Raw genomic sequence first — 63,984 nt, 5'->3', positions numbered from 1 at the left:
ATTAATATTAATAAACGGTTACTAACCGTTTTGTACCATTTGGTTGAAGGGACACAACCTTTTAAGGATTGTGTATGTTCAAAACATTGTGTCTATTGGCTAAAGGGACACAACTCTTTAAGAGTTGTATATGTTTAAAACATTGTATCTATTGGCAATAGAAATGACACAACCATTTGTATACGTAACTAATCATAATTGCTACGTGCAATATGTATAAATAAGTCCTTGTCCACTATTTCAGATATGGAATACTAAGCGTACAATTTACACTACTATTAAGAGATTTTCTTTGTTCAAGAGAGTTGAGAATTTCTTACTATTGCTAATTAAGAAATTCTTAGGTTTCATTGTATATTGGGAGAGTATTGTCATCAACCCTATAGCAACTAAGTGTGGGGACAAATATCTCTCTAAAAAAAACGATCTAATCGTGCCTTGAAACCACTACACAAATATAAGATTTTATCATCTTACCATCTTCATATACCCAACACCTACCTATGCCTCAAATTGCTTATATCCCTGAGTTGAAGGAGATAACATTTTAACAGCAACTTGAGTATTACTTATATAGCCATGGTAGACGGTTCCAAATACTCCATTAGTTCTGCTGGAATTTTTCCAGAAAGTTCATTGCCTGCTATGTCTTCATAGCAAGTGTTAAACTTGTAGGATTTCACATGAAACCTCTCTGAATGACTTTTAATGACAGCATGTTAGGTAAGAAATCAGGTACTTCCCCATTTAATCTGTTATTTGACAAATCCCTCCAGAAATGATTAGCATAGAATAATAAATTAATAGTATCTTGATATGAGACTTTAGACTCTAAGATCAGATACTTACAAATATTCCAGTGATTTCGAGTCGATCACTATTTTGCCAGTTAATCCAGTGGAGGATAAGTTCCTAAATAAAAGGATCCGGTGAAGAGAGAAGAAAGAAAACAAAATTTACAAACAAGTGTAAAGCTTTGAGAGCTTACAAGGATGTGATTTTGAATTGACCAGAACCTCCAAGACTGCAGTTAATACCCTGCCATGTGTAACGCTGCGGATAACAAGGATCTCCTTGCCAGTGCTTCTTGATTCAATAAGATTTCTTGATTTTCATGATAGCTTCACCTGGTTAAGTTGTCATTAAAACCATTAAAATTAGTGGTTGCATCTGCACATTTGTGTTAAACATATAATTATTCATGTTTCTCTTAAACTTTCAGAAGAAATGATTTTATGACATAGTATTCGAATTCTTATGACTTGTATATGTTTTTAGTCACTATATTCAACATTTATTTTTCTTTTACCAACTTTTATCTTTTGTACATGGTATTGTATTATTTATAAAATTCTTATTATTTCTCTCTATATGAACTTTTTTTTTATTATTTATTATTTTACCCCATTAAGTAAAATAAATTAAACAAAAAAATTAACCATAAATAATAATAATAGTTAAAATTATAACGTATTAAAAAAGAGTACTAAGAGTATTAAAAATATACTATATAAAAAATATATAAGAAAAAATATAAAAAAAATTAAACATGCATAAAAAAATAACATTATAATTTAATATCATGTTCTTTTAAGTAATTATCTATCTAAAAGTGATTTTAACTAATATTATCCAAATAATATTTATTTTATCAAAATCAATTTTGGTATAGAGTTGTCAAACATAAATCATGTTGACACAAACTTAATTCTACTCAAAATTAATTCTATAAAATCACTTTTATTCAAACTCCATTTTGACCAACTACAATGCAAACACACACTTAAAAGTCTAGAGTTTGATCTTTGTTGACCTCAAGGAAAAAAAAATTTCAATGTAATTTTATGTGTCATCTCATATCAGCCTGGTTTCCTATCTCAACTTCATTCTTTGACAGTTCTGTAAGTCAAGCCTAGTAATTTAATTAAGATTTCTTCAAAGTATAGGTATTAACCAATTGTTAAAGGTAATGGATACTTTTTGCATGGCAGGAAGCTAGAAGGAAATCAGCTTTCAGGAACAATCCCATTAGAACTCATTCAGAAATTCAAGAACGGATCACTAATTTTCAGGAACAATCCCATTAGAACTCATTCACTAATTCAAGAATGGTGAATGTAACATTGATAGCCACACTGATATACAAAACAAAACACTCAGGTAGGTACTACAGAGAAGCATGCATCATCAAAATAACAGTTGTTATATTATTGTTGTTGTAACTTTAATTGGGCACAAACTGTATAGCAACCTCTACCTTGAACTAGAAAAGGTGCTTCCATTCCAAACCGAGCAAGGTGTTACATACGAGGAAGTTCTGAGAATTACCAACAACTTTGCACGGGTTCTTGGGAAAGGAGGATTTGGAACTGTATTTCATAGCTGCTTAGGTAACACTCAAGTAGCTGTTAAGATGCTCTCCCCTTCAGGCTTCAGCTCAAGGGAACCAGCAATTTCAGGCAGAGGTACATACAACTACAAACAATCCATTGAAAATAGGCACTTACTTGTTAACTTAAGCTAAAGAAATTCTTCATGCTTTACTATTTATAGGCGGAACTCCTTGCTAAAGTTCACCACAAGTGCTTGACTGCTCTAATTGGATACTGTGAAGGGAACAATGTGGCCCTCATCCATGAGTGTATGTCAAATGGAGACTTATCAGGTTTCTTAACTAATTCCATACAATGAACATTCAAACTTAAAACATTTTTGTTGAATCTTTATTGACCAATTATGTAGTTATTTTGGTTTACTACACTTTATAAACTAGTTGTTCTTCTAATGATGGCTTCCCTATATATTATAGGTGTTAGAAATAGGAACTGCTTACAAAAACCACTCTCTTTTAGGTGCAGCTGAAAGTGGAAAAGTCTTGGGATGCTGAAGGTTAGAAAAAAACTTTTGCCTTGTGAACTTGCTGAATCTCTACATACTTGGCAATCCTCTTAGTCTGGGCTTTTTAAACTGTAGGGTTGCCAATTGTGCACAGAGATATCAAACCTCAAACATGCACTCTAAGTTGGGTGATTTTGAATTGTCAAAGATCTTTTCTGGTGAAGAAGACACACATGTATCCACAGTGATTATAATTATCATTTTTTATCCATTTCAACTTGATTTGTCACTTTGTCTCCTATTTTTCATCAGAGACCAACCAGTTGGATTGAAATAACTCTTGTTTTGCTTTTAGCTTTGGTGTTGTTCTTCATGAGATCATCACTGGCGAACCTGCCATATCCAAAACTGAGGAAAGAACTCACATAATCAAATGGATAATTCTGCCCTGCTTCAGTCAGGAAGGCCTTAGAGACTGCAATGGCGTGTGTTAAATCCTGTTCCATTAATAGGCCAACCATGACTCAAGTGGTGACTGAATTGAAAGATTGTTTAGCAATGTACCTGATGATCTATGTAATTATACAAATGATGCTTCCATTGAAATAATAATTGGAGAGAGTTCTTTAGCCAGGTAGAAATGTTATCTGTTTGTAAAGTTGAAACTTTCTGGAAGGGAAACACAACTTTTACATGGAAAGAAGAGTTACAAGGACCAACTATTATGAAACTGAAATGAATATTATTATTTAGCATCCTAATCACTTGTGCTTCTTCATGGGCAACCTCAACTTTATTGAATATGGTTATTTATTTTGATAAGATACCTAGAAGTCTTATATATTGTGGCAATTGGCACACGTTTGAAAATTTGGGAGACGTATGGTACTTTGTTTATTGATTCACACTGGTCAACTGCATCATATGCTAGAGTATATATATTTTAGCAAAACCTTGAAAAAAAAAATTAAAAAAGAGAGAAAACAGCTATATGATTCTATTGATAAATATTAATATAGTCTACAGTCTACAATTCTGACAATTCAAAGGGGAAGTTTCTAAAGTCCAACACTTACATAAAAATAATGCTGTTTTTGACTTCATTAAATGAAAAGCTTAAGCTTAATCATATGTTATAGAAGTCATGATTACAAGTCCCATAACATAATCCAACATCAAATATCAAATGAGTTTTAAGTTGTGACAAGATCTCAATTCTACACATAAAGGTCAGGGGGGAAAAATGATAGGAATTTTCCTGCTTTTAGTATTTCAACTTCTGTGGAATCTTCCTATCATTGTTCATGCCCAGAATCAATCAGGTTTGGTGATCTCTCATAAGATTTTTTTTTTTTTATCAGAATCACAACTATTGTTTCTTGTGCTTATCACTTCCCCCTTTTCAGGCTTTGTTAGCATTGATTGTGGACTTGTGGATGAAGCAAGTTACAAAGATGAAACAACTTCCATATATTACACTTCAGATGCCAGCATCATAGACACTGGTGAATGCCACAACATATCACCCAAATATAAGGCCTCTTCACTTGCCAAACAGTTCTGGAATGTTAGAAGTTTCCCAGAAAGAATCAGAAACTGCTACACCCTTAAGGTCCCTCAAGGAAGAAGCAGCAAGTATCTACTAAGGGCAAGGTTCATGTATGGAAACTATGATGGTAAAGATTCACTTCCTCAATTTGATATCTATCTTGGAACCAAATGGTGGCAATCTGTAGTGTTGAAGGATCCAACCAGTGTAATAACCAAGGAAATCATCTTTGTTGCTGCCTCGGATTATGTTCATGTTTGCCTAGTTAACACCAACAAGGGTACACCTTTCATATCAGCTTTGGAGATTAGAGTTCTTGACAGTGATGCCTATCTTATTAACTCCATCGAGCTTCTCGCCCGGTATGACATAGGATTACAGGAAGATAAAACAGTCAGGTGATTATTGATTTAATCTCATTGCCAAGTTATGTATCTTAATTAAGACTTATATAAACATATAGTGTCACAACAATATAATAAGGCTCTCTGATTTGCTATTTTTGATGTTATTTTTTTCTGATCAAAGATACCCAGATGATGTCCATGATAGAATATGGACACCTTACAATTCAAAAGATTGGAAACAGATAAACACTTCTCTTGCTATAGACAAAGAATCATCTTCATACAACTTTTTACCATTACCAGCCTCTACTGTGATGGAAACAGCAGCAATTCCAACAAACAACAATGCTAATATAGAATTTAACTTCTATCCCAAGCATAATGCCTCTGCATACTATGTGTACTTCTTCGTTGCCGAAATCCAGAAACTTGAAGCAAATCAATTTAGAGACTTCAACTTTTTTGTGAATGGGGATCTTCTTAATGGTTCTCCAGTGAATCTTAAGTACCTGCAGAGCGTGTATTACATATCAATTTTGGAGAAACCACGGTTGGAACTTTGGATTAACAAAACAACCAGATCAACACTTCCCCCTCTTTTCAGTGCCATTGAGATATATATGACTAAGAATTTCTCACAATCACAAACAGACCAAACTGATGGTAACTATATATATAGATTAACTTACAAATTTTCTTGCTCTTGAAGAATTTCCTCATTTCTTATTGACTTATTAGTTCTCATATTTATGGGAACAGCTTCTGCTATCATGAATGTGAAGTCAAATTATGGGATAAAAAGAAATTGGCAAGGAGATCCATGCATTCCACTAAGTTACATGTGGGATGGTGTTAATTGCAGCAATGCTGGTTCTTCTCCAAGGATCATATACTTGTAAGTTTTGGTTAATTTTATAGTAGATGAAACTACATAGTTTTCTTTTGGATGAAATTGATGAAACTTATTTATAATCATGATGGTTGTAGGAACTTATCTTCCAGTGGTTTAACTGGAAATATAACATCAGCCATATCCAATTTGAAGTCAATAGAATATTTGTAAGTCACTGAATCCATCAGATGTACAATTATAAATGCTGAGGTATAAATTTCAAGACTTGAGTAAAAATAATTTGTTCCAATTTCAGGGATTTATCAAACAACAGTTTGACAGGATCAGTGCCTTATTTCTTATCTCAACTTCACTCCTTGAGAGTTCTGTAAGTCAGATATTTTCATATTGAAAACTTATTTCTGAATGAATTTATAAAATAAAAAATAAGTGACAGAACTCAACATTTTTTCTCCAATGAAGGAACATGGAAGGGAATCAGCTAACAGGAGCAGTTCCAATGCAACTCAGAGAGAATTCAAATAATGGCATGCTCAAAACCAGGTATGTTTTATAGTTTATACCTCAAATTTCAGTTCCAAATAGTAATATTTTATGTTACTAACATGTTTATTTATTTTTATTATTATTGTAAATGCAAGTTTTGGAGGAAATCAAGGTCTTTGCTATTCAGGTTCATGCAGCAATAGTAATAAAGTTGTGGTTCCATTGGTGGCATCACTAGGTGGAGCTTTTGTGATTCTAGCAACAGCAATCACTTCTTTCCTCATATTCAAAAGACATAGTGGTACATGATAATCATCTATGTTTGGTTTAATTTCTAAGACAGTTAGCTTTATATTTTACTCAATGCATTGTTTCCACATACAGTAGCCTCTGAAATGGGGAATCTGAGAGCATATTCAAGAATAAAGATGGAGTTAGAGTCAAATAAACAGCAATTTAGCTATGCTGAAGTCCAAAAAATTACCAAAAATTTTAAAAGGGTTGTGGGAAAAGGAGCATCTGGAATCGTGTATCATGGCTATGTAGGTGATACTGAAGTTGCTGTCAAAATGCTGTCTCCTTCAGACTCAAACTCAGCCCAAGCATATCTACAATTTCAGGCAGAGGTGATCTTAATTAAGAATTAACTATATAATTTAACTAGTTAACATAAAAATAAACATCAATAGTCTATTATATGTTAGTTAATTAACAGAAGAAGTTGCATTTTTGAGTGTGATTGACAGGCAAAACTTCTGGCTGTAGCTCATCATAAATGCTTGACACCTCTTATAGGATATTGTGATGATGGCACAAACATGGCTCTCATCTATGAATACATGCCTAATGGAGACTTAGCCTACCACTTATCTGGTAAATTACTATATAATACTATATTCACTAATCACCATTTTTTCATCACCAAGGTGTTAATTAATTAATTAACTTCATAAATAATGCAGATAAAAGTGAAACTATATTGAGTTGGCAACAAAGAATTCAAATTGCAGTAGATACTGCAGAAGGTTAGTATATATTGTTAGAGATATAATTATTTATCTGTTTCTTCTCATTAGTTTAAACTTGTTAAGATAAGTAGTTTCGTGACATAGTATCAGAGTTTTTATGATTTAAATGTCTAGAATTCGATCCTTGTCTCCTCTTAGTTTAAACTTTTGGGAGAAGTAATTTCATTAGATACATATTGAATTGAAAAAAAATAACAATGTTTTTACATAAATTATATTTGGAGTGTATGCATGTAGGATTGGAGTATCTACATGAAGGTTGTTGTCCAGGAGTTGTTCACAGAGATATAAAGTCAAAGAACATATTACTAACTGAAAAATTTAGAGGTAAATTGGCTGATTTTGGTTTGGCCAAGATCTACCCTAATGAAAATGATACACACATGTGCACTGTGGTTGCTGGCACCCCCGGATACCTTGATCCGCTGTAAGTAATTTTACACGTGTATTCAATTACATAACGTCACATAAGTAAAAATAATTATATTTTATATTGACCGTGTGAATAGTAATCCAAAAGAACTTATGTGATTGCACGACTATGTAAACTTTACACTGTCGGTGCATCAAAATTAAGCTCATATAACAATAGCACAAAAAATAAAGGTTATATCTTAATATATTGTAATCACCATTTTGATTTTGTTACTCCCTTTTAATTTAATTTAGATTGGTGTGTATTAATAAATATATTATTACTTGTTAAAATGTGTAGGTACCACAGATCAAGCAAGTTGAGTGAAAAAAGTGATGTTTATAGTTTTGGAGTGGTTTTGCTTGAGATAATTACAGGGCATCCAGCCATAACCAAAACAGAAGAGAAAGTTCACATAATTAGATTGGTTGGATCAATGCTTAGTGAAAGGGAGGTGAATGATGTTGTGGATCCAAGATTAGAAGGAAACTTTGATGTTGACTCTGCAAAGAAAGTCTTGGATATTGCAATGGCTTGTGTAGCAGCTGCTTCCATTAACAGGCCAGCAATGAGTTATGTTGTTGCTCAACTCAAAAAATGTTTGCCAGCTGATGATGATGATGTTCAAAATAGGATTACTGTAGTTAATCATCTGTTGCATGATTCTGACATTCATCAAAGTTTACCGGGCAGCATTATTGATATAATTAGTGGACAGAGCTCCCTAGAAAGGTAGAGATTATTTGTAAATTTTAAAATGTATAAATCTAATTATTTATTCCATTTTTTTATTTTTATTTAAGTAAATCATCAAATTAGTCTCAGAAAGATAATTTATTCTCCAAATTAGTTTTTGAAAGATTTTTTTTAATCAAATTCCTCTTTCAAAGATTTTAAGTTAGTCATTTTAGTACTTCCATCAAATTTTGTTGATGTGACATGTCAGGTGACACCACAGTACACACCTAGTAATCCTAATTAGCGATTAACATGATAAGTTTATGAAATTAGATCAACTCAATCCCAAATTGAAGGATTTTAATACCTCAAGTTCTTCCCTCAATTAGGTTCTGATTTGATCTAATTTCATTAACTTATCATGCTAATAGTCAATTAAAATTTCTATATGTATTATAATATCACTTAACATGTCACGTTAACAAATTTTGTCATTGTCAATAAAAAAAATAACTAAAAGACTAATGCCATTAATTTAAATAACTGATCTTTTTAAAGACGAATTTGATTATTTATTTATTTATTTGATCTCCCTTCATCCAATTGAAAAGTTTTCGTGGACATATAACATATAAGAAAGAATGCATGTTAATTTTATAGAATATGCAATGTCAGAAAAGCAAAAAAAAATTTCAAACTTACTTTTTTTAAAAAATCATTTAAACATACACATGTCTCACTAGATGTGCGTATAATCCATTAGTTAAAATACTTATATTAAGTATATCAAAATTAAACTATAATTTTATATGCTAACTTGATAAGTAAACTATAGCATGTTATTTTGATCATGTGAAATCATTAGCTAGAAGCCTAAAGCACAATACAACAAAATGTATGAAAACAAAGTCCAAATGTCTTTATTCTCTTCTCTTAGCTTCCTCCCATTTATTATGAAAGGCAAGAAGACAATGAATTAACGGTAATTTGATTTCTTGATTGAGAAATCAAATTCAAATTTAAAATATCCAAAACAAGCCAAATATCTTGTCCCTTTCACACCACAAATTCTATATATTTTGCAAGGAAACCAATAACAACCATAATCTCTTTCATTTTCTCTCATTAACACTCTTTATCTCTTTCTATTCCTATCCTCAACCTTCACTTCCTGGCAGCAATTTCAAGAGCATGCATGACCCACACTTACATATTCTTTCTATTACTATAAAATTTGAATATAAACAATTTAATCAAATTGGAAAAAACAAAGAAAAAAATTGTGAGGAAGAGTTATGTTGTGAATCTAAAATATTAGACAGGTCAACCAATATTCTTCTATTCTTATTAGAGTTCAAAAAATACAAATTTCTATGTTGAATCAATAATATTAATTTTAACGCTAAGTACATATCTTCTATCTTAATATATTAACTTCTTAAACAGCATACAATTATTTTTTTTTTCTATTTCAAAAGACAGAATAATGAATAATAACATAACATTATTTAGTACTACATACTAATATTCAAAATTATCTATACTATATTAAACTTTTTGCTAAGAGTGTCTAAGAGTGCTCATATTAAAAGATTTAAAATGAAAAACTTTTCATTCAAGATATAAAATAAAATTGAACATATTATAATACATACATACAAAACTTTAAAAACTTTTTGCTATTAGAGATCTTAACTAAACAACATTTATATTCTCTGAAAAGACAATTGTCATAAATAGAATAAACTAAGACTTTTATTATTAACTTGTTAGACTGCTTGAAACCGAAAGAAGGGGTAAGTAGTGGGAGATTAGGATAGACTTTTGTATATTTTGATGATGAAATTAAAGTTGAGCAAAAAGGGCGAATAGTTCTAAAGCATGACAGAGTAAAAGCGGAAAGGTTTCAATTTTGTACTGGGAAATGTCACATGCAGTGATACACAACAACAGTATAGCACATAGGCATGTGCTTAGTCAAGATATTCGAGCCAATAATATATTTATATATTTTTTGTTATTGTAGCCGTCGTTATCATAGTCATCATCATTAACAATATCATTAGTTTCATTAAGAGTTTGAGAATGTTGGAATGTTTTTAAATAAGACATAGATCAAGGTTATAGTACAAAGCAGTGGTGCCAAAAAAGAAGAATATACACACACACACATATACATACACGTGCTGAGCAATGAGTCTTAAAGAGTGATTTTCAAGAGCACGCTTTGGGTTGAATCAAGGAGACAGGACCACTGACTCAGCTTCACTACTCTTAAGAGAATGTCTCTTGCTTTGGTTATCTTCCATAGAATAATACCTCTTCAATATCTCCAAGAAAAATGCACTTTATTTAACTACATACATTATATTGTTATGGCAAAAATTTACATCCAAATGTGTTTATGTAAAGTTATTAATTAAAAATTATTAAATATTTTGATATGTTTAACTAAATTATTATCTGACGTGAATCAATAACTTCTACGAAAATAATGCAAAGACTTTTCAACTTTTCACCCATTATTATTATTGCATTTATTCAAAACCTAATAATAAAGTGACTACCACTTTCTAACCCTTCATCTTAATCATAGGTGTTATAATTGCTACACCTTTCTGCAAGCTAAAAGGTTATGTAAATGAATTCACCTTTCATTATTATTACTTTCACTGCTTTCATTGTAAATTAAACCATCTTGGTTCCTACTAAAAGAAAATTTAACTGCAGTGGGGAAAAAAAAAAACTCAAAAAGTATGATCATCAAAGCATGCATTAGTAATAATAGTTTAGTAGTATTAACCAAAAGCACTCTATATATTCTCTCATGCATGCATGGTACGCATTGACTACTATGCTGTATAATTAATAATTAACAATTAAACATACAAATAACATGAAAATTAAGTGATAGTTAGTCATTTTAACTATGTATATTAAAAATCAGTAACTAAATTATTAATGCATAAAATAATACACATATTTTCATGATGAGATGAAAATTAAAGTTTGAGGTTATAGGTTCCTTGTTTGAACCTCTTCTTACATATATCAGAATATTTTTAAAACACATTTAGTGTGCATATAATTAATAATTAACAATTAAACATACAAAGAACATGAAAATCAAATCGCACCAACGAGTTATAATTCAAATAGCATAGTCTTTCTGTACTTATTTAGAGGTTATATATTGTTTTTAAGCGTCTTGTTAAATAGATGGAGATGTTTTTAAAGCACATTTAATGCAGAAATAAGTTATAAATATGACATGTTATAATTGAGAAGAAGAAGTAAATATTCCTAAATTACACGTTAAATGTGGAAGATGAGATTGCTAGGGTTTAGGGTTGGGAAAATAAGATGGCATGATGGGAAAAGAAGGGTTGAAAGAGAAAGCAATGGTGGTGGTAGGAGGAACATTATGATTATTCATGGTGTCAAGCTTGTTCCCTAAGCTTTCAAGAGCTTTGACCTGTGACCTAAGAAACTTGAGGTAGTTAGCAGCTTCATCAAGCATTGAAGCTGTGTCCATCTTGCTTCCACCAGGAACAATCTTCTGCAAAACCCTAATTCTTTCACTTATTTTCTCCCTTCTTTGCCTTGCAGCTACCGTTTGAGGATCGCTTGATATCTTCACGTTCTTCCTCTTCGGCTTCTCCGCAACCTCCAATCCCAAGTTCACAGGCCGAAATGCCGCAGCTCTATATATCATCTCCTTCATCTGTGCAATGGCCTCTGGATCTGGTTCGTCAATGGTGGAATGCGATGAATTCGGCTGCTGGAAGTTGATGTTGGATGATGAACCACCATGCTTATTGTTGTTGTTGTTGTTGTTATTCTCCCATCTTGGTTTCTTGGATCTTGGTAGAGGATTCTCTTTGATAAGCTTGAAGGCGCCGCTTTCAGTGGCGGAAGAAGAAGAATTGTGGAAGATACTGAAGTAGGGACCAGTGGTGGTGGTTGCAGCAGCAGAAGAAGAAGTTTTGATAAGGTCATATTGGTCATTGATTGTCCTCTTTGAAGCTTGAGATACTGTTTCATCGAGCTCCTTATTATTGATCTGATGATGGTGATGATGATATTGCATGTTGTTCTGTTTGTTGGAAACATTATTGGTTTCAGATTCAGCAGAGGAAGCAGCAGCAGCAGCAGTGATGGCTCCATAATTAGTAGTGAAGTTCCAGAAGTTTCTGCAGTCAGATAGAATGATGGAGATGCTATCATCTTCTTCAAGAGAAGTAGTAGCAGTAGTAGTGTCTGTGTTGCTGTTGGTAGCTGAAAGCAGGCAATCGAGTGATTCAAGGGATGATGATGATTGTGTTGTGCTGTTGATGAGTTGTTGTTGTTGTTGGTGGTGGTGGTGGTGGGCCATATTGAAATCTGGCACATAATTGACTACTGAAAGTGATGGCCATGATTGGTGATTAGATGTTAAGGCTTCTTTTACATCCCAACCGGTTGATGATGATGATGATGATTTCACCGCCATACTAAAATTGTTGTTGTTGTTTCTTGTTCTCTGTGGAAAACTCACAATCTCAGCTTCTGGTGTTGCTGATGATGGGTACTGAACCATGTTGCTCATCATCATCATCACTTTTTCAGAATTTGGATATCCATTACGATGATGAGACTTGTGCATCTCTTGCATGTGATTATTAACAAAGATGGAGTAGTCTTCTTCTCCTTCCAACATTGGTATGTTATTAACAGCAAGTTGTGAAGAAGGATCCCAACTCAGACCATCCATGGATGAAGATCTAGGTAGTTTGAACTTGAATGACAAAGTGGTACTTCTTGTGATGCTACTGTTATTACCTATATATCATGTTTACATATATAAGAGAATTGAAATGCACAGAAAAAGATATAACTGTGGTTTGGTACAAAAAATAAATGCAGTGTTGAAGAGCTTACCAAATGTAGATCTATCTAGATGCTTCCAGAACACAGAATATTAACTCAAGCTGGATCCAACAGGGTGAGAATCCTTCCAACAACTGAAGAGATAAGACATGTAAGAAGATTAAATGTCAGCTTATGTGATAGTATTATTAACTCTGCCTTGTTAAAATTCATTAGGATACAAATTATGTAACAACTAATTTAAATACTGTGAATGGTAAAACTAAGGACTACTCTAAATTTTTCAGTACTTAGAGCAGAGAACAGATATATTTAAGGAAATGATGTGATGTGATGAGAGAATAAAGATTACTGTACCTCCAGATACCATGTAGTAGTGCTTTGTGTTTGTTGAAGAGAAGCTTATATATATAGATATTAGATTAGATAGGAACAATGAAAAGGTACATGCTTTTACAATAAAAACAAGTTATTGGTACTTGAACAAAGTATGTCAGGAATTGCATATTAAATAATAGGCATTTGGGAATGTATTATACCAGGGGAAATATAAATAAAATAAAGAAAGAAAGAAGAGGCTAGCTAGTATAAACTAGTATGCTTTTAACAGTTTTAGAACAGTTTAATGGTTTTGAAAAAGATAAGGACTTTGTATTTTTGAAAAGAAAGGAGCATGAGATTTCAGAAAAGAATTTTGAATCTAAATCTAAAACTGATTGAATGTGCTATTCAGTATTTATTTTTATGAAAATAATGTTATTTGTTATAAAATTTTACTGTTTTATAAAATATTGTATGTATGTGTGAGGTTTTTACCATAATGTAAACAGCTGCACCTTAAATATCTATTCTTCTTATACAAAATATTATACTTTTTAAGTGGGAAAGCTCTGACCAGTTTTGAGTTGATTATATATATTCCATGCGCATTGTACAGTTGCAGTGAAAACTGCAGTGGAAGTGGAAGCATCTTTAAACAATATCACCCACTTTTTTGTTAATCATAGATTTAATCATAGCACTTTTGATGCTTTCACTTTATACCACAGTATTTGTTTAAGTTAGGGTGGTAAAACTCTTAGAGGAATCTACTGATTAAAATCAGAAAGCACACTATACTGCTGAAGTTAGATTCAACTTTTCACTTCAAAGTTGAAAAAAATAAACTAATGGAGTTGATGACTCAAGTCTCTGATTTTTACTTAGTATATATGACTCCTAAGCATCTAAGCTCTGCTTTTCATATAAATGCTTTATGAGTTGTATATATTAAGGGATAAGGACCCCAATTTCGTCTTCTCTGGTGTATGTACATATCTCTATTCTCTTTACCAAAATACATATCTATATATATGAAACTCCTAAAACTTAGTGTATATATTAAATAATATATATAAGAAGCAAAGTGTACACTACTTGCAGGACATGAAAACTTGATAAAAAGGATGTTACTAAAAAATATGTTATCATAGGATAATAATAATTTCTATTAAGAAATATATAGTAGTGGAACATTGAAACGTGTTGGCAGGCTAGCAAATTAAGGGATCCAGATTAGTAGATAGAGAAATAAACAAAGCAAGTTGCTTCTACAAATTTGTCTCATCACAAATTTAGTTTAACTTTATTAGGAGCTGTTGTTGTTGTTGCATTATATTGCTCCCACGGGGACACAGAAATGGTTCTGAGTTCTGATCAGTGCATATAGGTAGCTAATTTCATCGGTCACATGCGCCCCATCATTACACAGCTCAGTGAATAATGGGTTCCCATAGCATATATGTATTTCCTCAAATCCTCTTAGGTTGTCAACTCATGTTCTTCTTTTACCATATCCTTTTATTCAGGTCAAGACATATATAAATGTTAGAGCTTCAACTTTCTTCATAGAAATCATTTAAAGCAGGTATAGTGGTTGAAGAAAGTTTTTGCCTAGATAAATATAATATCCACTATAGAAGAATACATAAATTAAAAGCGTAAGCTACAATGTACAATATAGGTACATAGGTAGCAATAATAACTCATGTAAATGACTTGGTATCTAAAATTAATTCACCATGCATCTTTTAACGTTCTATCTTTAACCGAAATTCCTGAACTCAAGTGTCGTGGTCAGCTTCTTAACTGTCTCAGGTTGTCATGTTCTCTAGCCCCACAATTATGTTCCTGAAGCTTCAGTCAAATAATTTGGCTTTATCTTCCAATTGGAACGAACTACACCACATTAATTTTCTGCCTATTATATACTATATAGTTAACGATAAAAGGTGGTTATTCAGATGAAGTTATTTTTTTATATAAAGACAATAGGTAAAAATTATTAAATAATTTAACTTATTTGACTCATTTTTATATGGAGACATCTTTACGTAAATAGTCACTAATGATAGAATTATATCTAAATTCCTTCTATACATTTGCTTATAAACAATAATATCAAATTGTGGTCCTATTACAATTAATCATACTTATTTTCAAATGCTATAGTTAAATTTTTGTTGACGAAGATGGAGGTTGAAATTTAAATGGAAGAGAGATATATAGAGATAGGACCAAAAGAGATTGTCAAATTGGTGGGCCCAGATTTGGGCCTACAGTGTGCGGATACCATTCGCCTCGTTATGTCGGGCTTTATGGATGCCCAAATGGGGTTGGCTTATCGGCTCGGCTCCATATAGCCAGCTGCTTATGGTCCCCGCTACACGACTCACACGTGAACTCAGCACCAATGTTTACACGTGGCAATATCTCATTGGTTGAAATTCCAATGAGATAGATAGGCTTCACCCGCATAGTTGGAAAATATTTCAATTTCAACCGCGATGGGGACCAACCCTCCCATCCAATCCAACCACCATCCATCTACATATCCTTAACATTATCCCTTTATTATTATATTATTCAAATTACATGATGTGATGTTTAATGTTTTTGAACATTTTTTCTCTTCGTCCTAAATTGTTTTTATCCACATATTTCAAGTTTTTGAAGGAGAGTTCTGGTAGTAATCTATGTTAGAATCATGAACTAATAATAACAATACCTGTGTGAAGCACTTGACTTAACATTTGTATGTGTTGACTTGGCTCAAGTCAAGTACCAAATTATGGACTGCGCACCTACGCGGTACGGTATTAATTATTCAATTTAGTTTTCTAAATCATGTCAGAAGATAATAAAAGGGGCGGTGATCAAAGTACTTGAGCTATTGCATTCAAATTTGATACACACTCTTTAATTATTGAATTTATTGTGAGATTAACATGAAAATGATCTACTAGTCTTATATTTTGGCCAATAGTAAAAAGATGCGTAATGTGTATTGATTTAGATGAGGACAACTACAAAATAATATTAAATCACGTTGTTATTATAGATTGAGACAAGCTAAGGATTGAAAGAAAAGATGTAATAGCAGTTAAGATATAGCTAGGTAGGTAGGCTATATGGACCATGAGTCCATGACGTCTTACCAATTATGATCCATCTCTCTGGTTGTAATCCTTGAATAGTTTTTTATCTAATCGTTATAATTCAATCATAACCGACAAAGTATCTCTGAAAATAATGTTATAACTCAGTAACTAATAAACATTTTTTATTTTGTAACATGTTCATTAAAAAACCGTACCGCATTTATTAAAATACTTAAAAAAATACACTAGGGTCTTATTATTATTATTATTCACAAGTAGGGATGGTAATATTATCCAAGTTTGCGGGTATCCACTCTGTCTTTACTCGTTTGGGGTGGATAATTACGTACTCCGCATCGGGGCAGATTTTTGGAAAGGACGGGGTCAGGTTTAAGTAATACCCGCCCCTATTCACCCTGCTATATATGTAATATATATAATTTTAATATATAATATGTTTAATATATGTAAAATAATTAGTAAATAATTAATAATATTGTATTATATTTAAATTTTTACTTTAATTTATGTTATGTATGTGATGATAGTTATATAAATTTTGAATTTAATTTTATTTACTGGATTTTAATAATTATAAGAGCGGATAGGAGCGGACAGGAGCAAAGGCAAGTATTAGAGAAGGGAGGCAATGCCCCCCTAAATAAAAAATTTTAATGTATAAAGGTTATTAATTTTTATATTAGCCCCCCTTAATTTTAATTTTTTCTTCTTCTAATATTATACTTTTATGTTGGCCCCCTCCTAAAAATTACTCTAGCTCTGCCCCTGGAGACGGGGCGGGTATCCGCAGGAGCGGGTTAGAGTTCAACATTTTACTACCTACGGATAAAAATGGGACAGATTCTATACGGATTATTGTACGACGGAACGGAGTCGGGTAGAGTAAAAATCCGCCCCTACCCGCCCCATTGCCAGCCCTATTTACAAGACCAAGTTTTAATTAATTTCTGTAATAATACCGAAACTGAAGAGTGGGGCATTGCCAACTATTGTATGTATGTATGTCTTGGTTCTCTGCATGAATGATATATAGGTAGGTATTGTTACAGAATTGAAATGACCATGTATGTCGGCCAACACATATATATCAACATCATCAGTGGTCGCAGAGAAAAAAAGCAAGCTTGTTGAATTCACCTATATAGCAATTAAAGCAGTAGTGAGTGTTTTACTTCTCCGATCCTATGCATGCATGTATCTTTAGGCTTGTCACAATGGATGATACATTATAGAGTACCCTACAATGGAGGTTGATGTTGACCACCACGTACGTGCACACGCCCACGTGCCCCACACAATCATCTATGTTTTTTTCTTTTGTTCCTACTTCCTAGCTAGCTACCACAACTTCATTCATACATTATCATTGTGAATTACATACAGTATTTCACGCTCTTACCAAATAATACTTACTACACTCTCTACACAGAGACATGCATGTACAAAACCAGATGGATTCCTTAATTATGATAAAGTTGACACATTCCTCGCTGATCTCGAGGCACCATGATAAGCCATGATCCAACAATCTCATTTCTTACCATGTCGGTGTATTATATAAACGGTGTCTTTTTTTTTTTAGTTTACTCAAATGATATCTCTCAATCTGACAGATTAAAGACTAAGTGTGTATTTGGATTTCAGTTTACAAACGAGAGTTTGTATAGAAGTGATTTTGCAAACTTGTTTTTAATGAAAAGTAAGTTTGTGTTAACGTGATTTATGTTTGGCAATTTTTATATCAAAATTGATTATAGTAAAATAAATGTTGTTTGGGTTATACTATTCAAAATCACTTTTAGATGAAAAATTACTAAAAAAGACATCAATTAAAATAATTTTTTATATTATTCTATTATTTTACTTTAAATATTTGAATAGATCTTATTAATTCATTTTATAAAAAAAGTTACAATAAAATATAATATATAAAAATTATAATTATAAATTTTACATAGTTGAATAAAAAATAAAAAATTTTAGCCAAAACAAAAATAAAGTATAATAAAATATAAAACGAGAATTCATGTAAATAAAAAACGATAAAAATTTTATAAAATCAATAATATATATATCATATGAATAAAAGAAATATAATAAAAAAGAAGAAAAATAAAATTCATATAAACAATATATATCAACAATATATATCATATAAAACTAACAATATAAATACAGGACATAAAAAAAAATAAAATTCATATGAGAAAGAAATAAAAAAATACCATAAAAAAATTAATAACATATTTGAGAGATGAGAGATTAAAACACTGAAAAATAATATAAAAAAGGCCAATGATAAAAATAAGTAAAAAATAAAAAAAACAAAGTCAAATAAAAATAAAAAAGACACGTTACATATTAAACATAAAAAACAGTAAAGGATAAAAAAAATTCATATGAACTAAAAAATAATAAAAAATAAAAATATAAAAGAGAATACTATACATTGTATAATGTTAAACAAAAAAAAAGATTTTATAATTTATTTTAGTTCTGTGAGTACTCTTTAATTTAATATATTTTGGACTGTAAATTTTTATTATTTATGACTCTTTTATTACTTATAATTATTATATAATAAAAATAAATAAAGTACAATAAAAATAAAAAACAAAAACAAAAAAAATTATACAAATAGTATATAATAATTACAACCAACAATATATATCATATGAACAATAAAAGAGTTTGATAAAAAAAATTTTGTAACTAAGAACATAGAAAGAACTACTACCGTGTGAAATTATGTGGTTATGGGTATCCTTTTTATAGAAGAAAGGAAGGGTACAGTTGATAGATATAAAATAAATTTGTTACCTAACTCTTCCAATGGTTATTAATTTTTCCAACGTGAACGCAGAAGCTTGAATTTTTAGCTTCTTGTGAACGTACGTTCACATGTGAAAGCAATTCTGGGTTAGGGGTTTCAAGAAATTGCCAAACATAACAATGTGACGTTATAAACACTGCCTATATAAACACTGCATATACCACATGAACTAAAACTCATCGACATATAAACACTGCCTATATTAGCTTTTATTTTAGAGAAAAAAAACACCAAAAAGCTATGACACTGGAGTTTTCTCAATTATTATTGTTGTTTCACTGAAATAGGGCTTTGTTGTAGTTATTATTACTATTGAAAAATTTTCAAGTGTATCAATACATCGGTATTTCAGTAATTTTTAATTGTTAATCTTAATTATAAAAAATATATACAATATATATAATTAAGATCAACGATTAAAAATCACTGAAACACCAGTATACCGATATACTTGAAAACTTTCTATTACAATTATATCGGTGGAATGGGAAACAATAATAATAATAATAATAATAATAATAATAATAATAGAATTAAAATACGAATAAAATCACTTGTACAAAGGTACTTTGGGAATAAAGAAAAATGGCCCTAAAACATATATGGGCCATTTGTGCTCTGTACTAACTACTAGGACACTTCTTTAGGGAACAAATTCTGGATCCCCAGAAAAAGAAAGGATATAAACTCAAATTTAGCAGTTTACTACAGCAAAATTTTCCAATATAGTCCTTGTTTTTAGTATACACTAAATACTATTAACTTGTCAGGGTAAACATTCAATATTTCATGATGGACTTGCTGCTTAACCTTTCTTTTAAGTGTGCTCTGACAAGTGAAGAATATGATCCATTTTATGATAGACTTGTCATATGAATTGGAATCAACAACCAACAGTAATCCACATTCGAAGGCTGCTATGCTAAGCATGAAACCAGCCTTTGAGGGTGTCCACCATGAACTCAATTTTATGAGACTCTTAGAATGGTTTTGGGAGGCACACATTAGTCAGATCATGCAGCAAAGAAGCATGAGTTTCCGCAGCTATCTCTACCTTGAACACCCAACCTTGACTTATATCCTGTACCAAGCTTGTTATGCCCTGAAAGTCATGTCACACAATTAGAATACAAGAAACAAAGCAAGGAGTAAAGAGGAAAACAAATGAAGTACCCTCTAGAGAAACATGATTGTATTTAGAGATGGACTGCCCTCATATTTATCAAGAACATGCGTAAACAATCCAAATGAAGGGATACGTGGGATATTTCGCACAAAATTCTCAATCAATTTGTCAGATATCCAAAAAGTTCAAAGAAACCACAAACATAGCAGAGAAAATGAGACAATGTCGAACCTTCGCATGGAAAGGCAATCGCAAATTAACAAAGCTCTAGAAGGCATACACACTCAATATGAGGTGTGTGTGGGAACATGTCAACTGGTTGTAGCCCTACTAGCTTGTAACATCCTTCTATATTCTGTTCTGCCTGCACAAAATCTTCAACTCAAATGGTTGAATCTCAAAGAACCAGAGCTAGCATATAAGAAAAATGACATACCACACCATGACAGAGATAATCAAGGTCACGTGCACATGTTGCAGGATTACATGACACGTATACTATGCGAGGTGCCTTAAGTTTTAGCAGGAATTTGATCAACTTCATGTGCATTCCTGGGCGATTCGGATCTGCAATAAATTCATAATGATGAGAGGTACAATGCATTGGGATCGAGCACAATTACATCAAATACTGGAAATGGATGATCTTCAGTTCAAAAAATGCTTTCAATGGAAATGGAAATTGTTTGTCAGACTCTTGAAGCAGAAACAACAAAATATGCTAGTTCCTCGCAGTAGCATACAAATTAGTAAAACACAATTGATAATTTTTCATTTACAGAACACTTCTCTCATTCTCTGCTTGTTTGAATGGAATTAAAAAATGATCAAAATGAACAACACTTGCCAAGGATAATCCCCATCAAGACTACAATCAAATAAATACTTAAAGCACAACCAAAGTATATATAATGAATAAATAAGTAGGATTTTAGAGGCCGAAATACCAGAAATGACAATGTCAGGTTTAGGAAAATTCTTCCCGAAATTCTCATCAATTTTGTTGAGATCCCCCTGGACAAATGTTGCATTGTGTATTCCATTTATCTCGGCATTAAGACGGGCATCTGCTATGGCTTGAGGAACTACTTCATAGCCATAGACATGTTTTACACTGTTAAGAGAAGTAAAAGTAAGTTGTGAATTTATCTTAACTATATGAGATACTACACTAATCTTAGTGTTTGACAATTTGACCTAAAATTGTAAAACCATTTAATTATAAAAAAGTTACCTATTGGCAAGTGCGAGACCTATGGTACCTGTTCCGCAAAACAGGTCAAGGACAACTTCTGAACCATCTCCCGTTATCCCAGCATACTCTTCAATAAGCTCATATAGAACCTCTGCCTACTAGGATAAAAATTGCTTATTTTTTATTTATTTAGTCTCATGGTTAAATTTAAAAATTAAAAAGGGAAGGGAAAAAATTGCTCTGCGGTAGATCCAGTATCTAAATATATAATAAAAAGTTTTTGTTGGCATATTGCAAACCTGATGAGTATTTGTTTGGAAGAATGAGTTTGCTGATATCTGGAATGTAAGCCCTCTTAAGGTCTCTGTTATGCATGATTTCCCATACAAAGTGTATTCTTCCTCGCCGACAGATGTATTACCAACAGAAGTATTAACATTGTTTATGATGCTCACCTGTCATTCATGCCCAAAACAAAAAATGACTAAAGCATTAAAAAAAATGTATACACACAGTTTGGAAACAAGTTAACAAGTAAACCATGGGATAATTTCTCCGAAAACTCTGTGACTGTTAGCTTTTAAATATGGAGTAAACTTTGCACTGGAAACAGGTTGAGGAACCACGTAGAACAAAAAACAACAATTCATACTCTCACTATATTTTATGGAAGTTTAAATGATAAGGCTGTTGTAGAAATCCTGAAGTTCACCAAGGGAAAAGCTTTGTTTGTTAGGTAGAACAACTTGGATGGTAAGAAAGCAGCAAAATGTGGATAAGGCAAAGTAGTTTGACAGAAGTAATTAGAAAACTTAATGCTAACCACTTCAGGAAATGCAGAAAGTTTATCAACTAGGAACTTCAAGAGCTCTGGTTTGTTGGAAGAGGTCACAAAATTAACCATAACTTCAGGATGACCAGTCACAACATCCCTGAAACAAAAATTGTATGTTATATTGATAAAAGACAAACCTTACAAATATAAAGGATGTGCTGTGTTCATAGATACAAGAACTAGAGTATCATATGTATATGCACTTAAAAGTTAAAACAAGTCAAGTTTAGATCACAAGACATAAATTCATATACCTTCCAGTTCTCAGCATCAAATGCTTAAGAAACCCTTTGTGTGAATGAACATCATAGGGAGAAAAATCGAGTTGAGGATCTCTCCAGCAATCCTGGACAGCTGCAAGAACCTATTCGTATTTTCAAGTCAAAAACGGAAGTAATCAAGATCCGAATTGAATGAACTTCCAAATTGCTAATACCTTATTAGCAGGATCACTTTGCAACAAGCACTTGTCAACATTCAAAACTTTATCGAAAAAACCAGGCACATGCAACCCTAGTGCATAATTATCACTACCAGCCTGCCTTTCATGCAATGATTCTTTAGGTAACCATTTGTAAGGACCAAATGAGAATTCCATCTGCATAATCAGGAACATAATGATTATCACCAAATTGCATCTACCTATAACACCATTGCTTTAAACAAGAAATGAAACACTAGAATCTGAACCTTATTTCTATAATGAAACTGAATATGACATGGAACAATTGGCTTCATAACACCTTCCAATTCGAGCTCTTTATGCGAAAACCTTCCAACATGCACCACCAACTCACGAACCTGGTCCTCCTTAGCTCTCAGTTGAGCCTCATAAGACAAGTTCTGTGTCTTGCATCCTCCACAATGGGAAGCATACTCACAAGGGGCATCAACAATATCACGTGGAGGACTAATAGTCTTCACCTTACTTACCTGCTCTTCTTAACCAAATAGAAAAGAACCCTAATTCATCAAAATCAAAATTTCAACACAACTTAAGTTGAGATTTTTCTAGAAGAAAACGGGGCACCTCAGCGTAATTTCCCTTCTTGCGGGTGACACGGCCAATGAAACGCTCACCGGGTAGAGCACGGTCGCACATGACGACGAAGCCGGTGTCAGTGACCTTGCAGAGACCCTTCCCTTTGAAAGCGAGGGACTCGCACACCAACTCCAGGGTCTGCCCTCGCTTCGGGAAATACGAGGAACTGTTGCCATTGGTGGTGGTTATGGAGCTTGCGTTGCCGTTGCGTTCCAAGTCTTCTTCTTGGGCGAGAGAACAAGAGAGAGTGGAGAGAGAAAGAGAAGATGAAGCTCGAAACTTTGGGATACGCGGTGGCAGATGCCTGAAGCAGTGGCTTGAAATGGTCGCCATTTTTTCGCGTTTCGGCAGCTGAACTTGCTCTGCACTACGCAGAGAAATGAAACTGCCTAGTGTTCGGGTTGTGGCGGTTTTGATTTATTTATTTTTGGACACTTGGGCTTAAATTTGTATAGTACGGTTGCTTTCAATTTTGCAAATTCTTTTTACAATTGAAATATTTCACGGTGGAATCTATTTGATGAAGCTCATAATAAGAATGAATAATTAATTATCTGAAAAATTGTGGATTATTTTCTAATATTTGTTCCAATATATATGGTCATTGCCAATGATCTCAAATGACTTCACTGTGAATGTAATAGATTTACAAATAAGGTATGTGTGAAGCGGAAAGCATGATGATATGATGTGTGTTATAATTCATCATGGTGTTTCTCCTTTACCACTGGCAAGTCTTGATGAATTTTGAGAAGATAGTTAGCAGCTAATGAAGCATGAAGTGCAGCTCCATAAGGGAGTGCATCTTCGTTTACTTTGAAATGGGGAGAGTGTGGCGATTCGAGGTGTTCAACCGCCGTGTTCTCCATTCCAAGGAGGAAGAAGTAACCGGGAATGACCTGTTGGTAGAACGAAAAGTCCTCCGATCCCATCAATGGTTGTATGTCAATCACTTTATCGCCGCCGAGCACGCTTCCGGCTACACTTTGGAAATAGTCATGCAATTCTGCATGGTTTACAGTTGGAGGGAAGAAAGGCTTGTCGTCCAGAAAGCTGACCGTTGCATTGCACCTTTGCACGGAAGCTTGCTTAGTAATAACCTGCACAAATGTTGGAAAAAATCAGAAGAGAATAGTATAGGAAGATAAAGATATGTTTGTTTTGCATTTTATCTTCTGTTTCCATTTTCAGTGTTTTCTAAAAACCAGTGAAAACAACCTGAAACAAAAAGACAAACAAAAAGACTTTGCAAAAGCTCAACAGAGTTTCTAATGTGAGTAGATCTAAGTCTCTTTCCACCATGACCCTAACATGTGAAACTTATTAGGGAACTCAAATCCCTTCCTAGTCCCTAATACACTGCTATGAGAAACATACAGAAGATGGTGAATTGATGACCAGAAAATCATATCACATTTCTCTGTGACATACCTGCTCAATCCGCTGTCTCAGTTGCATAAAACTCCCTGTTGAGAAAGCTCGGAAAGTCCCACCGATTGTGACAGAATCTGGAATAACATTGAATGCACCACCTCCTTGGAATTTCGCTACCGTCACAACCTGTGGGGGTATGTTTTATGTGTTTTATGTCAGAAAGACAAAGGAGAATGCTTTTCTAGACAAGGAATTACATCTGGAAAAATATTTTTGTTTTATTTTATTTTTTAGTTTTTATATTCAATAGTCTTTGTGAAAAGATGAAGTTATGGAATGTTTCCCAACATTTTCCCCTTCAAAAAACCAAGACAGTGGACATGACAGTGTGACTCCAACAATCTCTACTCTTAAATAACTCATAATAGAGGTTCATAATGCCTTTGTAGAATGCTAAACAAACACAATGTCTCAAATTAAGCAAAGTAACAAAAGGGTGGAACTGATACTTCGAAATTAAACTTAAATAAGAATGTGAAAGCAAAGGAAGCAAATCATAGATGAAGAAATTGATTTGCAACCTTATCTTTGTCTCTGCAAAATACTTGATGTGGTAAAAATTGATTGTTTTAAGGCAGTAATTAAGGATAAAATAAGATCAAATATGAACAAATAGCATGACCAGAAAGGAAGAAAATAAGTTTACCTGCGAATCCAGAGGATCAGCCTCGCGAGAAATTATATGTTGTAAGCTAACAATCACATTAGAAGCTGCCAATATGGGGTCTATAGAATGCTGAGGAATGGCTGCATGACCTCCCTTGCCACTTATTATTGCTTCAAAGAAGCCACTTCCGGCAAAGAAAGAACCAGATCTAGATGCCACTACGCCTATAGGTAACTTCGGTGCGACATGCAATCCAAATATGGCAGAAACATTTTCTAAGGCTCCAGCATCTAAAATTTCCTTAGCCCCTCCACCTCCTTCCTCTGCAGGTTGAAAAACAAGAACTACAGTTCCCTACAGAAAAATATATGGAATGATATCACGGATACATAAATACATAAAACCAAAAAACATGCCAATTTAGAAAAAAGAATGGTTAGCCATAATGCTCCTAGATGATGCGTTTGTTACAATAACAACAATCATGGATGTATTAATAGAATGGTCGCAGCAATCTTGGCATGTATCAAACACATAACCATGTTTGACATTTACATATGCATTATAAAAAAGACAGTAACTTTAACAGCAGAGCCACAAACATTCTTGAGATTTAGAAGATGGCAAACTGGAGAGTAATGACCACACACACACATTGTAAATGATTTGAAAAATCAGTTTATCAACAAAACATATAATTATTTAGGGAGCACAAAAAAAGGGGGGATCAAAACACACACTTGGATATCTTTTTCATGCTCTTTGAGGATCTTTGCAGCACCAAGAAGCATAGCAACATGAGCATCATGACCGCATGCATGCATCTTGCCTTGCACTTTACTCTTGTGCTCCCATTCCACCAGTTCCTAAGGTACACATATCCCAAACATCAAAAAACAATAAATATAAATGGAAATATAGATGAAACAGTTGCCGCTTAGTACAGAACATTTAAACATAGACCCACAAATTGGAAAAGAAGACTTTATTTTGACTAAAACTTGAAGACCTTCTTGGCCCAAAAAAGGAAGGAAAACCAGGATAAAATTCATAATCCTCTTTTTTTTGGCAAAAAAGAAAAAAAATGAAAAAGTCAAAATCATTCAACAAACACATGGTGAGCATAGATATGAGAGAGAGACTAAGAGATGAAATCTACTAATCTAGTTGAGAACCTGCATAGGGAGAGCATCCATGTCAGCTCTAATTGCAACAAAAGGAGGCTTTTTTGTTCCTATGAAAGCAATAACACCTGTTACCGCAACTGGGTATTTGTATGGGATCCCAAGCTTGTCCAATTCGGTCCTTACAAGCTCACTTGTCTTAAATTCCTCATACCCCAGTTCTGGATTCTCATGAATCTTCCTCCTGATCTCAACCATCCAATCAAATACCCAAGGTTCCTTCGCCAAATTCAGAAACTTGGAAGAATCTGAGGCTGCCATGATGGGTTTTGTTGTTGTTGCAGCACCAAACAAATGAAATATGATGAACAAGTTGACCCATTTGACCAAACCCATCATCATCTTCAACTTTGATCTTATTGAAGTGGGTCTGAGTTAGTGAATGAGAGAGAGAGAGAGAGAGAGAGAGAGAATCAAAGGAAGCAGAGGATGAAGGGTAGGTGCTAATACTATTATAGAATACCTGAAGTTTAATTGAGTTTTGGGTACTCTATAATTAAAATGGTAGTAAAAGCTTAATTGAATTTCAATAAATTAGCATTAGCAGGTGTGGATTAAACTAATAAATACTAGTTAGTAATAAGATGAAATGCTTAAATAAAAAATGTGGAACACGTGCCATTATGAAAAGGGGGCGGCCACTCGTGTCAATTCACGAGGACGGTACCGCAAAAGTTGCAGCACGTGACAATTTTCATTTTTTTCCAAAACGTTTCCCTAAGACAAGTACTGTAAATACTTCGTCTTTCTCTTTCTTTTTCTTAGTGCCGTTTGGGTACGGATCCTATGATAGGTACTCCATGTATGCATGTGATGGAAAAGAGGGTCAAAGATGTTGAATGTTTGGCTACACTCATCACTCACTATTCAGATGCATAATTAAGTTAAAAAAATCTTTGTATATTCCACATGTTAATGCCTATAGTTCCTTGGCATGCTTGATTACTGCATTGACTATAATAATAACGCCTCTTTTCATTTCATTGAACTATGGTGGCCGGCATCACACGCCGTTTCTATTACTACTATCTTCTTTCCACTTGAAACTATGTAATTGCTTTTCATGTTTGCTAAAGTAAACTCCTAAATAAAAAATAAATGCCTAGCATTCAACTTTTCTATTATAATTAGAATAATGCTATACGTACAATTTTTTTATTAATCAAATCTAGCTAAATAGATTTAACATAATAAAAATTAGGATAATTTATCTATATAAAATAAATGTGAGAAACTTTTACCTGATTACAACAATTGAAAACTGGTTACGTGTATGTCTTGTTTCAATTTTTATATAATCCGTGAGAACTAACCACCACGGTTTTCCAAATACACATAAACCATGCCTGACAGCAAAGATTTACGTGCAAAGAAAGCTGAACATAAATCGTGGAAAGCAGCCACTGTTTACTTTTGGAGAATGGAATATGAAAATCGTGGGTGGCAGTCACGGTTTATGAAGAAGATGGTGTGTGCATAAAATCTTAACCAGCCACGGTTTATGCATGAGCGGCTATGTGAAATTGGGTGGCTGAGAGAAAATTCGAGGAGCTTTATGTTTTAACGTTTTAATATGATTTGAATTGTATTAGTATATTTTTATAAATTTTAATCAATTTAATTTTATTTTTGAATTTAAATAAACATATTTGTATTATTTTAAATAAAATTTAAAATTAATATAAGTAAATTTATTTAAAATTTTAAATTTTAATATTTTAAATAAATATATTCTTATTAAAATTTTTTAAATTTAAATAAACGTAATCATATTATTTTAAATAAATATATTCTTTTAATTTGAAAATAATATAAATGTATTTAATTATCATCTAATTTTATCTTTTATTTCTATTTATCCTCAACATTTTAAATTATCATCTGATAATATCATTGAGTGGTATAATTTAATTTTTGAATTAATATGCCTATTTATTTTTTACTGAGTTTTTGAGATATTAGTACATATATATGTAAAGTTCACAATGTAATTGTGTTGGATGTCTTATATCATGTATTTTGACTTTAGACTACTTCAAATTACATTATAATCATTGAATTATAAATATAGTGGCCGAATGATGTGCAATAATATTAATAGTGGTTGATTATAATAAGCCATTATAATTTTAATAATTTTTTTATCTTAATGCGAAATTATAGTGTCCAAATTAAGTATATAAATAATTAACATATTAGTTTCAATAAATATCCTTGTAAAGTACTTTATTTTACACAATTACAATAACTAACTATAAGTTTACACATATCATTGATTTGAGGCCATAAACCACAAAACTCCTCGGATTCTCTCTCAGCCACCCAACTTCACATAGCCACTCATGCATAAACCGTGGCTGCCTCCAAGATTTTATGCACACAAAATCTTTCTCATAAACCGTGGCTGCCTCCCACGGTTTATGTGTTGCATTCACCGAAGGTAAACCGTGGCTGCCTCCCACGATTTATGTTGAGCATGAATTGCATGTAATCCTTTGCTGTTAGCCACGGTTTATGTATAATTTTGAAACCGTGGTTGGCTCCCACGGATTATGTAGAAAGTGAAACAAGTAAAAGTTTTCAGGATTTATTTTATAGAGGTAAATTGCCCTAAAAATTAGTTATATCTAACTTTATTTCAAATTTTATTATTTGATTTAATTAGACTTAATTTATAAAAAAATTTAGATGTGTAACTGTTTTGTCAATTTTTGTCAAATCGATGGTGGTTTGATTCTAATGGTTTGGAAGCAAAACCAACTCCTCTGTGCGAGTACCAGTTTTCTAGAAGTGCATCAAAGCGTCTTCAATTAGACAAGTTTTGACAATAAAAAATAGAATAAATTTGTAAAATTAATAAATGTAGATCAAAAATTAAAGTTCTTAAATAAAAACTAAATAAATTATGAAAAGAAAGATTTGCTTGAAAATTAAAAGAAAGACAATAACGATGATTTAAATTAAATTAAAAGACTAATTAAACAGAATGAAGTACGGAAAGATTAAATAGACAAAGGAAATAAAGAATACTGGAAGAATAAACTTAATTGAAATGTTAGATTTTACAGAAAAGAAAATGAATTGAAGAAGAAAGTGGAAGGAACCCTACATAAAGTGTAACTCGATTGCAAACTCAGGGAATCGCTGAGATGTGAGAATGCTTAGAGTGTTTTTTTTTTAGTGAAAGTTCCAACTCCTATTCCTTAACACTTCATAGTATTTATAGACTATCTTACATAACGGTTAATTTGATGATAATTAATTACAATTAAATGAAAAATCACAAATTGAAATGCAATCACTCTTTGTAACTGTTCTCATTGTGTGATTGTGGATATTTTCAATATTTTCCTCGTGTGATAAAAGCCACAAACTTTTCCGCTTCCATCAATACTCAAACAGCTCTTCAAAAGCTCTTCCTAATTCTTCAAATCGAGACTCTTACTCGATTTGACTTTTTCGATCGACAACATAATCGAATCCTAAGTTAGAGCTGATTACTTTCAACTTCATCCCAACCCTGTATCTTCTTCGAAAAGGCCATATACCTTGTTTCGATTCATCTTACTTGTATCAAAAATATTTTTTGATCAACAAATTTCTCCCTTGGATTAATGTGGTTGGCTTCGATATTACTATCAAATCAATAAAACACTTAATCCAAAAAACGTCAGTTTTCAAACCAATAATAATTGACATTTAAACTTCCCATTATTACTGATCCACTCGACACGTCTTTCAAGACTTACGTTTTCTCTTTCCACCACTTCATCTTCTTCACGAAGTTACCTCTATCTGTATCTCTTCCACAGTAACGGCTACAGCAATACTTTTAAATTTCACCATTCTTACTTCATTTGAGTCTCCTAAATTCATTATTTTCTGAACTTCGCATCAAAACTTTCTCACAAAAACCTCCAACCTTCAATTCTCCTCGACAATGGCTGGTTCCTCCTTCCGTACCACTACTCAAGATAAAGACCATGCCATTGCACCACCATCACCGCCAGTTCTTCGCATCCTTAATCAAATTAATGATGAAATTATTCATGACCCCCATCTTCAAACCAACGATAACAGGATTCTTATCCCTTTTACAATTGGTGCAGATACACATTGTTTTTTCGGGCCGATTGAAACTCTTGAAAGGGCAAACAAAAAGCTTCGTTCTTCTCAAATGCTGAAGGAGAAGATTTATTGATAAACCAAGCTTTTAACATTTCTAACTTTATCAATCAGAAACCTTTTCGAAACAACCCAAAAATTAAGCCTCGAGGGTTTGATTTTACAACTTGGTATCAACGCCTCGAACCCACAAAGGGTGCTTCCTGGGGAACCCTAGGAATACAAGAACTGTTGAGACTTTCTCACTTTTCACTCACTACACATCCTTGGATGATTGGAGCAGTGACATGTTTCTGGAACTAAACTACCAATAATTTCCACTTTCCTTGTGGAATGATTAGAATGTCTCTCCTTAATGTAGCCGCTATTACAGGGCTCTCGATAAATTTTTCAGACTGCACTCCTGACATGCAACCTCAGCATCAATACAATGTCACTTTCAGTGTCCATTACAGTGACTTCATCGCTCATAACATGGACGAAGATGGTACAGAAATCACTAATGATGAATATATAGCCTTTTTATTCTACTGGCTAAATGCAGTTTTGTTCTGCTCTTGAAGTGTTCAGATGTCAAAAATCTTCCTTCCCTTAGCTGCTCTTTTACATGAGAAAAAAGTTTTCAACTTGGCCAAACTTCTTCTCGGGCACATTTTCGAAGAACTTGGCTTACTTGTCTATGACCTCCGAGACAACAAAATAAACAACACAGGAGGTCCACTTTGACTTCTTCAATTATGGCTGACTGCTATTTTCGAAAATTACATGATAAAACCTGTAGGGGGTAGCACTGACAAACAACACATCGAGGGTTTTCGTTTATCCGAATACAAACCCAATTTCCTAGACACCCAATCGAATGAAGACAAATTTTGGTCTGTTTTCATCCTTTTCATTCTTGCAAAAATTTTGATAATGATTAACTCAACTTCACTCCTTTTTTACGCCGCAACTGCGGTCCTGTCTGGCTCGATCGTTTACTCTTTCCAAACACTAATAAGGAAAGCGATCTTGAAAATCGAACTTGGGCACATCTTTTGGCAGTTCAAGTGATACCAATAGGGCTGCCACAATACAAGAAAGAAAGATTCAAAATAACCTTGTATGCTCCCCATTTAATCGCAAGACAATTGGGCTTCTCTCATGCTATCCCAACTCCTCAGCCTCGACACAGTGAACCATTCTGCCAAATCACTCTGACTTCACAGGAAGATTTCAATACTTGTCTTTCAAAAAATCAAAAACGAAGAGACCGCTTCAACTTCTTGGTTTATGAACGCAGTTCATTTATCACTAAATCCTGTCTCGAATGGTGGACTGCTTATTACTCAAGATATACCCATACCTTAGAAGACATTCAGTAAACTGCTATTCGAACAGCTGTTACTAAAAATTCTCCAAAAAGATCACATAAAAGGAAAGCTAAAGCTGCTCGGCCACCACCACATAAGATCAAAAGAACTCCTACTAGGACTTCTCGCAGAGTAATCCTTCTATTCATGACTCTACTTTCAAATTCGAAACATCTTCTGAATATTACTCTTATGTACTTTTTCAAAACATAATTGATCTTGGATTTTTAACAGCTAATTTTGCAATCGTCAAGCGAGAGCGCGGATGAGAGTGAATCAGCCAATAAAGATTCTCTTGTTGTTTCCTCTCAATTGGAAGAGGCAGCCAATTCTGATCCTGGCACTCAACTAATACTAAGATCCAGAATTCCTCAGGTAACACACCTATCACTATACACTTCTTACTTAGTTTAAAATAGATCTTAAACTCATAATTGTGTACCTTTTATATTAGCCCATTAATGTTGCCCATGCTGCTTCTTTTACTGGAGTTCTCGATCAGTTAATCCCTCAACAACAAAATGACCCAGATCATTTCACATCACATGATTCAATTCAATTCACAGGATCTCTACAATCAATTCCTGCTCCTCGTCCACCTCTTCTCCACGCAACACAAGTGATTGACCTGACAGAAAATCCTCTGTAGCAATCTCCAAAAGGAACCCATCCACTTGAATCACCCTCACTCAACAATCAAGCTGCCCCAACTGAAGAGAACCAAACGGTTCCAGACTCTGATTCTGCTTCTAAGGCTGCTGACACCACTAATTCAGATTCTTCTCGATCTAAGGTTGTAGAAACCCCTCCAGAGTTGCAACCTGATCCTTCACTCCAAACTTCTCTAGGACCAAGACCAGAAACATCAAATGTTCCTACCACTTCAACCAGTGCTACTTTGGAAGATCTGACTTCTGTTTTAAATAAAATCATCCAAGAAAATAAGGTACTAGTACCTGCACCAACAATTTCAAGACCTACCACATCAAGGCCTTTGATCGAATTAGATTCTACCACTCGGGGACAACTTCGATCACTCATCAAGCTCTTGGATCATCCTCCTACCACCTAGGTTAATAATCCAATTCTCAATCAAATCTTGGCTGATGTTTTGAAATTCTCTTTTAAATTCCCAACCAACACACCATATTCTGCTTCGATTCAAGAATTCAAACTACTTCTCAATGAGAGTGTTGCGTCTTAGTTTCAACTTCAAGAAACTGAAAATAAAGAAGTCGTAGCCAAATCAAAAATAGACAATATTCTTGCAACTGCTCAACCCATTCAAGCTTCTCGTGAAGAATTTGATCTGAAAATCTCTCATGCTATCTCTGTACAAGCTTTCCATGATCAAGAAGAAGCAAGACTCGAAGTAGAATTGGCTCAAATTCAAAAACAACTTGCTACCATTCGCCAAAATCGAGCCACTATAGCCAAACCTCTTGCTGCAGCCCAACAAGAGCAGCATCTCCTTATCCAAAAACTTGTCTCACTCGATACCGAACGAGGAGAATATGAAAAATAACTTGAGAAAATTCAAGCTGACAAGTTCAAGCAGATTGAAATGCTTACACTCCTGAAAAACAAGAGAACAAAGCTGCGCTCTGATTTGGCAAAAACTATTGGCACCTTGAATCCCTTTTACTTATAACTTTATTTTTAATTTTACTTTGTAATGGTTATTATTTCTTAAGCTTTCCGTATATGTTAACTTTTTATGCTTGCCAACAATAGAAAAGTTTCAAGTATTTCCCATTAATCGAGTTAATCACTTTTCCCGACTCAATATCTTTAATCTAATAGACATTCCCAGAATATTTACCTATCACTTGAAAAGGACCTTCCCAACTATGGGACCACTTACCCAAAAATATCGATTTCTTTTCCATAGGTAAAACAACTTTCAAAACTAATTCTCCTATCTTAAAAGATTTTTCTTTGATTCGATGATTATAACTTCGAGCAATACTTTCTTTTTGTCAAATTACATTTTCAAGTGCCAAAATTCGCTCTGAATCCAATTCATTCAACTCATCAAACATTGCATTCCAATAATCATCAACAGGAAAATCATTCTGTTTCGATACTCTTAAAGTATTTAAATTAATCTCTAATTGCAATACTGCATCATGGCCATATACTAATTTATAAGCTGAAGTCCCTGTCGAACCTCTTGGTGAGTTTCGATAAGCCCATAATACTTGACTTAAAATCTCATGCCATGTTCGAGGCCTATTCCCGATATGTTTTTTAATCAAGCCTATCAATATCTTATGCGCTGCTTCTACTTGCCCATTAGCTTGTGCATAATAGGGAGTCGAAGTAACCATATTAATATTTCTTGAGGCCGCAAAATTTTTAATTCGTTGGCCAGTAAACATAGTTCCTTGGTCAGTACTTAAAGTTTGAGGAATTCCAAATCAATGGATAATATTTTTCTCGATAAAGTCGATTATCTCATTTTGACTAACTTCTACTAATGGAATAGCCTCAACCCATTTTGTGAAATAATCAATAGCCACCAAAATAAACTTGTGTTATTTCGATGAAGGAGGATGAATCAACCCAATTAGATCCAAAGCCCAACCTCTAAATGGCCAAGGCTTTATTATCGAATGTAATTCGGTTGCTAGAATTTGTTGTATCGACCCATGTTTCTGACATTCTTGACATGCCTTTGCATAATCAATACAATCTTTTATCATAGATGGCCAGTATACATGATTGCGATATAACACCCATCTCATTTTCTTTCATGCCTGATGAGCACCACAAATTCCATTATGAACTTCATCCAAAGCAATATTCTGATCTTCTCGACTCAAACATCTCATCAAACTTCCATCAATCCCTTTTTTATATAATTCATCAGCCAATAAAACGAAATTCATTGCTCGTAATTTTATTTTCTATCGACTGTGGTATTGGGATCTTTCAAATACTGAGCAATAGTCTTTCTCCAATCAGAGTCCTCCCACTAATTCATACATATCACTTCTCTTTCATTTGCTGGCAATAAAATTTGATGGATACTAGATAACTTCTTAATAGTTTCTGGGCTAATTCGATACCTCGAAGCAATTTGAGCCAACTCATTGGCAATTTCATTATGAATTCTAGGGATATGTACCAAAGATACCTTTCGAAAAGACATTAACAACTCCCAAGCAGTTACTAAATATTTCTGTAACGTCTCATTATTACATTTAAACTCCTTTGACAACTGCTTTAAAACCAACTGTGAATCACCTAGAATTTGAACCTCTAAAGCTCATTTGTCGATTAAAATTTCGAGACCTAAAATTAAAGCCTCATACTCAGCGACATTATTAGAGAAAGGATATTTTAATTCGAACAAAAATTCTGATGGAATACCCTCTGGTGAGATAATGAGGATTCCAACCCCTGCACCATCTTTGTGCTTAGATCAATCGAAATACAATTTCCAATAGTTGACCTCTACATCAACTATATTTGCCCCCTGGTCATTCAGATCTTTCGAATTATCCACAAGAAAATTTGCAATGACCTGTCCTTTAACAGTCTTTACTGGGACATACTGCAAATCGAATTCCGTTAATGCCAACATCCATTTTCCCAAACGCCCCCTTAGCATAGGAAAACTAAGTATATACTTAATGACATCGGTCTGTGCAATCACCTTTACCGATTTAGCCACCATATAACATTTTAATTTCATACAAGCATGATATAATGACAAACATAATTTCTCGATCAGGAAATACCTCATCTTGATATCGGTTAAGACTCGACTAAGGTAGTAAACAGCCCTCTCATATCCGTTTTCACTGTCCTGGGCTAACATACACCATATAGTATCTTCAGATGCAGCAATGTACAATTTTAAAGGTTCAAATAGACGAACATTCACCATAATTGGGACTTTAGATAAATATGTTTTAATTGAATCGAATGCTAACTGATGCTCTATGGTCCATTCGAATTTTGAACCATTCTTTAATTTTATTAAAGGCGCAAACACCCTTGTTCGATCTGAAAGATTCGAAATGAACCTTCGAAGATAATTAATCTTCCCCAAAAACGACTGTACTTCTTTTTTCGATTTAGGTGCAGACAAAGATAATATTGCATCTACTTTATTCTTATTGATAGCTATCCCCTTTTTATGAACAACAAAACCTAAAAAGTTTCCAGCCAATACCCCAAAAGCACATTTCAAATGATTCATTTTTAATCATTTCTTTCTCATAGTCAAAAATGCTTTTCTTAAGTGGTCTATATGTTGACTTATAGAAATCGATTTGACCATCACGTCATCGATATACACCTCCATAAATTTTCCAATAAACTCATGGAAAATGGCATTCATTTCCTGTTGATAAGTTGCTCCAGCATTTTTCAAACCAAAAGGCATAACCATCCACTCATACGTACCCAACGCTCCAGGAGAACGGAAGGCAGTTTTAGCCACATCATATTCCGCAATAAAAATTTGGTTATATCTAAAATAACCGTCCATGAAACTAAGGATTTCATTTTCTGCTGCAGAATCTATTAACATATCCGCAATTGTCATGAAATATTCATCCTTTGAGGTAGCATTATTTAAATCTCGAAAATCGATACATACCCTCAATTTTCCATTTTTCTTCATCACTGGAACAATATTCGACACCCACTCCACATAACGATCAGTTCGAATAAATTTTGCTTTGATCAAGCGTTCCATCTCTTCTTTAATTTTCACATTGATTTCAGGAGCAAAACGTCTTGGGGTTTGTTTCACATGTCGAGCATTCGGTTTTAATGCTAATCGATGTTCTACTAATGAATGATCGAGACCAGGCATTTCATGATAATCCCATGTGAAGCAATCTTTAAACTCATGTAACAGATCGAAAAGCTCAGTTCGAAAAGGATCAACAAGATTTTTACAAACATATGTAATTCGAACATCATCATGAGTCCCCAAATTAATTTCTTCTAAAGGATATTGAGATTCAAACCCTTTATAATGGTCATCTTCGATTGAATACTTTTCAAATTCCAAAGGCTCCAAATCATAAATACAATCGCAAGTAAAATCAATGGAATCAGAGATTAAAGAAACTTGATCATTGATTAATTCATTATTACATTTATTTTCCACACAATGAGCCTCTGCTATTAAATCGGCAGTCCGACTCACATCATTAACTTCATTACAAGTAATAGAAGAATCATAACTACATTCGACTAGAGGTGTCGAAACAAACATACTACAACTAGTAGATTTACTACTCCTATCTGATTCAACTTTATCAGAAGAATCATCTTTATTTTCTAAAATTTGGAAATTATTTAAATAATTATGCAAAGTTACCAGGTAATCGGAAACTTCCTCAACCTGGTACATGGTTTAGCCTTTCGAAGTCTTCAAGAAGAACAATCCCAACCCGTCGGCTTGAAGGGTATATCCAGATAGCGTAACTTCACTAAAAGTCCTTTTGAAGTCAAGTAGCACCCTTCATAATTATAAGAATTCAGAGATCGATCAACATTTAAAGGCTTCAATTTATGATTATATATCCTAAAATCGACATGCATCTGTTCGACATAAAGACTCAAATCTGCTTTGACAATTTCAGGCTTGCCTTCTTTAGTCCATAGAAGCACACTCTGATGCACTGTAGATGATACAGCACCTACTCCATGGATCCAATCTCTCCCAAATAAGACATTATAACTAGCCTTTGATGGCACTACCACAAATACAGAGTGTCTCTCCAAAGACCCCACTTTCATCGTCAATGTGACCAACTCATTTGCTGGCGTAGAATTTCCACTAAAATCAGTCACAATGATGTTTGTAGGGACCAACTCCTCGAAATGTTTCCCTACTTTCCCTAACATTCTTTCAGGCAAGAGACTTATTACTACCCCACCATCAATCAGTACCTTGTTTATTTTGAACCCATTCACAACAGCAACAATGTGAAGGGGACGCAAATGAGACATTTGTCTCTTAGTAGGGCAAGAGAAAAAACCTGGCTCATCTTCTATGTGAATAAAAGAGAAAGCCTATTCATCCTCCTGATCATAATCCTCATCCGGATTACCTTCACATTCTCTAAGGTACTCAGTAGGAATTATCGAAATCGTCCCTACCATGTCATCATCTCCTTCGTCAAAATATTCCTCATCGATATCGACGTCTTTATGTTTATCTATCCCAGAAGACTGAGCAACTGCCTTCCCTTTTTCCATCTTTGCTAGAAATTGAATCTCTTTGGGATAAGTCTCCCCATCAGAAGGAAAGACAATTCGGAAATGCACAGAGGGAGTTGCCCCCTTGCTTGCTTCTTTTCCTGCATCAATTTGAAGTTTCTTATTCTGGTTGAAACTTCTTCTTCCACCTCTTCCTCTTGGGTATCCTCTAGCTCGCCCTCGATAAGTGGCATATTGATTTCGAGATGGTGCTCGATGCCCCCATTGAGGATTACGTCGATACAAGTGATCGCGCCTTTGAAAATCTTGACAGTTTCTAATCCACTGAACACCAATAGCATGAGATCAGCTTAAAGGGGTGGTCACATCATGTTGAGAGATTTTAGAACTTGAGCCCTCCACACATCGAATTGGCTGTCTTTGACGTGCGTGTTCCTCCCTGTGAGCCAACTCCTTTTTCATTCTTTCCTTTTTGAAAATTGCTGCTGCTTCAGCATCAAAAATAGCATTACACCGTGGACACAGAGATACGTCCCGGTCTTTGATCTTTTACTGGACTAGAAGTCAAACAAATCATCCCATGTTCTAGGATACACAGATCTTACTTGTGACTCGAAATCATCAAGAGCCACATCAAAATCGTAAGACATTCCTAGCATATTCACACAAAAATAGGGTTCCACATAACTGCATCAGTTTCGAAAGGATCTACATCAACTTTCATCTCCTTCTTGCCATCATCAAATTTCAAACATTCTTTCATGTTTGCCTCTTGAATTAAATCCCTGAAACGGACACAACTGTTAGTCGAATGACTTATTGCTTGATAAAATTTGCAATAAGGCTTTCCTTTCAAATCTTTTACGGAAAGCAAAGTTCTACCCTCAGGTAAAACCAACTGTTTATCTTTAAGCAACACATCGAAAATCTGATCAGATTTTGAGATATCAAAACTATATTTCTTTCCACTTTTAAGTTTTGAATCATTCGACTTTTCACTACCAGGGAGTTTTTTTAATAAAGAACAAACATATGGAGGGCCTTTCTTAAGTTTGGCCAAATCGACTTCTGTTTCAAAATCGATTTCCTCCTCTGAGGATTCCATAGTTACATAAGCAACCTTCTCTTTTTGAGTAAACGGTTTACTTTTCGACCTCTGTTCAGTTCTATGTTTTTCTTTCTCCTTTTTCATAAGCTCAGTCTGCCGAACCTTTTCAACTAGGTGAGCCAAGTCAGGAATATGCACATTAAGCAATTTCCTGCGCATATAAAATCCAAACCCCATAGTTGCTATTTTCACTATCTCATTTTCAGGTAATGTCACATAGCACCTACTTCTAGCATTTTTGAAATGTATTAAATAATCGTCGATGGTTTCACCATCTTCATGTTTCAAAGCTACTAAATTGGTAACTGCTACATTCATTTCCACTCGGTAAAACTGAGCATGAAAAGCAGTTTCCAACTGATTCCATGTTGTAATCGAATTTGGTCTAAGATTCGAGAACCATGTAAATGCATTCTTCGTCAATGACGAAGAAAAAATTTTCATTTTCAAATTTTCATCATTGGCTAGGTTCCCAATCTCGACCAAATAACGAGAAACATGTTCAATTGTCGATTCTCCAACTTCTACAGCAAATTTTATGGTTATTTTTGGATTTTTCATTCCTCTTAGCACTTCGGCCATTTGAACTACTTAGGAAAAAGGAGACACAAAATGTGGCTGATTCATAAAACCAATATTTAATCCAACCCAATTTAAAACCTCCTCTACGATTCGGGTGACCTGATAACGATCACCACGTAATCCATGTAAAACATTATCGGCATTCTCATGTCGATGAACCATGCGAGGATTTTCTCGATTTGGAATATGATTTTCATTTTGAAAAATATTTTCCATCCCCTCATTAGTTCCTCGAGCATTATGCCTCTCGCCTTTATCATAATCGATGATTTGAGCAATCCTCTCATCTTGCCTAGCAAGATGCTCGAATCTCGATTCATGATCGGCCATCATGGGTTCAAGATTATAGTCATTTACTAAGTCAATAAATTAACCAAATCATGGTGATTCTCCTCCACTTGTTGTCGATATACTGCCATTGAATTGGTAGCATTTGAAGTGGAGTCCATATGATACTCACGAGAATATTCAGAGTGTTGTTGTGGGTTTTTCATATTATTCACTCCATTGGTATTCCCAAAGCGGATAGGTAGCATAAATCCGCCCATCGGTGGGGTATAACCAGCAGGAAGACCATAAGGGAGCCAACTAGCGGTTAATGGAGGTTGATACGGTGGTGCAAGGCCACGTGGACGAGTATTGCATCCAACATTTCCAGTATGAATAGTCGTAACGACTATGCTTTCAATTCCAATTGCACCTTAGCTTCCGAACGTGAAGACACGTCGGCTTGTTGCATGGATACTGGTATGCTATTATTGGTGGAAGAACTATCATTCACATTTGATAATTCATCAGCCATGTGAATGATCTTCCCACTTCGTAATCGCATATACTAAGAAATGACTAGAAAGCAGTTATTTTGACACACTTTGATTTAAAACTGTCCCACTGGGCGTGCCAATTTGTTCTGTCGATTTTTAGCAAATCGATGGTGGTTCGATTCTAATGGTCTGGGAGCGAAACCAACTCCTCTATGCGAGTACCGGTTTTCTAGAAGTGCATCAAAGCGTCTTCGATTAGACGAGTTTTGACAATAAAAATATAATAAATTTGTAAAATTAATAAATGCAGTTTGGAAATTAAAGTTCTTAAATAAAAACTAAATAAATTATGAAAAGGAAGATTTGCTTGAAAATTAAAAGAAAAGCAATAACGATGATTTAAATTAAATTGAAAGACTAATCAAACAGAATGAAGTGCGGAAAGATTAAATAGACAAAGGAAATAAAGAACACTGGAAGAATAAACTTAATTGAAATGTTAAATTTTATAGAAAAGAAAATGAATTAAAGAAGAAAGTGTAACTCGATTGCAAACTCAGGGAATCGCTGAGATGTGAGAATGCTTAGAGTATTTTTTCTGAGTGAAAGTTCTAACTCATATTCCTTAACACTTCATAGTATTTATAGACTATCTTACATAACGAATAATTTGATGATAATTAATTACAATTAAATGAAAAATCACAAATTGAAATGCAATCACTTTTGGTAACCGTTTCCATTGTGTGATTGTGGATATTTCCAATATTTTCCTCGTGTGATATAAGCCACAAATTTCCGCTTTCATCAACACTCGAACAGCTCTTCGAAAACTCTTCCTATTCTTCGAATCGAGACTCTTACTCGATTTGACTTTTCCGATCGACAACACAATCAAATCCTAAGTTAGAATTGATTACTTTCAACTTCATCCCGATCCTGTATCTTCTTCGAAAAGGCCATACACCTTGTTTTGATTCATCTTACTTGTATCAAAAATATTTTTCGATCAATAGTAGCATTACTTTAATTATAAATTTACAAAATATAGTTATAAATACGATCATTCGGTCGTTAACTTTAGTCTTTGGATTAGACCATTATCTAAATCGATTAATTAATTTGGCCTAATTTGGTCAAATTCGATAAAATTGTGTAAATAAACTCGATCAAATCTGATAAAATTTGATTAAACTAAAAATAAAATTATTTAACTATTATTACTATTATAACTAGCTAGGATTCAAGTTTTTTTCTATTATTACTATTATAACTAATTAATCAAAATAATGTTACACGTTCAATTTTTTTTATTAATTAATTCTAACTAAATTGATTTAACATAATAAAAATTATTTATATTTAATATTATTTTAAATTCATATTATTTAATTTAGTTAAATTTGGTTCATAAAAATAATTTAAAGGTATAATATTACTCTAATTATAAATCTACAAAGTATAATTATAATTACGGTCATTCAGTCTTTTTTGGGTTAGACCATTATTTAAATCGATTAAATAATTAATTTGGTCTAATTTGATCAAATTCGATAAAATTATGGTTAGCATTCAAGTTTTTTTCTATTATTACTATTATAACTAATTAACCAAAATAATATTACACGTTCAATTTTTTTATTAATCAAGTCCAATTAAACTGATTTAACATAATAAAAATTATTTATGTTTAATATTATTTCAAATCTTATTATTTAACTCGGTTGAATTTGATTTATTACTCTAAGTATAAATCCACAAAGCATAATTATAAATACAGTCATCCGATCATTAATTATAGTCTTTGGGTTAGAGCATTATTTAAATCGATTAACTAATTAATTTAGTCTAATTTAATCAAATTCGATAAAATTGTATAAATAAACTTGATCAAACCTGATAAAATTCGATTAAACTAAAAAATTATTTAACTATTATTACTATTAGGGCAATTTACTAAAATAAACAAATTGGTTGAAATGTTTACCCAAATACATAAAATGGATTTCTCCTACGTGAATGTGCAAATTCAATTATATGTAATCCGTGGGAGGTTAGCACGGTTTAGGGTTTACACGTAAACCGTGGGAGGTTCCCACGGTTTATGAAGAAAGCAAGGCATGCATAAACCGTGGTAGATTACCACGGTTTATGAGGAAAAAGAGATGAGTATAAACCTCTATGACCTACCACGGTTTATGTTGGAGGAGAGTTGTGCATAATACCCTGAATGTTGCCACGGTTTACAATCACTGAAACTCTATATATATGTGAGTGATTGAAGCTCCATCAGAGATCATTTTCACAATGGCAGGTGAGGGAGAGAGTTTTCTAGCCTTAGTGCATTGCTGTGGCAAAATTAAAAAAAGCAAAAGCGAGGGTGTGAAGTTCACTGATAGAGAACCACTGAGTGTTTTCATCAGTTCGTCAAGCTCCTTATCAGATTTGAAGAACAGCATCTTGCAGAAGCTTGGCGTGTTTGGTAGCAAGTGGGTGAAGAAACTATACTACAAGATCCCCATCGCAGTTGTCTCGACCGGTGTTAAGTATGATACCTTTGTGGTTAAGGCTGACGAAGATCTTAGGGTTTTGTTCCATTGCGTAAGGAGTTTTCCGGAGATCAGAATCCATGAGTTGTTCGCGAAGTTGGAGGTCGGTGTTGAAAGTTCTGGGGCATCCGCTCCAGTTCCTGGCTCCACTGCCGCCGGAGGTGCATCTAGTTCCATGCCTACCGTCAGACCGTGTCATCAACCGATAGCATCCCCTTCATTCGCAGTGGATTTAGGCCGAGGAGAGGTTGTTGGTTCTGTAACTTTGGAGAATGCAGCAGTCGATGAGCCTCCTCACGATGTCGGCACTGGGGGTGGCCTGTTAACTTATATGGAAGGCTTCGGTGGACCCGATCGAGTAGAGAACGCAATGTGTGACGATGACTCTGAGCAGGAGCCTGTTGATATCGCAGGGGACAGTGACGATGACACAGGTGCAAATCCACATACGCAGCATATGCCTTCAAGTTCTGCCTCTCAACAGTACCCTCCACACTTCTCGACACTAAACTTGGATGCTCTGGCTCAACAGGAGGACGGAGGTAACATAGTCGGGGGTTCTTCTACAGAATTTCAGATCGGGCAATCATTCCAAAACAAGGATGAAGCTGTGCTGAGTGTGAAGGACTATAGCATCCGGCGAGGTGTTGAGTACAGAGTCATTGAATCAGATCATCTGAAGTATCATGGAAAATGCAAGAAATTCGAGAAGGGTTGTACTTGGTTGATTCGAGTAGCCCTGCGTGCACGCAAGGGCACTTGGGAGGTTAGGAGGTACAATGGGCCACACACATGCTTGGCAACCTCTATTTCGAGTGATCACCGCCAGCTGGATTACCACGTTATCTGTGCGAGGATTCTTCCGTTGGTTAGGGCAGACGCTGCGGTTACGGTAAAGGTTTTGCAAGAAGCTACAGAAGCTGATTACGGGTTCCGGCCTAGCTACAGGAAGGTCTGGATGGCCAAGCAGAAGGCAGTGGCACAAATATATGGCGATTGGGAAGAGTCGTACGCGGACCTGCCACGTTGGATGTTAGGGGTCCAGTCAACAATGCCTGGAACAATCACGGTGTTGAAGACCTCTCCCGTTCGGCTTCGTGGTGAGATTGACGAGTCGACGGTGTACTTTCACCGACTTTTCTGGACATTTCCACCGTGCATTGAGGCATTCCGTCATTGCAAGCCCCTTGTCAGTATTGATGGTACCCACCTGTATGGTAAGTATGGAGGAACGCTGCTGTTGGCAATAGCGCAGGATGGGAACTCGAACATCCTGCCGATTGCATTTGCCCTTGTGGAGGGTGAGAATGCAGAGTCGTGGTCATTCTTCTTGTCCAACCTACGAGAGCATGTAACTCCTCAGGAGGGTATCCTTGTTATCTCTGACAGGCATAATGGAATCAAGGCAGCGCTTGAGGCACCGGAGAACGGCTGGCTCCCTCCCCGTGCTTTCCGAGCGTACTGTATTCGGCATGTGGCGGCCAATTTTGCCCTTACGTTCAAAGGTAAGGACTCAAGGAGGATGCTTGTGAATGCTGCCTACGCAAAGACTGAAGCAGAGTTCTATTACTGGTTCGACATCATGCGGACTGAGAATCCAGCAATGTGTGACTGGGCCAACCGGATGGAGTACGACAAATGGACCCAACATGAGGATAGCGGTCGAAGGCTCGGGCACATGACAACCAACATTAGTGAATGTGTGAACTCGGTGTTAAAGGGAACTCGCAACCTCCCGGTCACATCTTTGGCTAAGTCAACTTACGGGAGGCTTGCTCAGCTGTTTGTGGTCCGCGGACAGGCAGCAGAGGCACAAATTGGTGCTGGGCATGAGTTTTGTCAAGCCTTGGTCAAGGCTATTGATCGGAATATAAGAGACTCTAGGTGCTTCACGGTGACGTTGTATGACAGGCATCAATCCGAGTACACGGTCGCCGAGACAACACCAACCGGGAGCTTCTCACTGGGAAGCTATAGGGTTTCCCTTAAAGATAACACATGCGACTGTGGCCACTTTCAGGCGCTACACTATCCTTGTTGCCATGCCATTGCGTGTTGCGCATACTCCCGCCTTAATTGGGCGTCATATGTTCACGAGGTATATCGTATGAGTGAGGTGTTCAACGTTTACAAGCAGGGTTTTTATCCACCTATCCCTGAAGGACTGTGGCCTCCATATGGAGGGCCAACTATCATACCTGACCCTGACTTGAGGCGTGCAAAGGAGGGTCGTCCTAGGGCAACCAGGATCCGTGGTAGTATGGATCAGTCTCAGGAGAACCAACCTAAGCGCTGTGGGTTATGCCGTCAGCCTGGCCATACGCGCAGGAACTGTGACCAGCGAAGACAGACTGGTGGAGGGTAAGCCTAGAGATCATGCCGTTTATGATGTGTTCTATGTGGTTTTAGTTTTTTTTAGCCATGTATGGTTGGTTAAGTCTATGACTGCCAACATGTTATTTTAATGCGCTAATTTCGTATTAGTAAATTGCGTTTATGATGTGGTCTATGTGGTTTTAGTTTTTTTTAGCCATGTATGGTTGGTTAAGTCTATGACTGCCAACATGTTATTTTAATGCGCTAATTTCGTATTAGTAAATTGCGTTTAATTTATATGTTTGAACTGATTTACTTTTGTATCGTTAAAAATGCGCATGATAATTCTGAATGAAATAACATAACATTATACAAGTACAAATAAACTGACAAAGTTCATACTAGACATGAAAATAAACATAACATTATACAAAACCATAAAGATAAGACATCTCACTAAGATGCTAAGTAAATAAACTGACAAAGTTCATACTAGACATGAGAATATGACATAACTAATCAGAATCCTCAATGGTGTCACTATCATCATCGTCAAACTGACGAAGTAGGTGACCTCCTGTGCCACACAATGGAGGACGTCTAAGTCGCCTCGGCCTCTGATCTGCCGCTGGTGCTGATGGCTGTCCGGGAACAGCACTAAATGCGGAAGCAGGTGTCCCTCCTAAGGTGAACCAGGGATCAGACGGGGATGCTGCAGGCTGGTTCAGGTCAACAGGCAGCTGACCCTGAATGTCGTCAACCCGTGGCTGCTGATCAGGGAACTGGGCAGGGTCATCAGCCATCTGTGGCCTATAATGGGTACCATCATCATCCCTGAGCATGTCTGCTATATCCATGTAGAACTCTGACTGAGTAACGGGATCATCGATCTCCATCCCGACAGCCGCCGTAGTAAACTCAGCAAATGCATGTGGGGGCATGTTCGCAAAGAGCTGAGAGCTACTACCCACATCGAACGTCGGCTGATCCATAGCTGACGCTGAAACACCTACATCCTCACCAACAGCGTGCTGCGTGCCATCATCCCCAACGGATGGTCCTGGACCTCGAGCCCCTGCACGACCATCCCGCCCAGGCTGACGTCTGGCTCTGCGTCGAGGAACACGATAATCCACTGCATCCCCATGCTCAGGTCTCTCGATCCGTCGTCCTGGTGCCTATGCGACGACGGCGATCGACTCGCCTGTTATCCGGTCTGTCGTAAACGTGCACCCTGGGAGGAGCCTGGGACAACCCTCTGTGACGTGCCTCCTCAGACAACAAAATCGGCCTCGGATCCTGGAATGCATCATCCAGGGATAGGAATCTGTGCGCCACACGGCACCACCAATCCAGGTACTCTGATGATGGACCGGGGTCAGGGACTCGATCAACCCATATGACTGACTGAACCCGAGAGTCCCAATACTGATGCCACTCCCGGTAATATGTGGGGAACCACCGGTCACCACCCCTGCCATCCTTTGCATGTAACCAATCTATGTTCAGAGCCGGCTGAGGGAGATGCTGAACACCGCCGAACTGTGGTAGCACCCTATCAACCTGGTGCCACTCAATCGCCGCAAAATATATCAGGCTAGTGAGGGCAGTCCAAAGCCTACGGTGCTCCTCAACTAGTATCTCGGGATGAATAACAGCAGCAACCTCGACAGAAGAATAAGGCTCCCACAGAAACTGTATCAAAACAGTTACAATGTCGTTAGAACAGAAAATTTAGCATAAACCAATGCAAGTAAGATCAATATCTAAGTAACTCACATCATGGACACGCAATCGATCCAACAAAAGGCGTGCAGAAGCTAATCTTTGGGCCCCTCCATCGTTTCTCGGCATAAACGTGGCCCACCTACGAATTTCATTCAAATGATGTCAAAATGAAGAATAACACATGATGTTGAATAATTCAAGAACCGAAAATATAAAACCAAACCTGGAAGCAAGAGGAAACCCAAATCTATCAAATCCACTCGGCCTAAGAGTGGGAAACCTCCAGAAAATCCAAGACTGTAGAAGCTGAAGCGGCCCAGCCAAGTTAACAACGTTTCTGTTTGTTCCACGACAAAGACATCTATACAACCAGGCCAGCGCAGCCGAGCCCCAGCTATATCTACCCAAGTCGTCCAACGATGCCAAATAAGGCAACCACCGAAGGTGGACCCTGTTTGCATTCTTGTCCGCAAACAGCTGAGAGGACAACAGCATCAGAATATAGGCACGAGCGTATACACGCACGGTCTCATCACTAGCATCTGCTGGGAGAACCCGGAACCTCTCATGGAACCATGTGTAGCACACTGTCATCTGCTTAACTTTACTCTGTGGAGGTAACTCCCCAAACAACTCCCGGAACCACACCCATGCTGGCCTATCGTGTTCCATAAAATTCTCAAACTCGGTCAGACACCCACTAACGGGCTCACCATCGATCGGCAAACCAAGCTGATATGCCACATCTTGCAAAGTAATACTGCACTCCCCAAAAGGCATATGGAAGGTGTGCGTCTCAGGACGCCACCGCTCAATAAATGCGCTAAGGAGAGGCTCATCGACCCAGAACCACTGACTGTTAAGCCTAGCCAAATGATACAACCCCGCTGTCTCCAGATAGGGTATAATCCGATCATGTAACGGCATATTCTGTTGTCTTCTGACGCCGCTAATAACCCTACCAGGCTGCAAAATGTGGGTAAAAAAAACCTTCAACATAAATCCATCACTAAAACCATCAAAAATAACTTATAAAAAATTACTACAATAACAATAAAAATAATAAAATTAAATTCTACTAACAATAACCATGGTCATAGAAATTTCTAACCTACGAGTAATATTTCTACTAACAATAACAATAATAATTTTAATATTTATATAAATAAGTCTAATCAGAGTAACAATAAGGATAAACATAAGAAAATATATTTTTACCAACAATAATCCTAATAATATCAATATTTATATAAATAATTTTTCTAGGAATAACAAGAAGAATAAAAATAAATTATTCTTACTAACCATAGCCATAATAATGTCAATTTCTATATAAACAATTATATTTATATTAACAATAACCATAACAATATCAATATTTATATAGATAATATTAATCAGAATAACGATTTAAATAAACACATAAAAAAATAATTTTACAAATAACAACGCTCATAACGTCAACATTTATATAAATAACATTACTAACAATATTAATAACAATGTTAATAATAATAACTTACCTCTTCATCGAGGTATCCTGCCACGTGAGCAACACCATTTAGTCGGTACAAGCGATCCTCAGACTCCGCTGGCTCCATCGGATTCCTCCTTCAAACCTTCAAAGATTTTCCAGAAGCTCCTCTCAACACAACAACTTTCAAAATTTTTTGGTGAAGCAAATGAACCGTGATAGCCTTCAACGGATTACATATTTATATACTACAACGCATAAACCGTGGGAGGTTAGAGGGGTTTATGCCTATGCAAACTTCTTCATAAACCGCGGTAGGTTACCGGGTTTTATACTCATATCATTTTCTTCATAAACCGTGGTAACCTACCACGGTTTATGCATGCAACTCAATGTTCAAAAACCGTGGAAACCTCCCACGGTTTACGTAGAAAAGCAAAACCGTTCTAACCTCCCACGGATTACATATAATTGAATTTGCGCATTCAAGTAACAGGATCCCATTTTATGTATTTGGGTAAACATTTCACACAGTTTGTTTATTTTAGTAAATTGCCCTTACTATTATAACTGATTAGCATTTAAGTTTTTTTCTATTATTACTATTTTAATTAATTAACCAGAATAATGCTGCATGTTAAATTTTTTTATTAACCAAATCTAACTAAATTAATTTAATATAATAAAAATTAATTATATTTAATATTATTTCAAATTTTATTATCTAACTTAATTAGATTTAGTTCATATAAAATTTATGATATATAACATTACTCTAATTATAAATCTACAAAATATAATTATAAATACGGTCCTCCGATCATTAACTTTAGTCTTGAGGTTAGACAATTATTTAAATCGATTAAGTAATTAATTTGGTCTAATTTGATCAAATTCGATAAAATTGTATAAATAAACTTGATCAAACCATATAAAATTTGATTAAAATAAAAAAATTATTATTTGCTATACATAATATTTTTTTATTAAATATATTACAAAATAAAATTTAACTATATTTACAAATTTAAAAGGATAAGTATTTAATTTAAAATAAAACTAAAAAAGATATTTATTATAAAAATAAAAAAAATAAAATAAAAATTTATATAATTATGCCCAAATTAATTGATTCTAGTTATTATTTTAACCAATAATCCAGCAACTTAATAATTAGATCAATTTAAATATCGGTTCAATTCTAATAACTATTCTATAAAATATTTGGCTATAGTTGCCATGCATAATTTTTAAAGCTAAATTGATATTTATCATATTATATATATATTTTGGTAAAAACTCGTGTGTAATTGTTTTTATATAAAATTGTTAGTTAAAAATAATTAGATGATTTGATATGTTTGACAAAATTATTATCTAATAATTTTTCATTAACAATTTCATATAAAAACAATTGCATGTGAATTTTTATCATATATTTTTATAAGACACGCGATTTTGACATCAATATTTTTTTAACAATTAACATACTTTTATTTATTTTGTTTATTATAAAATAATTTAAATATATAATTAATTAATTAATAACAATAATAATTTTATACGAGTGTCAACTATATGAAATTGCGAATAATGTTATTAAATTGATACTGCATGTTTTTAAAGTATTTAGTATGGATTTTGTTAACAAATTAAGAAAATTAAAAGTGGAAAGTTTTTAATTGAAACAAGGAAACATTAAAACTTTTCTATTTTTAGAAATCAAATTAATTTTTGCTTTGACTTTCCAATTTTGTGGCCCAATACAACAGTAGCCCACGGTTTTTTCATCCTTCTATTTCTAATTTCTATATAAAGCAAACCCCTTTTCTCCATGTCACTCTCTCTCTCTCTCTCTCTCTGAAACCCTTGCTCTCTCTTCAGCTCGTGCTTGTGGAGAAAGTTACGTCAAGTTCGGGGCTTTCTTTCCTCTCCCGCCAAATCCTTGCGTGCGTTCACGCGAGCACTGATTTCTTGGTGTCCTTCACTTGCATGCTGCATGCTTCGCTTTATTAACCACGGTATGTTATCATATTCGTCAACAATGTCGTCAATTTCAAGTCATCTACGCTTGATTGATTAGTTTTAGTTTGATTCTTTAACTCCGGATGCTGCATTGCAGAGAGTTGTTAATGCTAATTATTGAAGTTCTCGACTTTTTTCCGTTGTTGATATTCATAATTTGTAAGGTAGGGAATTGGTAAATAGTTTGTGTTTCAAGTAGCGTAGGACTGTAGCTAAATTGATTATAGCCAGGACTCTGTTTTTTGGATTATCTGTCGTATTGTTATGATAGTTGGATAATATTAATCAATTCTATAGCTAGGAGGATAGAATGAGCCTCAACGTGGCCCTTTATGTGCACTTCTTTGAATCTTTGGTGTGTTAAATACAAATCTTTCAGACTATTATTATGGTATTCTTTTACTAATTATGGCTGTTTTTACTCCAGATATCTGCCCATTGAAATGGTTTCCGGAGGAATGCAAATTCAGACGCGCTTGGGGAGGAAAAGGAAGCTAAAGCAAGAGGATAGTTTTAACTTAGTTGAAGAGGGTTCTAGACATAATGAAATTCGAGGTGAAAAAGATTTGAACCAAATGGACCAGAGCGTTCAATCCATAGATCGTATCTCGCAACTGCCCGAACATGTCATCCATCACATCTTTGCCCAGCTTCGTAATGTAGATGATGCAGTTCGAACCAGTGTACTGTCCAAGAGATGGAGAGCACTGTGGTATTCTTATGCTGTTTTGGTTTTTGATGAAAGAAAGTTCATTGCAGGAATTCGACATGGAAATAGTTATAACAAGAAAAAGAGATTTAAAGATTATGTATCTAACAGTCTACAAACCCGCATTGAGGAAAATCCGGACATTCAGAAATTGGTGCTGCATATGACATCCTGTAACTTAAAAGCTGCTCCACAGGTAGCCCATTGGTTAAGTATTGCCAGCGGAATGTGTATCAAAGAACTGGATCTCCATTTTGGCATAAAAAACAGCAGGCGCTATTCATTGCCAGAAACATTCTTTTTGTCCAAAACATTGACTGGGATAAGGTTGAGTGGCTGTAAACTGGATGCTTGCGATAACATAATGCTTCCATATCTTCGTAGGCTTTGTCTGCAAAAAATTGACTTAGCTGAGCACAACGTTCAAAATTTTATCTCTGGCTGTCGCTCAATTGAGGATTTAAGATTCATAGAGTGTGCAGGTTTGAAAAATCTACAGGTTTCAAATCTTCTTCGACTCAATAGGGTTGACGTCCACCACTGCAAGCAACTGAATACGGTTGATCTCAGTGCTCCTAATCTAGACACATTTTGGTATCGTGGCAAGAAATCAACATCTTGTAAAGTTAATTTAGAGGGCTGTAAGTCTCTGAGAAGGTTGTCATTAGATCACCCTCAAGTGACACGTGAGTTTTGTAAAAATGAAATCTCCAAGTTTCCTTTGCTTGAAAATTTGGATTTGAGTTTACCCGATAAGATGAAATATGTTACAATTTCTAACCCGCAGCTCCGGAGAATTGTTTTGAAAGGAAGCAACAAGTTGAGTTTTGTTCTAATAGACACCCCTAATCTTCTGTCCTTTGAGTACAAAGGTGAAACAATGCCTTACGTTCGTATTGATCCTTTCTGCCTCAGAGATGCCAAACTTTCTCTAGAATCTCGAGACCAAGATATTGTACATGGTGACAGATTCTGGTTTTTAGCAAGAGCGTTTATTCGTAAGTTCGATAGTAAAGGATTTAAATTGGTTCTCCAATCCAGTAAGGTACTTTTCTTCAAATTTCATCTCATATTTGCTTTGCTGCTTTGATCCTATGCCATTTCCTTATCTTATTTTTTCATATACTTTTACTCACTTGGTTGCTTAATCCAGAATATTGCTATACATGAGGATTTGACCAACATCAGCCTTCCTCCATTGCCAGACCTCAGCATTAAAATTTTCAAATCTCCTTCAGCACGTCTTGAAGACATAGTATATGGTTCGTTGCGGACACATCCTGTCTTGGTAACTATTATATCACCCCGTGGCAGTGACTTCCTCAAGGTATTTCTTTTTTGGATTTTCAATACGTGTTCAGTGATTATGCAAGGCATTATTTTATTTCTGTCAAAATCTTACTTTGCTATTATTTCCAATGTGACATCATTGCAGTTAGTGTATACAATGATAAGGTTCAGAGGCGAGGATCCAATCTGTTGCAGCTATAGCACTCCGAGCAATAAATGCTGGCGGCACTTCTTGAAAGATGTCAAGATTAAAAACCTGAATGGTGAGGAGTTTGAAGTTGGGGACGACAAATGTGCTCCTCATAGCTCAACCTGGTGTAACTGGTGTAAGTCATTGTATGCATCAAGGTCGTGCCAGATGATTAATCTTAGATTGTTCTGGAGTTTTCGATTACAGCATGTGGAGACAGCGGAAACCCTACAAAATTTGTAAATGGCTGACAGAAAATTGTTTAAACACTGCTATTTGGAATTTATTCGATTGGCACTATTCTTTTCTTAGCGTCTCCTTTTTAAAATTCATGTCATGAAGTTGCTGGTAATTTTGTTCCGAGGAAGATTTTCTATATTGAGCATGATTCCTACCATCCTTCACACAGGATACTTAGACAAATATTGCCAGATGTTATGTATTCCATTTGGCGTGTCAATGGAGTATCATAGGGAATGGGGACACTGCTTTATCATAATTCAAAAGCGATATTCTCTTAGAATCAGATTCTGCATAAAATGCACCAACTTTGATTGCCTATATTAAACATCAGTTCCCATCACTGTTAATAGTTGTGCTGTCATAACATAACTTCTTTTGATCTCAGTTATACATCATCTCACAATCTAATTGCCCTTATGGTAAGTATGAACAACTCCCTGTTGTTTCTTACAATCTAATTTGTGTATCTTCTTAGTCTTCAATGTTTGTTCAGTAGAACTACTCATGCAAAGGGACTAGTCCAGTTTTATATTGCCAAAGTTAAATAGGAACATCTTGTAAGAATATATCTATAGCAATTGGCAAGGCAAAGTTTTGGTCTGAATAACAATGGTCATGCTGTTCATTTATGCTATTGTTAAAAGTTTTAGCACTGCTTACATTGTTATGCTTCTTTTCAGTCAAGTTTCATCTGTTTTCATCATCATATAGTCTAAAAAATGTTGTAGGAAGGAACAGGTAAGAAGAAGAAAAGCATAACAGTGGGATCATGGGGAGGAAATGGAGGGAAAAGCTGGGATGATGGGAACTTCACAGGAGTGAGAGAAATCACATTAGTTTATGATCGCTGTATAGACTCGATCCGTGTGGTTTATGATAAGAATGGAAAGCCTTTCACTGCTGAAAAACATGGAGGAGTTGGAGGCAAAAGAACAGCTGAGGTAAGTTCAAAACAAATATACAAGGCTAAGTGCCATCTGATTCATGTAGCTAAGTCTTGGATTGACTTATACCATGTTTGATTTGATGTCTCCCAGATTAAGCTGCAATATCCAGATGAGTACTTGATCAGTGTTAGTGGTCACTACTGTCCGGTTGTGCGTGGTGGCACCCCAGTTATTCGGTCCTTGACGTTCAAGAGCAACCGCAGAACGTTTGGACCATACGGAGTTGAAGAAGGCACCCCATTCACCTTCTCAGTAGATGGAGGGCAAGTTGTGGGGTTCAAGGGGCGAAGCGATTGGTATTTGGATTCGCTTACATTCACGTTGGCAAGTGCACCGTCGTCAAAGTCACTGATGAACAAGGTTCAGAGAGGCTTGTACAGGCTTACAAGCACTGCTCCAAGATCTACGTCTCTGAAGGAGAACCAGTAAGAACATAGGGAATTTAGTACTCAGAGTGTGGATATCTTATGCAGTTATGTTTGTGAATTGTGATCTTAAACTTTCGTTTTTCTTTACTAGTTTATGTAAGGAATATCGTCTGGTTTGAGAATAAAATATAGTCTATGTGAAACGAGGATATTGTGATGTTAGCTAACAAGCCATAACAAAATAAAATTGTGTTTTGTATACGATTTTTATTCTTCTAAGTAATTTTGTTTTTCTAATGTAATTGATTAGTAAAGAACTTAACACCATCTATATCCACTTAGAAACACGAGTGAATATAAAATATCTTGAATAAACAGTAGGTTAAAAGTGATGGTATTGTATTCTGGTTTTGTTGGCGGAATATAAACCACATGAGTAGCTTATTGCTTTAGTCTGACAGAATTGGATGCCAAAATATTCGTAAATGTAGAAAGATCTTCGCTTCATTTTCAAAAAGCTGATGCGCACTAACCATATACATAGATAGAAGTGCCTAGTTAAATAATATATATCCGATTCGTAGCAGAAAATGCGATCATTCCATGTGGAAAGTAGCATGTTAAACTGGAATGGAATGAACTGTAGCTTAATAGCTCAGAATAGGAGACGTCTAAAACCATTATTCATCATCACTCTATCTCACTCTGATACTATAAAATTATGGTTTTGTCTCACAGTTTAAGCTACAATGACCAAAATGAGTTATTGGTCAAGTTGAGTGGGTATTGTAGGTAATTGACATTTGAGAGCAATTACAGAAGCTTTGGACCATATGGAATTGAAGGAGGCACAAACGCAACTATGAACTAAACGATCATGCATGAATCAATTTGATCTCTGAAAAGATTATCAATCAAACAAATAAACAAAGAAATTTAGAACATAAAGCTAAGTCTGCATAATAAAACAGCAACAAGATCTTAGGAACCAAATTCAGTAAAATATACACAAACCACTCCTCTCATTCATTCTCAATAAGGTTCAGTATCAGCAATCATGATCATCAACATCATTTAGTTCTAGTAATAGTAACGATAATTAACAATGTAGCTTATGTAACACTGCATTCAAAACACGATTCTTCCAACCGTTCTTGAAAAAATTATAAGTTAACCTCTAGCCTTGAGCTCGGCGAGGCGCCTGGAGAGGTCGTCCTCGTCAACCTTCTCGGTCTCCATGGCCGGCACGGCGTGTGCTGCCGGCTGAGGGAGTCCGACGGAGACCTGAAGGCCGTAATCGTCGGCGACCTGTTGCATGAGACTGTTGACCTCACCCTCCGGCGTGGAAAGCGAAGTGGATCCAGCCATGGAGCTTTCCATGAACTCAGCCTGGACCTCCATGTTGACGAACTGCTTCTCGAATTGATCCATTGTCTCCGACATCTTCTGGAGGTTTCCGGTGTTGAGCGATGACTCGAGGGACTTGACGATGTTCCCCATGGACTTGCTTATGGTGGACATCTTGGCCTGCGTGTCGAGGCGAGCGACGACGGCGTCTAGGCGCGATGCAAGGCGGAGGTAGTTCATCTGTTCGGTGCGCTTGCGAATGGCGTTCTCCGCGTAGATTCGAGCGCCGTCCATGTTCCCTTTCTCGATGGCCTTCTTGACCTTGAGCTTCTCCGATTTCTCTTCCTTCTCGCACTTTCGTGCCTGCCGCTGTAGCGATTTCGAGGTGAATTTGAGTTCCATGATCTGGTTCATCAGCTTCTCCGTGTTCCCCATGATGATCGATTCGATTCAACGGTTCCAAAAAAGGATACCTAGGGCTTTTCCACAAACAACATTTGAAAATTTTGAAACAACGGAGAGAAAGAAGAAAACAAGATAGAGAATATGAATTTGGATGGGAAGCTGTATTGTGGGAAACAGGGAAAGTGTTTTGCTTTTAGCACACGATTTGGGCTTCCTCTTGGAAACTTGCTTTTTTTTTTGTAATATTCTTTTTAGACTCGCACACGGCCCATTTATTTATTGGAAAATGCAAAAAATGCAGATCACATGGATGTAAGCCCCGTTCTGTTGGTGGTAGCACCCCCACCTATGTGAATCACTGTAAAATCGACCACGTGCTTCGGCGGCAAATTGAAGGCTCCACACGTGTCTCAGCCAATTTGCCAGCACGAAGATTACTCGTTACCGAGTCTGCATCTCTGCAGATCATGGCCCGGGGACTTTCCTGAGCCTAGCGGGTTGCAATGGCCCAATCACAACACCACGTGATCCAGTTTAAGACTAGTAGTGGCTTGCAAAAATATAAGTATGATAAAACTGTGATCGTTCAACGATGTACGACTAATCATAAACCCTTTGATCTCATCAAACACCTTACAGAATTTCAAATTTCCAGTGTCAATACACCAATTCTAAATGCAAATACAAACCAATGTCATACAGCAAAAGTAGTGGAGAAAGTAATCATCATATATATATACTAGCAACACCGTGAGTTCTTCGCTAAAATGGATTTTTTCCCTATCTTATTTATATATATTGCTAATAATGTTCGATTTATATCATTTGTGATTTCTTTTTGTGAATATAATCTTTGAATATATTCTGGATAATAAGCGGTACTGTACATTTGAATATTTTGTTAGAAGACTTGAACCACTTGACTTAGAATGGGTGGTAAACAAATTCTATTATGGTCTATGTTCATTTATGTGTAATCTGGTATGACTTTTTCAGTTTTTTTTCACTCCTGAACTCTGATAGAGATACAATCACTAGGTGCCAAATATCATTGCGTTAGTACTCTTATCCTCAATGGAATTTTAGTTAATTAGTTAGATTTAATATGGTTGTATTAACATGATGGATTGGAGAGATGGTTGTCTTCTTTTTTTCTTTTGTTTTATTTTTTCATTTTTTGCTATTAAAAGAGAAGACTAAAACCCCAAAGAGATGGTTGTCTTAACATAAAAAATACCATGTGATTCTACTTCAGTTAGTACAAAATTATCAAAGAGAAACTGCTAACATTTGTTAATAGACAAAGCATCAATTAGTCTATGCAACGGCTCGAGTGTCCTCTGCTAGTAGGATATATTAGGAGTGGCATTTTGTTTACTTTAAGTTCAACTTACTTACTCTTTCTGACTTTCTACACAGTCATCTGAGTCGAAGTATAACTCCTTCTAGTGCTGAGATATAACTCCTTCTTCCGTCTATTTGGAGTTTTTTGTCCTAAGAGCACAGATCGAGCTATACTTCACCATTGGGACCTGTAAAAAGACTCCAACACTCAAATAAGAAAAAATATAAGATGAAGTATATGTTATTCAATAATTCTGATTTATAGATAAATTTTAGGCCAAGTTATAGGATTAATAGGTAAATTTGGGCGGAACTATAGATAACAAATCACTTCCCATTACATTCTCTATTTTTTCTTTCTTTATAATATGACCTTCAGTTCACTAGCTTCTGTCTCACATCACATGGAACCCAACTTGATTACTTTCGGGTTGAAGTACAAGAAAATTGTTAGACACAAGGATGCTAATAATGTGAATGATCTACAACAAATTACAAATGTGTAAATCGTGATAATCTAAAAGCTTAGCCCATAGCTACATCAAGCCAACGCATAAGTTATCTTGAACTTTGTAATCATTTCTGTAAATGAAGCACAAACTTTGGGAATGACTCGGTAACAAATGAGTCAAGCTGAGTTTATTTTTATCGATCACCGATCCTTACATCCTCCATACAAAATCTTTCTTCTTCCCTTTATTGATCTTTCTTTTATTCTTTTTTATCTCGATCACTTTTACTCTAATAATCATTTTTGTTCCTTATTTATTCTAATGGATACAACTCATTTATCATTTATTAGATTAGAGAAAAGGACAATTTAGTCCCTGACCTTTTTACCCGCGGACATTTTCATCCCTGAGCATTGGAAAATACATTTAAATCCCTGACGTTCCTGAAAATAAGACCGATCAGTCCCTCCATCCATGAGCCACCCTCAGAGCGGACAGAAAACGCTGAGCTGGCTCCCCCTATGCTTACCTGGCTCAACGGCGTTCCCACGTAGCACGTTAGTGGGATGTAGGATTTGAAAACGGGACACATAAGTCCCTCTCACTCAAAACGACGTCGTTCTGAGTGCTGCCCTAATACTAAAATTCGTTTGGGTCGTTCCTTCGTGGTGGCGGCTGGTGGTGAGGAGAAGACTTGTTCAAATTTCAGTAATGGCGACGAAGAAGGCATCATCAACCTCAAGAAGAAGCATTAGTGAAGTAAGAGAAGAAAATTCTGTTTCAAGCTCAATTCCATGTGGTGTTCATGCTGACCATCCAAACGACGCCGTCGCCCCTAGGTGCTTTTGTGGAGTTTATGCAATAATGTATATGTCGAGGACTAGCAGCAATCCTAACAGAATCTTCTTGGATTGTCCATTCTATAAGGTAAATTTAAAAATTCTGGCTTTGGTTTGATCTGAGATGGATGCGGGCAGTAGATGATTTTGATGATTTTGACAGGGAAAGAAACCTCATTGTAAATTTTTTATTTGAGTCGATGAGCATCTTGCCAGAATAGGAAGCAATTGTTGCATATGTGAGAGCAGACATTTCGTTGAGAAACATGTTGAAGTTGTAGAAGAGGTAGAGAAAAAGGAAGATGAATTGGATCATAGAATGGTTGTTTTGGAGGAGAAGATTATTGCTTTGGAGAAGAAGAAAAACCCATTAGCCTTGTGTATTTCTATAATTATATTTGCTGTTGTTGTTTCCTTTTTTGTAGCTATTGCTTGAGAGATGAACTATAACAATCATGATAGAGAATAGTATGTTGTAGGTTCATCTTATGTATTGAAACATGCCATTTTGACAAGTTATGGTCCTGTAATCTAAATGGAACTCGAGTTATAATATCAGTATGTTGAACTTATGTTTTGAATATCTAAATAAACATGGAAACATTGAGGAATTAGAGGCAGTAGTTGCATGCATAATTTAGAAAGAGAATGTTATATTGCTAAACAAGTTGTTCATAGCCATTGTTTACTAAATCTTTCCAAAATGAACAAGTCTCATAAATTGAATAGTTTGATGAAGTTTAATATGTCAAAAGTAAGCCTCAAACACAAAATACAAAGCATAAGCCAAACTGTGCAGAAATAGGTATAAACCTAAACTCCAAAATCAACATAACTTTAAGCTACACAATTCTTCACTTCTTTGGCACAATGGTAGGTGGATTAGGGATGAATTTGAATAATCTGGTTGTGGCCGTGCTTGCTGCCACTAATGTCTCCTGGGTAGCTGCTGCACTTGTTCCTGGTAGGACTTGAGGTGGTTGTGGGCCAGCGGAGTTTGGCTGACTTTGAGGGGGGTTGTGGACTGGGGCATAACAGAGCTGGTGGCCTGAATATCTTCTGCCTGGGCTTCATCTTCGGTAGAGTTGCTTGACTTTTTTGGGCCGCTGTTGATGGAACTTGGAGTGGAGGTCTAAACGGTGTCCTCCTGGTTGCTGGTCCTGGCCTGACTTAGGGTGCTGCTGGTGTTGCTGCCACAGGATTGGAAGGACCTGTGATGATACCACTTGAGACTTGTGTTGAGAGATGGGTTGAAAAGCATTGTAATTATTCAAACCAATTAGACAAAGTAGTCATTAATTAATTAATGATGCACATTGAACAGTTAGTAAGTTACAACAGGTGTGGATTGCTGACTAGGTTTGTCATGATCATGACCAGATGGAGCATCCTGACTAGGTAGAGCATCCTGAGTAGGTGGAGCATCCTGACCAAAATAGATAAGAAATCAAACAAATTACTCCTAAACATATAAAACAGATTAGTAAATAAACATTCAAGTAAACACATAAACTCCTAGCATAGTTAAGAAATCAAACAGATTACTCCTAAAGCAAATTACTTACACTATCATTTGGAGCTGACTGTGACAATGGGATGACTGCCAATGACTGAGATGTGGAACCCTTCTTGGGTTTCTTTGTCTTAGATTTTCAATTGGGATCAGATGGAGCGCCCTTGCATGTCTTGTAGTTATATCCCAATGAACCACACTTACTACAAGTGACTTTGAATGACCTCTTCAACTTATCTCCTTGTTGCATCATTGGCTCAGCTGGATCCTTTTGTCTATTATGCACTTTTGGCCTGCCAATTGGTCTCTTTATGATAGGAGGATCCGGCCTTGAGTACTCAGTCCTTGTCCAGAACTCCTCACTTGGCACAGGCTGAATACAATGAGCATATGTCTTGTGTATTGACTCCATGCATAACCATGGATGCACATAATCCTCTGGATGATCATGCCTCTTCCTTATTGCTGCTATGGCATGGATACATGGCATGCCTAACACAAAAGACAACATCATGAACCAAAATTGAATGCACCAGTAATAAAACATCAATCAGCCAGCAGTTTAAAATATTGAAAATAATATATTAAAACATCATTCAGCCAACAACTTAATAAAATCGAAAACAATATACTAAAACATCATTCAGCCAGCAACTTAAAATATTGAAAACCATATACTAAAACATCAATCAGCCAGCAACTTAAACCATATATTCGACATGTATTAAAATAATGCGTTAGAGTAACTTAGAACTTACCAGTCAGCTGCCATTTGTTGCAGGAGTAGGTCTGCCTGATGAGATCAACGTCCACCTTGGTAGCTTTACGAGTAACTTTGAAACGCTTGCGTGTGTCATCACCTGTCCAGTCTGCACGCCATTTATTGCTAGGCCTTTGTTAGACGCTCCATCCTCTTCTGCTGAACTGGTGCGAGCGTTCCAGTATAATCACTTAGTAGCTCTTTATGCTTAACCATTCTCCGCATCAGATAGCACTTTATTTCTTCACACATTGTGAGGATAGGCTTGCTTCTATAGTTGACTATCTTTGAGTTTAACACCTCACACATGTTATTCGTGAGGTTATCCACTTTTGGCCCATGGGAGAAATACGCCTTCACCCAAGTAGCTGGCTCAAACTTGGAAAGATATTCCCATGTCCCCTGATTAATGCCTTTGAGCTTCTCCATCTGTTCTTTGAATTCGGGTATGGTGGTGCATCTAGCACAATCTCAAACCACCTCCCGAATATACAAATCCTTTAGGGCTCATCCTCCGTACTCTCATACCCATCATCTGAAGATGAACTCTGAATCTCTTCTAACACAGGACTTTTGCCTTTGTTTCCAGCATCCTCCACAATCTCAGGCTCATCAACAGGGTGGTCAAAGTACAACTAAAATTCATTCGTCTTTGTATTCTTCATTATGTTCTCTTGCATGGCATTGATCCCTGCATCCCCTGTCAAACTGTGCAGCCCCGACTCAATGTCATCACTCATTGGATCATACCAATAAACTGCCCTGTACGACTGGTACCCCAAGCCTTTAAAAAGTGTGATCAAGTCCCCAAAATTTACAAAATTCAGGTCCATTTCGAAAATTTCTCTAGCTTTCCATTTTGATAAACAAGGGAACCATTACTGTTTCTGACAAAACTACCTCCATGGTAGAAAACTAGCACCACAAACACATCTACCATCTGGAGAAAAAAAAAACAGAAATCAACGATAAACTAACTAGACACTCATACATCAATCCCCTACAAAAAAATAGAAATAGAAATCAACCAAGAACTTTCCTTTGCCCTAACATTGAATCAAATTCACTGTTACAACGCACATACAGTTTTTACCATTACTATCACCATGCACGTACAACAGTTCATACTTTCATAACTACTGAACTACATAATCGACTCACTAAGCAATGCAACTGATTCTTACCTTCAGTGACGAAGACGACAACTCAGACTGGATTCACACTGAATGCACACCGAAACCTTCTCAGTCTGGATGGTGATTTTTTTGGAAGGAGAAACAGAGTATTCCTACGTTTGATTTTTTATCTTCTTTAGGGTTTTATGTAATTCTGTAAAAGCTCTGTGGGTGTAATAGGGATTGTACATAGAAAAAGAGACGACAATATATATAAGGGAAAACACTCAGAACGACATCGTTTTGAGTGAGAGGGACTTATGTGTCCCGTTTTCAAATCCTCCATCCCACTAACGTGCCACATTGGAACGCTATTGAACTAGGTAAGCATAGGGGGAGCCACCGTCTGCTTTGAGGGTAGCTCATAAACGGAGGGACTGATCAGTCTTATTTTCAAGAACGTCAGGGATTTAAATATATTTTCCAATGCTCAGGGACAAAAATGTCCTCAGGTTAAAAGGTTAGAGACTAAATTGTCCTTTTCTCATTAGATTAAGTAATATCACGAATATAATTTCATTCCGAAATATTGTTCAATTTAAATTCACATTTATTTTCTTAACCAACAAAAGTATAAATTCTAAGCTCTTTTATGCCTTGCGAATGAAACAACGAAACAATGATTATATCATATGTTGTTTTTTCGTAACTCAGTTTCTGAAGATTTACAAAAGTTCTCTTTTAAAAAATAAAAAATATCCTGCATTTAAAGAGGTTCAGCTTCAGAGTTTCCGTTTTAAATGTTTGTGAACACAACTAAAATCCATAAAGAACTTGTATCAAGACACAAAAGAATTATCCCAATTGATAGCTATAACATGGTAGCTCCAGTCTCATATTGAAAACACAATTGCCTTTGAAACAAAACTCCAAACATATCCAGACTCAAAAAATCTAGAACAAAAACTACAAATGGTGGCAAGAAAAAAAACGAAGTGAGATTTTTACACTCTCAATTCACTTCCTGCCATGGACCTTAACAGCCTGTCTGTTTCTCTTCTTGACACCAGACTTTGCAACCCTGAGGCTCCTATTGACAGCACTCAACCTTGCAAGAGCTGCCTTGGTGAGATCAGGCCTGTAGTAGTTAGCTGCAACCTGCACCAGAGATCACAAACATTGATAAAACATCAGCAATATTTATGGAATTACTCCAAAAAGAAAAGATATTCAATGGAGCTAACAAAAACAATAATTTGCAGTAGAAGTGTAGAACAACGAAAGGACACAGAGGATACCAGCAACACATTTTATAAAAGATAAATCAGCAAGACATGAATAGAATTGTGCTCATTTAAGACCTTTAAAATGGAAAAAAGCTCAGAAGCCAAGCGTAACAAGTACATCTCACTGAAGAAACCAATTAGGAATTCTTCTTACATGTTAGAGCCTCATCACTGCCGATGGAAACCGACTCATGTTCACATAGGC

At 35.4% G+C, this 63,984-nt stretch overlaps 9 protein-coding genes and 1 non-coding gene across 16 annotated transcripts in view; 2 read left to right on the top strand and 8 right to left on the bottom strand.

Annotated features, from left to right (window-relative positions):
- The first annotated feature begins 3,969 nt into the window (after positions 1–3,969).
- LOC107459005 (putative leucine-rich repeat receptor-like protein kinase At2g19210) lies at positions 3,970–8,299 on the top strand. 2 transcript variants are annotated; one of them, XM_052251844.1, is made up of 13 exons: positions 3,970–4,160; positions 4,245–4,785; positions 4,916–5,397; positions 5,494–5,629; positions 5,722–5,793; positions 5,883–5,954; positions 6,050–6,130; positions 6,229–6,374; positions 6,461–6,699; positions 6,820–6,946; positions 7,036–7,098; positions 7,339–7,528; positions 7,817–8,299. In XM_052251844.1, exons 1-13 carry the CDS (start codon positions 4,082–4,084, stop codon positions 8,250–8,252), a joined length of 2,664 nt encoding a protein of 887 aa, XP_052107804.1. In that variant the 5' UTR covers positions 3,970–4,081; the 3' UTR covers positions 8,253–8,299. The 2 variants fall into 2 exon arrangements, with proteins under 2 accessions (XP_052107804.1, XP_015932716.1); XM_016077230.3 differs by having other exon boundaries at positions 3,972–4,160; positions 6,458–6,699.
- A 3,174-nt stretch (positions 8,300–11,473) lies between these two features.
- LOC107459006 (transcription factor bHLH87) lies at positions 11,474–12,947 on the bottom strand. The gene has a single exon (XM_016077232.3). It carries the CDS (start codon positions 12,945–12,947, stop codon positions 11,532–11,534), a length of 1,416 nt encoding a protein of 471 aa, XP_015932718.1. The 3' UTR covers positions 11,474–11,531.
- A 6,902-nt stretch (positions 12,948–19,849) lies between these two features.
- Positions 19,850–24,002, bottom strand: LOC107458979 (uncharacterized). The gene is made up of 11 exons (XM_016077194.3): positions 23,523–24,002; positions 23,183–23,425; positions 22,929–23,090; positions 22,747–22,856; positions 22,481–22,589; positions 21,957–22,112; positions 21,697–21,812; positions 21,410–21,576; positions 20,899–21,029; positions 20,694–20,826; positions 19,850–20,438 (listed from the first exon to the last, which is right to left on the bottom strand). The coding sequence occupies exons 1-10, from the start codon at positions 23,865–23,867 to the stop codon at positions 20,719–20,721; spliced, it is 1,647 nt and encodes a 548-aa protein (XP_015932680.1). The 5' UTR covers positions 23,868–24,002; the 3' UTR covers positions 19,850–20,438; positions 20,694–20,718.
- An 82-nt stretch (positions 24,003–24,084) lies between these two features.
- LOC107458980 (IAA-amino acid hydrolase ILR1-like 4) lies at positions 24,085–27,285 on the bottom strand. Of its 2 annotated transcripts, XM_016077195.3 has the most exons (5): positions 26,751–27,285; positions 26,316–26,441; positions 25,615–25,929; positions 24,966–25,094; positions 24,085–24,634 (listed from the first exon to the last, which is right to left on the bottom strand). In XM_016077195.3, the coding sequence occupies exons 1-5, from the start codon at positions 27,099–27,101 to the stop codon at positions 24,230–24,232; spliced, it is 1,326 nt and encodes a 441-aa protein (XP_015932681.1). In that variant the 5' UTR covers positions 27,102–27,285; the 3' UTR covers positions 24,085–24,229. The 2 variants fall into 2 exon arrangements, with proteins under 2 accessions (XP_015932681.1, XP_020983582.1); XM_021127923.2 differs by lacking the exon at positions 26,316–26,441.
- A 6,930-nt stretch (positions 27,286–34,215) lies between these two features.
- LOC107458938 (uncharacterized) lies at positions 34,216–34,566 on the bottom strand. Its single transcript, XM_016077152.1, has one exon. It carries the CDS (start codon positions 34,564–34,566, stop codon positions 34,216–34,218), a length of 351 nt encoding a protein of 116 aa, XP_015932638.1.
- A 4,520-nt stretch (positions 34,567–39,086) lies between these two features.
- LOC107458936 (uncharacterized) lies at positions 39,087–40,115 on the bottom strand. Its single transcript, XM_016077151.1, has one exon. The coding sequence runs from the start codon at positions 40,113–40,115 to the stop codon at positions 39,087–39,089; it is 1,029 nt and encodes a 342-aa protein (XP_015932637.1).
- A 10,697-nt stretch (positions 40,116–50,812) lies between these two features.
- LOC107458999 (jacalin-related lectin 19) lies at positions 50,813–54,977 on the top strand. Of its 5 annotated transcripts, XM_052252262.1 has the most exons (5): positions 50,813–50,967; positions 51,399–52,725; positions 52,834–53,007; positions 53,116–53,296; positions 54,132–54,253. In XM_052252262.1, coding segments are annotated over exons 2-5 (1,668 nt in total). In that variant the 5' UTR covers positions 50,813–50,967; positions 51,399–51,414; the 3' UTR covers positions 54,134–54,253. The 5 variants fall into 5 exon arrangements, with proteins under 5 accessions (XP_052108222.1, XP_052108221.1, XP_020983580.1 ...); XM_052252261.1 differs by lacking the exon at positions 54,132–54,253 and having other exon boundaries at positions 53,116–53,666; XM_021127922.2 differs by lacking the exons at positions 50,813–50,967; positions 51,399–52,725 and adding an exon at positions 54,441–54,977 and having other exon boundaries at positions 52,877–53,007; positions 54,132–54,344.
- Positions 54,978–55,653: 676 nt separating this feature from the next.
- Positions 55,654–56,650, bottom strand: LOC107459003 (ESCRT-related protein CHMP1B). The gene has a single exon (XM_016077227.3). It carries the CDS (start codon positions 56,498–56,500, stop codon positions 55,889–55,891), a length of 612 nt encoding a protein of 203 aa, XP_015932713.1. The 5' UTR covers positions 56,501–56,650; the 3' UTR covers positions 55,654–55,888.
- A 6,698-nt stretch (positions 56,651–63,348) lies between these two features.
- The window catches only part of LOC107459001 (60S ribosomal protein L28-1), a 1,480-nt gene continuing 844 nt past the window's right edge, over positions 63,349–63,984 (bottom strand). The window contains exon 4 of the mRNA XM_016077224.3: positions 63,349–63,651. Within this exon, the coding sequence (XP_015932710.1) occupies positions 63,511–63,651 (141 nt within the window). The 3' untranslated portion in view covers positions 63,349–63,510. The remainder of the gene's footprint in view (positions 63,652–63,984) is intronic.
- LOC127741011 (small nucleolar RNA R24) lies at positions 63,869–63,957 on the bottom strand. Its single transcript, XR_008001866.1, has one exon. It is a non-coding gene; the product is annotated as a small nucleolar RNA R24 (small nucleolar RNA).

Source organism: Arachis duranensis, chromosome 7 (assembly GCF_000817695.3).
Source record: "Arachis duranensis cultivar V14167 chromosome 7, aradu.V14167.gnm2.J7QH, whole genome shotgun sequence".
Taxonomy (NCBI): domain Eukaryota; kingdom Viridiplantae; phylum Streptophyta; class Magnoliopsida; order Fabales; family Fabaceae; genus Arachis; species Arachis duranensis.
The sequence above is the reverse complement of the archived record's forward strand: the minus strand, read 5'-3'. Positions and strand labels throughout refer to the sequence as shown.

Excerpts from the sequence above, each read along its gene's own strand:
- LOC107458999 (XM_052252261.1), top strand. The coding sequence starts at position 51,415 with ATGGTTTCCGGAGGAATGCAAATTCAGACGCGCTTGGGGAGGAAAAGG. Across the intron at positions 52,726-52,833 it reads TGGTTCTCCAATCCAGTAAG|AATATTGCTATACATGAGGA; the intron begins GTACTTTTCTTC and ends TGCTTAATCCAG. Across the intron at positions 53,008-53,115 it reads GTGGCAGTGACTTCCTCAAG|TTAGTGTATACAATGATAAG; the intron begins GTATTTCTTTTT and ends ACATCATTGCAG.
- LOC107458938 (XM_016077152.1), bottom strand. The coding sequence starts at position 34,566 with ATGGTTACTTCGACTCCCTATTATGCACAAGCTAATGGGCAAGTAGAA.
- LOC107458979 (XM_016077194.3), bottom strand. The coding sequence starts at position 23,867 with ATGGCGACCATTTCAAGCCACTGCTTCAGGCATCTGCCACCGCGTATC. Across the intron at positions 22,113-22,480 it reads TTTCTGCATTTCCTGAAGTG|GTGAGCATCATAAACAATGT; the intron begins GTTAGCATTAAG and ends CATGAATGACAG. Across the intron at positions 20,827-20,898 it reads ATTATCTCTGTCATGGTGTG|GCAGAACAGAATATAGAAGG; the intron begins GTATGTCATTTT and ends GATTTTGTGCAG.
- LOC107459006 (XM_016077232.3), bottom strand. The coding sequence starts at position 12,947 with ATGGATGGTCTGAGTTGGGATCCTTCTTCACAACTTGCTGTTAATAAC.
- LOC107458936 (XM_016077151.1), bottom strand. The coding sequence starts at position 40,115 with ATGGCCGAAGTGCTAAGAGGAATGAAAAATCCAAAAATAACCATAAAA.
- LOC107459003 (XM_016077227.3), bottom strand. The coding sequence starts at position 56,500 with ATGGGGAACACGGAGAAGCTGATGAACCAGATCATGGAACTCAAATTC.
- LOC107458980 (XM_016077195.3), bottom strand. The coding sequence starts at position 27,101 with ATGATGATGGGTTTGGTCAAATGGGTCAACTTGTTCATCATATTTCAT. Across the intron at positions 26,442-26,750 it reads TGGATGCTCTCCCTATGCAG|GAACTGGTGGAATGGGAGCA; the intron begins GTTCTCAACTAG and ends TGTGTACCTTAG. Across the intron at positions 25,095-25,614 it reads CTGATCCTCTGGATTCGCAG|GTTGTGACGGTAGCGAAATT; the intron begins GTAAACTTATTT and ends ATACCCCCACAG.
- LOC107459005 (XM_016077230.3), top strand. The coding sequence starts at position 4,082 with ATGATAGGAATTTTCCTGCTTTTAGTATTTCAACTTCTGTGGAATCTT. Across the intron at positions 6,375-6,457 it reads CATATTCAAAAGACATAGTG|TAGCCTCTGAAATGGGGAAT; the intron begins GTACATGATAAT and ends TTCCACATACAG. Across the intron at positions 7,099-7,338 it reads TGCAGTAGATACTGCAGAAG|GATTGGAGTATCTACATGAA; the intron begins GTTAGTATATAT and ends GTATGCATGTAG.